General features: G+C 45.8%; 1 protein-coding gene across 1 annotated transcript; it reads right to left on the bottom strand.

Moving 5' to 3' along the window:
- Nucleotides 1–30,029: 30,029 nt before the first annotated feature.
- PLB1 (phospholipase B1) lies at nt 30,030–68,920 on the bottom strand. The gene is made up of 6 exons (XM_069638331.1): nt 68,784–68,920; nt 63,737–63,818; nt 49,275–49,379; nt 39,332–39,427; nt 33,414–33,485; nt 30,030–30,545 (listed from the first exon to the last, which is right to left on the bottom strand). The coding sequence occupies exons 1-6, from the start codon at nt 68,918–68,920 to the stop codon at nt 30,432–30,434; spliced, it is 606 nt and encodes a 201-aa protein (XP_069494432.1). The 3' UTR covers nt 30,030–30,431.
- Between the last annotated feature and the right edge of the window lie 3,169 nt (nt 68,921–72,089).

Raw genomic sequence — 72,089 nt, 5'->3', positions numbered from 1 at the left:
TCATTGTTATTTTTCACATAGGTCAACTACAGCACGGCAGAAACAGAAGACGCCAGAAGAGCTTGTGTACATGCTTGCAGACGCTTCCTCGCTACTAAAGCCATAAAAATGTAGCCCTATATATAGACTATCACATAAGAACCCATGTCGCCCCCGCGACCCCCCTATTATGGACTGTATACTGCCACCCATGAAGTAGGCCAAGGTAGGCCGCAAACCAAAGTCCCCAGGCCGGAGCAGCTCAGACGAGGCTGCAAGATGCTGATCATGCAAAATGAACCCTGACGAGAGCCCACATCCAAGGCTACAAAGTTACAATCTACACGCTGCGCTCCCCGCGCCAAGGTTACACCTGCTACTGCTAAACGCTCCTCAGAGCCGAAATACAAATCAAATACTCGTAATTCTGCTCCAGCCACGGTCTCACCACATGTTACCAGGCCGACCTGATACAATGTCAAGTCCCAAGGACCAGAGAAGCTCTGGGGTCTCACGTCTGGGACACAGACTGCAACAGTGAAGTGACAAATTAGACACCAACAGCGATGGGAAAGTGACACCCAAAGCCCATAGTCAGACCTGTCCATTGTCCGCCACTGACACATAGTCATACATTGTTGCCAGCACCAGGTACACCGCGAGCTGGGAACGGCGATGGTCCCAGGCTTGGGGGCTCACGGTTGAACCAATCAGAAAACGCAGGGCTAACCACTGATGCCACTATAGTTTAGCCAATCACTAATTGTCTTCTTGTAACAATTTTCATGTAGCAACTATTAGGGACGACCCAAGCGTACCACCTGACCCTTTCTCTACCAATAATATTTAATTCTATATGGGCCTATACTGACCCTACCACTCGGGGAGCCAACCCAAGATAGTGTTAGGTTTTGGGCCTAGTTTTCCCAGGTGACGCACTTAGCCGCGTCATACAGCTAGAAAAAGGGCCTGCGAGCCCACTATGGTTGAGATGTTCCCTGGGTACCTGTGATCCTAGAACCTATCCCTTTCTGTTTTGTGCATTAAACAGCAGTAACTCTTTTTGCTCTTGTGTGTGTCTCATACTCCTTTGGGACACAGGAGGAGTTGGGGCCTGCCCAACCCCGGAGGTCCGCGGACGGCCCTGTCGAACCCTGGGAAATTACCCTGACAGTAACTTAAAAAAGAAACTATTTCTTTTTGAAGTCTGACAGCTGGGGGCTCCGTCCCAGGACATGTGGCAGCAGGGCCCCCTGCATCACGGCTAGGTGCGGGGCCCCTGCTACGCCAGTGTTTCGGCCCTGTTAATTTTGTTAACATTTGAAGACCTGTGAAATTGCTCACTCTCCCTGCCTCAAGGCCACTCAGGTAAATAGGCTCTATCACACTATAATGCAATTCTGCAGAATATGCAATCTGCCCTGTCTGCCCCGGGTCGAATCCCTGCCCTGACATGACATCCTGGAAACTGCTTGGCATTTATTGCTTTTGCCAGTCAGAATAATACTTATCCTATGGCTTCTGAAATAAAAGCATATTGCTAGTTTGGACAATATGACCAAATATTTACATAATGAAAATAAAACCCATTGTGAAACTTCAGAAAAAAAACAGCAGTTAGCTTCAATTAAGAAACACAATCACCATATTTTTGCAATTACTTCTACAGTCAGTTGGCGTTTTCAAACCAAAGCTTCAAAAATAGAATTTTGCAAATATAATTTCTACCAACTACATCTGGGAACAGATGTGTTCAAGTGCCTAGATTACAGACTGTGGGAATTGATGTGTTCAAGTGCCTGAACTGCAGACTGGTCACAAATCCCAGCTTCATCACTTGACCAAAGTGTGTGCTCCCAGGCAAATGCTTTTATCTTACTATACCTTATCTGCCAGCATTAGAAGTCTCTACAAGGTATTCAGCACGCACTGTGTGCTACTTAAAAAAAAAGCCTCAATCATGATATTGGGCCTCATTACGACCCTGACGGTAAGTTCCGTAAATTACCGCCATGGCGTAAATTACGTTAACGCCGAGTAGCGAAGACGTAAATAGCACCTAATACCGACCCATCGGGCACGTGCTTTACGCCATGGCGGTAATGTAAAGTACGCCATGGCGCTAATGGGCCAAAAACGGCCCTTACCGCCATTGCACACCGTCCATGGAGCACTACCGCCAAGCACACCATAGCGGTCACCGTACTTAGCGGTCACCGCAGTTAGCGGTCACCGTAAATAGGCGGAAGCGGAAATAGCGCCATCGCGCAGGAACGGGAAATGGCATGGCGGCCATCTTTAAAAACACAATCCATCGCCATCCTCCACTACCATACCTCATCCGGCCCCCATAACCATCCACACCCATCACCCACCCCAAAACCACATCCAACATGCCCAAAGTTGTCAAAAAGGCATGTGACAGGCAGCGCCAAGACCGCTTCACCAAGGAGGAACTTAACATGCTGGCAGAGACCCTGCAAGAGAATGCGGAAGTCGTATTCTCGACACAGATGACAAGGGCGGCTATCATGAAGAAGAAGGCGATATGGGCCCTAGTGGCACAGCGAGTGAGTGCAGTGGGGGCCGCACCCCGCACAGCCCAGCAGTGCCGCAAGCGCTGGGATGATCTGAGGCTCCGTGTCCGTAGCATCATTTCGGCTAACCGCAACCTAGCCATGTCAACTGGCGGAGGCTCAGAATCACCTATCAAGCTCCAGGCGTGGGAGGAAATATGCGCATCCACCATAGGGATGGAGAGCATTGAAGGTGTCGGAGCCATGGAGAGAGGAGTGCCGACCCCAGGAGACGCAGGTAGGTGGCCAGAGCTATGCATGCCACACTCAACAAAGCCCCACTGTGCGAAGTACCCAGTTGCCCCATAGTGCACATGCAACACATCGACAGGCGAACGTGCACAGACACATCCCAACACCACCCTGCAAACAAGCAGCATGCACACCCTAACTGCTGGAACACATATAGCACCATGCTACCTCCACACAAAAGCCACCAAACCTGTATGAAATGCACTGCATGCACCGACTGTATAGATGTCATCCCCTAATGCACGTCCAATGTCCGCGGACCCATCAATAACACATCCCTCCTTTGCTCCACCACAGATTCCGACACAGAGCCCCAGGAAGAGGGCAACACCGCATCCTGTTCCTCCAGAATGGCCAGCCCGCAGGCATCCACCCCAGCCCTCCGGAAGGGAACCCACCGGCAGCCACCAACCCTGCCTGGGGTAGAGGACAGGCAAGTGCCAGCCCCCACTACTGCTGACACAGACACAGCAGCAGCAGCAGACATGCCACTAGTTGTGGCCACTGAGGGGACAGCCTCTGCCGCAAGCAGCACCCTTGGGGAGAGTGCAGCCATAGCGGCAGACTCTGACAGCGGGCCAGCCAGCATTGAGGACATTGATGTTGAAGGGCCCACTGCCCATCCACATTCCCCCACAATTTCCCTAAGCCCCCTGCAGGCGGATGCCACACAGGGGCAGTCCGACTCCGACAAATGGCCAGCCACCCCATCCCCCCAGCCTGAGGTGGGCATCGCACCGGAGATGCAAATGGCACTGGCCATAGGCCAGCAGAACCAGCAGGCACTACAGGACATTGCAACACGGCAGCAACAACTGACTGACCTCCTCAATGCACATGTGGCACAGTGTGGTGGGCCAAGGGATGCCATGGAGCGGTCAGCTGACCGTGTCACAGCTGCCATAGAGAACTCCACAAGGAGTATATGCACTGAGCTAGCGGCTGTGCACAATGAACTCAGTGAACTTGTGCACACCATCAGGGACATGCGACCGGATGTGGGGCGTGGAGCCTCATCAACCACCAGCTCAGCACAGAGCAGCCCCATCCGTAGATCTGGGCGCACTCTCCGCAGCACGGCCAGGGGTGCCCCAGGGGCCATGGGAGGGGATACACATCCTTGACTTGCCTGTTCAGCAGGACTACTCCGCACCTTGTAGCACGGACACTACTGCACCATTGTTGGGGTGTTCAGGGGGGAGGTGGGAGGGGGGAGGGGGTGTGTTGGGGTGTTCAGGGGGAGGTGGGAGGGGGGAGGGGGTGTGTTGGGGTGTTCAGGGGGGAGGTGGGAGGGGGGAGGGGGTGTGTTGGGGTGTTCAGGGGGGAGGTGGGAGGGGGGAGGGGGTGTGTCACAAGATTTCACTGTTGCAATACACATTTATCATTACCACAAACCAAATGTGTTGACATCTTTATTGCGTCCATGTGCTACATTGTTGTAGAGTCCACAGTGTGCATGTCCCACACACACACAGTGCGCCGAGTGCCGTCTCCATGTGACACGCATACGCTGTGTGTGCTAGAAGCATTGGTCAATGAGAGTCTGACGCATGACACGCCCCTCCTGTGCATCGCTGCCTCCTTGAGGTGGTGCCCCATCCCCACCCTCATCATCCTCATCGTCAGGTGGTAGCAAATCTACGTCAGGGGGCAGGGGCACATTTCTTCTGACGCACATATTGTGTAGCATGACACATGCCATGGCGACCATTGCAACCTTCTCATGCCGGTACAGGAGTGCCCCGCCAGACCTGCTGATGCAGCGGAAACGTGCCTTCAGTAGGCCAAAAGCTTGCTCGATCACTACACGCGTAAGGGAATGGGCACGGTTGAAGTCCTCCTCATGCTGGTTCTGTGGGTTTCGGACTGGTGTAAGGAGCCACCTCTTCAGGGGATAGCCTGCATCACCTGTATGTGGGCAAGAATGTATGCGTCAGGGATGAGCTTGAGTGATGTACATGAAATGCCACCATGAATTGCATTGAACATTGATTTTGCAGCAGTTTCTTCTGTGCTACTGGTTTCACACCGTGCAACCGCTATATTGTTATTGTTATTGTTATTTTGCACTTATATAGCGCCTTATATACCATTGGTATGGTCTGAAGGCGCTGGTAGGTTGAACGTCCTTGGGAACCGAAGTTCTGATCAACAGAGAGAGTAGGGAGAGTCAAAAGGTGCGTGTGAGCACCGGGTATGTGTGCAGCTCGTGGGGTACTTGTGTAATAGCTGCTTCTTAGCGGCACATGTGGTAGTTGAGAGATCAGGATAATGTGTTCGTTCAGGCAGGATTTATCCAGGACGGATGTGGCTGCGTTAGGCCTGAGGAAAACGCCTGGCTGGGGGTGTGAAACCAGCAGTGTTTACATAGATTGATGTGGAGTAAGCGGTGTTAGTATGGGAACAGTTATACCGAATGGTGTCATAGTATCTCTGTGTTCTAGTTGAGTGGTGATGTAAAGGAGAGAGTAAGCGTGGTGGTGTGATTTGATGGGTTATATGCTCTTTCAATGTGCACATTTATTAATGCAACTTTTCCCAGAGAGGGTACCGGGCAAACTACAAAAATCATTTTCCCACGAGAGGCTAATGGGCGGTTTTCTAAATACTATTTTCCATAGAGAGGCTATTGGGCACACTTCTAAATTCAGTTATCTAGAGGCTATTGGGTACATTTCTAGGTGCAACTTTATGGAGCGTCTATTGGATATACCTCTATAATCGACTTTCACAGAGTGTGCCACATGTCTCACATGTGCCGCTTCTGAATTCCAAGGCACGAGGTATGCAGGGGTGACATGTGCCTTGTGAGTGCCGATCCACTGTGTCCGTTCAGGCTGTTTCTGTAGGTGACCTGGCACGTGTCCCGTGAGGGTTGCATTCACATGAATGCAGTCTGGCTCATCATTACCCCAGTGAACAAGACTGTTGCCCATGGGGACAGTCTGTGGGCCTTGCTGTCTGTGTTTTGGTGCATTGTTCTTCCAGTCCATCATGTGCCTCCTTTGGGCACAGTCATGGGGAACAGGCCTTTCAGTAGGAGCTGTTGGTGACGTGCATGGACGTACATTTCTTTGGAGTGTATGTGGTCACGGTATGGTCAATGCACTTGTAGGTGGTTGTGTCAGGGTTGGGTGACACCTTCATTGACATGTCAGGTCTTCTTAGGTCAGGCCTCATGTATGCAGGTGTCAGGTGACGTGAGTGCTGCCTCAGGGTGTGTTGTGGCTAATGCTAGTCGCAGCCAGATGAAGCATGCATCATTCCCCCCCCCCTTCCCGCCAGTTGGAGTATGCATCATTCCCCCCCCTGCATTGGTATGTCAATTACACACCCACTTCACATTTCAATGCCCATGACATTGGACTCACCGAGTAGCCAGGTTCTGGGCCCTGCCTGTTGCTCCATGTAGCGTGGTAATGTTGAGTTCCTCAGGACCAATGAATCATGGGTTGATCCGGGGAATCGGGCACAACAATGTGTGAAGATACTGTTGGAGTCACAGACCATTTGCACGTTGATTGAGTGAAATTGTTTGCGGTTCCGGTACGGTACCTCCTGGGCACGTGGGACCGTCAATTCCACATGGGTGCAGTCGATGGCACCAATGCAACCAGGTATGCCAGCTAGTGCATGGAAACCCACTTTGGTGTTGGCAATCTCCTGGGCAGTCCGTGGTAGTGAGATGTGGTCATCTGTGTGCTTGAGGAGTGCATCCAGCACTTGCGTCAGTGTACGCGAAAACGATGGTTGTGATATGCCATGCAAGTGCCCTACTGTGTGCTGGTAGGTGCCTGTGGCCAGGAAGTGGAGCACGGACACTACCTTCTAGGGGGGGGTGGCGGTGGGTGTTTCAATCATGCTGGCGATGTCGTTGTGTATCATGTCCACGATGGTGGTGATGGTGTCCCGGTCCAGTCGATACAGGGTGTGGATCTGCTCAGCGGTGCGGTTGAATGGGTTGGGTCTGACGCGTGGGATTGGGGGCTGCCTGCGTGGTAGCACTGGCTGTGCTGGTGGGGCATGCTGGGCATGCTGGGCCTGCCTTGCCCTCCTTCTCCTCCTGCGTCTCCTCTGTGCAGCCTGTTGTTGTTGTTGTAGTTGTTGTTGTTGTTGTTGTTGTTGTAGTTGCTGTTGTAGCACTCGCATTGCTATCAGGTCCTCCAGCCCCAACATTGCTAGTCCTATCGGTAGCATTGTGGTGTGTGACTGGGTGTGGGCAGGGGTGGGGTGTGCTCTTTTTGTGCTTCCTGTGTCTGTATTGCCTTCACCTGTGTTGTTTCTGTGCACCTGTGGCAGCTGCATTCACTTGCGGTTGATTCGCGATGGCGTTGTTAGCGCCATGGCGGTAAGGTACTTTACGGGCTGGGTGATGGCGTAAGGTGCATGTCCGCTTGGGTCGGCATTCGCGTACCTTACCGCCATGGCGCTAGTTACGGTGTGGGAGATCGCGTGCACGCGCCCTTGGCGCAGTTAGCGGCAGCGTTGTCTACGATGCCGCTAGTGGCATCGTAGTTAACGGTCAGGGGTCGTAATCGGCCCTAGCGGAAAACAATGGCGGTAATCGTTTACCGCCATCGTTTTACGCTTAGCGCCAGGGTCGTAATGAGGCCCATTGCCTCTTAGGTATATTAACAGTCGCAATTCATAATCTGGACGTCACAGTTTATTTGTCTCCTGGCTTAATCATGGCAACGTGTTTTTAATTTAATTTCCATGACACCTTTACGTATTAAAGACTAATTCTGTGATATATTTTTCTGTGATATCACTGATGCCACTATATATGCAAATAAGGGGGACACACATTTTAGTGCCTATATGTAACACTGGTCAGTGGGCCAGCTCTCGCCAGATCCGAGATCTGGATCTCTTATCCGTCCAGAGTCAGCCGCCCCAAACCCCTGCTCTGCGCTGGGGAAAAGAAAAAAGAAAGAAAAGCACACACAAAAAAAGCATACAACTGTAACTTCCTCTGGTGACCCCATGCAAGAGGTCACAGGAGGAAGTTACAGTCCTCAGCCACGACCCGGTTTATTCATTTATTTATGCAATGTTTGTCGGATACATGGACCCGGATTATTTATTTATTTATGCAATGTTTGTCGGATATCTGTATTCGACAATCACTGCATAAATAAATAAATATACAGGTATCCGACAAACATTACATACATAAATACCCCTATTAACATCACACACAATGCAGCCACCCAACTGCTTTCAAAGGGAACTGCAGGAGCGGCTCAAGTAAAGCGAAACGTTGCTTATGGAGAACAGAAATCAGTGTGTTTGAATCAGTGGTCGAAGTGGGCTTGAGCGTTCGGGAGCGGTGCTCCTCTACTCCTTTTAATGAAGTTTTAGCGTTCCTATACTTTTATTTTAAAAAGAAACCGTTCCGGAATGGTTTCATTTTAAAATAAAAGTGTAGGAAGCAGTTGAAACTCGCACTTTCAGTGCAGTCACTGAACATTCCCTTAAACTGCAGGCACATGCTTTTGGGGATTTATATTGTGCATGGGAGGGGGTGTGGCGATGGGGTTTGCGGGAGCGGTGCAGACCAGTAGGGAACATAGCTCCACTACTTCTTTTCGTACACTTCGACCTCTGGTTTGAATAGTACCCAAGGGAAGTTTTTTTTAAAATAACATAGCTCTCAACTCACACGCTTTTGGCAGGTGTCACCCGCCTTGTAAAGAGTGGACTCACCCGCCAAGCCTCCTGCAGGCCCATTCATTGCAATGGGCCTCTCACCCGCCAAAAACAAAATCGGGTGTTTTCACCCGCTTTTGCGACTCAAATGGTTGAGAGCTATGAAATAAAATGGAATGCAAATTGTGCATTTTAAAGAATATTTACTCAGCAACACTGGTCAAAACTATTATCCGCATAGAGAAGTAACTCATTACCAGTGCCATGGAAGTGGTTTAAAGTTGAATTGAGATATAGTTTGGAAAAGAAGCAGCATGAAAGAAATAGTGCCGTCTTAAACTATTATTTTGGACATTTCCTTTGATCGCAAGTCAACTGCCAGCTCCGCCCCCCTTAAGCCTGCCTCCTCGGGCACCGCCCCCCCCCAAACTCCGCCCCCACCCCCTGTCCTTGTGGCATCCCCCACCCATGTTTTCCATTTCCACCACTGCCTATATGTAAAGGAACGCGAAGTACCAAACTTCAAAGCGAACGCGCGGAGCAAGCATGGATTGTTTGTCAAGTTTCCGATTACGCAGATAAGATAAACTTCGGCAATGCAAGCGAGTGTCGAAATTAAGTATTAAACACACCTTTGAGTTAGCACCGGCACCGCCATTTTTAATTTCTCGGCTCCTTCTTTTATTGTGCTGCAGTGCATTGGAACATTTCGTATAATTCTGCTCGAACACTTTTCCCTTTTATTTTTAAAAGTAAATTTTATTTAAAAAAAAATATATATATATATTCTGACCGAGGTTAGAGGTCATGTGATTTTCTCGAAAAGTAGCGCTTTCACGCTCAGCCAGCAGGGGGCGTGCAGCTATGCTATGATCGGTTTGAAACATGGGGAAGAAAACCATACAGTTATATCAGGAAGGACGTAAGTAACTCAATATTCATGGACAAATACCAGATGGCGCCATGTCACAAGGATATAGGTGTCAGAGGATATGTCTAATTTAAATTAGGCAAGACTCTAGAATGTGAAAGCCCAGAAAAGGAACGGCGATATTCTGTTACTGTAAAAGTAAGTGTGATACGTGTGCTGGAAAGGTCATAATTCCTGTGAGATAGCTGATATCGCATACCAAGCCCCAAAACTAACTGGGAAGCAACAGAGCGCTGTGCCAAGAGGACACACCTGTTGTGGGCTGCCTCTGGTCTACGGGGCAGCCCACAGATGCTGTCGGGATCACCCGACAAGATAGGTGCGCCGGGGGGCAGCCGGCGAACCTGTGGTAGGGGAGAACCCTATGGCGTCCGGTGTTACCGGGCGCAGGTCTCACGATGTGAGGGTGTCACCCCCAGCCTCCCACAGCCGCAGCTCCGAGGGCACTAGGGCCGCGCTCCACAAGAGGCCACGACCACGTGGCAGGCCCACAATCCACAGATGCACAGACACGAGTTTCCACTTCCTGGGGCTCTGCTGCTCTGCCCTCGCGGAGCCAGCAGAGGCCCTTTTATTATTCCAGCGTCATGACGCGCACGCAACTGGGAACACTAGACCAACACACACACAACATCCCTCCTTTATTATAAACAAAACAAACTAGACCCCACTGCAAACCGGAACTCTGTATACTGGGTCACACGCGGTGCATTCTAGCCCGGGCACCCACCGTGCCCCTACATCATCACAGCAAACATTGGGTGCATTCTAGTCCGAGCACCTCTGAACGGTCCCTAACGCTTAACCGTTTACCACTGCAAACAAACAGGTGTGTTCTAGTCCGCACACCACAGGGCCCGACCACGGGCTGTGGGAGTTCAGAAGATTCCCGGATGAAACTGGCCACCCGCGCCGCTGCAGGACAAGAAGAATATGTTCTCTTCGTATTCCTCCTCCCCCATAACATGCAGTGCTTCTCGGGGACCCTCCGCCACCTGGACCGCCGCCACCTTGGGGGTCCTTCTCCCCTTCGCCTCATTCCCCCCTGATGCCCCCACGATGCTGGCTGGGGCGAGACATACTCGTGCAAAGTGATCTCCTTTCCCGCACCTTCCACAGATTTGTCCTCTCTCCGGCAGTCCTGCGGGTGTGGAAGATCCCACCCACACTGATGACATATTGTGGCATTGGGGTCTCTCCTCAGCCAGTCTCCCCTCCTCATCACTCTTCCTCCTGGCCACCTGCTGACAGCCGCCACCTCCTCAACCTTCACTCGCTGCATGGGGACCTCCATCTTTAGGTGGTATCTAGAGGAGTCCATGACCGAGGCTCGCACCTCTGCCAGTTCCTGGGCCCGGCCAAGCTCCAATATTCGATTGAGGTTCAGCACTGGGTCCCTCAGAACCTGCTTGCGCAGTTTGGCAGAGCTGCAGCCATAGATGATCTGCGCCCGGATCTCGTCCTCCTCGAAATTCCCCAGGGCACAGGACAGTGCAATGCTGCACAGCTTCCCATGGAATGCATCAAGGCTTTCCCCTTCCTCCTGCCTCTCACACCTCATCCTGAACCATTCATTGTCCCTGTTGACCATGGGTCTGAAATACTCGTTCAGGGCTGCGACGGCTGCATCGTATGACTGATCTCGGGGCCTTAGGGTCTTGAACAGCCTCTGAACGGCCAATCCGGCAGAGTACAGGAGTGTTGGGCGTTTGCCTGCTTCCTTGATCTCCATTGCAGCGAAATACAACTCCAGGTTCTCCACCCAGGCCACCCACCGGGCCCCCAGACTTGCAGGCGCACCCAGGACATCGAAATGGGGTATTGGCACCAGCTGACCCCGACATATTCCCTTGTCATCCGACATGTTAATTGCTGTTGGGGATGCCGGATGCAGTTGCCGTTGTGGAGGGGCGCCCGCCGTTGCTGGGCTTCAGGCAGCTTGATCCCTTGTGGGTCGATCCTTTGGAGGCGTTCACCTGCTCCTTCGGGGATCCGCTCCCCTGGGACGGTGGATGGGAGCAGAGGTGTCACGGTGGTCCCGCCCCTGTTCTGGTACCTGTTCTTCCAGCGGTGTTCTTGATGAGCGGGGGTCACAGAAAAATGTCCTGTTTTACATGTCCACCCCCTTTGGCTTACACGTTCCTGCCCCTTTGGGGGCGCCTCATACCCACTGGTTACAGACCCCAGTGGTGCCACCCTGCCCCTCCTCCCCAGGGGCGCACGAGCACTCCGGATGGAGCCGCTACCCCTAGGGCCTGATGCATATGCAGGCAAAAGGATGTGTTGATGCAGATGACCTTCTGCCGTTATGTTACCTCCCCTTCTGAACGAGAGGAGTCTTCGCTGCAGTCCCGAGTGTTGTACACTAGGTATTCTAGGGGCACGAGATGAGGCCCCGCCCCTTTCTGTCTGTAGGGCTGCGGCTCTCCCTCCCCATGCAGCTCCAGCCAGGACTTGAATGAGGCCGCCTGGGTGTGCTTGCGGCGCAGTGCCACGCGCCCTCCTCCGTCGGCACCAGGTGACCCGTGCGCAGTTGTCAGTGCGCGGTCCCTGGATCACCCACAGCACGGTGCCTCTCCTTCTCGCACTGCGAGGAACACAAACCAAAACCCATGCGTGGCCTTTCCACTGTTCCTTCCTGCACTACAGGCCTTTTCACCCGTCGGCAGCCCGGGGCTCAGCGGGAGTGATCCCTGCTCCGGTGGATTACGCCGTTGCGGGCTGGAGCACCAGGCCCCGCCCCCTTCCTTTGTTCCCGGGCCGGGCGGCCGCACCATGCTTCTGTCACACGGCCGCCGGCTGCAGCTGTGTCCGCGGGTCCCTTCGCCCGCCCACTGCGAACACCAGCAGGCAGGCGCGACTTCCTCGTCGCTAGTGTTGTCGGCTGCTTCCGGTCTACGGGGCAGCCCACAGATGTTGTCGGGATCACCCGACAAGATAGGTGTGCCGGGGGGCAGCCGGTGAACCTGTGGTAGGGGAGCACCCTACGGCGTCCGGTGTCACTCGGGCCGCGCTGCACAAGAGGCCACGACCACGTGGCAGGCCCACAACCCACAGATGCACAGACACAAGTTTCCACTTCCTGGGGCTCTGCTGCTCTGCCCTCGCGGAGCCAGCAGAGGCCCTTTTATTATTCCAGCGTCATGACAGAGTCAGGACGCGCACGCAGCTGGGAACACTAGACCAACACACACACAATAAGCCAGTATGGCGAGTGAGCAAAACGCACCCTAAATGTTTCAGAATATTGAATATGAAGGAGCATTGGTGTCATACTTGTTTTAATTTGATGTGTTATAAAAATACTTCTGAAGGAAGCTCATACATGAATATCATATTTCTTCCATCACAGACACAGTAGTAGAATGCAAGGGCCATCAAATTAATGCCCTCTGGCTGCCTTTGTAAACCCTCTTCTTATCCCCGCCCCCATAGCTAACCTTTGCAGGAGTGTGTCATGATACATTTTGGGTTGCCATCACCGACCTGTGACCTATGCTTGAATTTGACTTTTATGGACTCATTTGGCTCTGGGTACTTACCCTTCTGGACTTCTATTCTCATGCTGTATTCCCCTGCATCTCAAACGCAGGGTGGCCATGCCATGTCCATCGTCATCTTGAATCCTTGCTTGCATTGCTGTTCTCTTGCAATATCATGTGTTATTATTGACTTCTGCCACTGCTCGCTCTCTTCTCTCCTTCCTTCCTTCTCGCATACTTCTCTCTATGCACTTTATCAGAATTGTCCTCGGACCTAGTATGGTAGCAACCGTGTTTGTCTTCTCCCCCTGCCCCTACTTATATTTTTCTCCTGCCCCCCCTCCCCTTCAGCATTATCTTAAATGTCATCGGTCCTAGGACGATAGTCGCTTGTTTTGTTCCTCTCCCTCCTTTCTGCTCCCCTTCTCCCCTTCCTCTTGTCATTCTCCGGCTCTACCAGAAATGTCATCAGGCCTAGTACGGAAGTCGCCTGTCTGTTCCCATTTGCTTCCTATTCACTGCCTCTCTCCCCGATTGTGTGTTTTAGCTCTTGTTCTATCTGAAATGTCGCAAGGCCAAGTACGATAGTTAATTTCACATTCGTATTTTTAATGGCCTGTAAGAATGTCACTGTATGTTTTCCTTGTTCCCTCCCTTGCCTTAAAGCGCTTTGAAACACATTGTGTATAGGCGCTATATAAATAAACTATCATATCATTATCATATATATGATATATAACTTATACCCAGTTCGAATCCTAGAGGTATCAAGGAACAAGGTTACTAGCAGTGATTGTGCCTGTCAGAAGCATTCATTTTGCAATGACATAAGTAATGCCAATATCTGCCAGTAGAAAAACAGCTTGAGCAATACGGTAAAATAAACAATTAAGTTGGAAACGTGCATCCTGTACAGTAATGCTCTCTAGTCATACTGTGTCAAGGACAGAGGCGTTGCTGAGGGTGAGGGGGGGGTGGCTGAGGGGTCTATAGCCCTGGGTCTTTTGGTTGTAGCCTCGAATAGAAGCTCAGGGGTTACAACCAAAAAGAGACTAGCTATCCCCCAGTCCCTACTGTCCCAAAATTAGCATAGCCCCGGATCTTTTCCAGACCTTCAACAGCCCTGGTCATGGAATACAACCTCTTAGAAAACCTCTCCGCATATTGAGCCAAAGAACATGTTCTCAAGTTATTGTGCCAAAAGTAAAGCTTTCGCCACAATAAGCAGTCTAAATAAACAGTTTTAACATATGACCACATACAACGAATGCCATTGTTCATACCTGGACAACAAAAAATGGCGAAACACAGACACGTAACATATGTTGTGAGATAATGAACAAAGCCATTAGATGCTCCCGGATTGGATTGTTTATGTAGGATCAGTTACTTGGTCAATCTCTTTAGGCTTCTATGCTATAACAGTCTCTTTCTTGGTGTAAAATGCCTTTTGTATATGAGATTCCTGACATGGGTCTAAGGAAGATGATTGCATTATAAAATTGCTTTCTGGTACAACTGTAATGAGTACCTTTACTGGAACATTATCTTGCCTGCTTTTAAGCATTTGGGTCTAAAAATAACTTTCTTTAATATAAGGACTGTGATTTAAAGAGAGTCTGTCTTGCAAGTTCAGTTTATGTTGTAAACTTCACTGGTATAAGTCCCTGACCTTGAAATAACCCTCTCTGATATGATGTCTGCTTGATGTAACTTCCTTTAGTAGTCATAAAATCTGAACTTGAAGTAGGTTGCTTGTCTTATGACCCTTTTGTCTTATAGCAGTCCAAGACCAAAGTCAATGACAATGTTGTATATATATGGCTATGCACTACACTTGATAATACTATGTCTGACATAAGGCCCAGAGCCAGGCTTGACTGTTTCTCTGCAAAGTTATATGCTTGTGACCAGGGAAAACATGGAAGCCGGGAGTGTTAGAAGCAGGTACTCTGGGATATAGAAGCCCAGCCAGCACAGAGGAAATTGTAAGGTGTTTGGGTGAGATTAAGTGCAGAGGTGGTGGATCAAGAGACCAGGTGGAGGACGGATTGTGGAGCAGAGTGCTGAGGAGACTGTGACAGTGTTCGTGGGAGTGCAGATAAAGTAGGGTGTGAGAGTTAAAGTGATAGAGAGAGTGGATGGTAGGAGGGTGTGGCGAGAGTGCGAGTCTGTGGTGGTGGTAGTAGTGGCGAGGGCGGAGTTAAGCAGGAGTGGGGCATCATTGGAACAGATATGCCAAGAGGTTGTGATACGATCAGGACACAGAGGCCTAAGTAGAAGATTGAGAGTAGAGAGAGGAAGAGTGAGGTGCGTAGAGACAGAGAGAGAGAGGAGAAGAGATTGGAAGCAGAGCAAAGGCTAGTAGAGAAGAGGAAAGTGGTGCAGCCAAAGGGAGAAGGGGGAGTGTAGGAATATCTTGGCGGGAGAAGTGCACAGATTGTTAGAGAGGGAGAAACAGAGGCAGCGAGAGACAAAGAGTGAAAGAGAGAGAGCAAAAGAGAGAAAGATATATATATATATATATATATATATTTTAGAGAGAGAAAGAAAGAAAAAGAAAGCGAGACTGATGGAGAAGCCAGAATGAAATCCATTACTGACAAAAGGGAGAAGATCATTTAGAAAGTTCCTGATGGAGCTAGACAGAAAAGGCCACAGCTTTTAGGTTTTGGGGCACCTTGGCTAAAGTGTAGGGCGCCCACATGGAGCTCAAGCGAGAAATAGGAACCCCCCTTAGTTTCACCCAACCCAGCCTTCTCATACCAGTTGTTTAAAAGATTAATAAAGCAACATAAAACTGACCTTTGTGTATTCTTGAGGCCATCTATGACCATGCGAAGGAGCATGCCCGGGGACCCAGTTAAGTCCCGGGATCGCCAAACATCTTTGCAGTGGGTCTGCAAGGATCAGCCCGAGCTTCACCTCGCTAAACTGCTATAACAGCTCTCACTGCACTTAACATCATCTCTTCCACACATACATGTGCTGCCATCACTAGGAAGTAGAGGGACCCATATGGCTCTCCATAAATCACACTCCAGGGGTCACAACATCTTAATGACCAGCTAGTTCATGTTTCCAATTGCAAGTCCCCAAGACCCCCGCACCAAAACTCAGCTCCACTGGGGGGGGAGGGTGCTGCAGGGCGTCCTGCTCAGTCATTTTTATTTATATTATAGTTTCTATATTTGTCACATTCTGTCATAGACATTTTCTCATGTGTGGCAGTCAGTCCTATCTTAGAATGCCAACGCTTTGTATTCTGGCACTTGTCAGTTGTTGCCTATTACAAGTCTGGGTCTCCATGTTCCAGAACAGACCTTTGATTCAATAGTATTGGCTGGCAGAACGTATTAAGCATGACAGAAGCCACTTGGCCGTAATGGAAGCTCAGTGTTATGCCTTTGGCCGATGCTAATTATATAAGCGGCGTTCGTCATCTTGACTTTCAGCCTATAGCTGACCTTTGTGTGTTCATACTGAAGGCCTGGCCATGTCTTGGCTCTCCTCCAACAAATGTGCAGAAAAGAGTTGGGGAATAACAGGGAGGGAATGTAAGTACTATTGGTCAAGATTCTGTCCTGTATAGAGACTGAGAAAAGTGTACATGGTCTGTATGTGAATGCAATAGTAAATGGAAAGTAAGGAAGGACCTGCTAGCCATTCTGCAAGAGGATTTCTATCAAGCAATGTACAGCTGAAAGGAGGGAGTGCTGCGGCGCCCCCATCACCCCTACTTCCAGTGCCACAGCTGGCATCTGAAGAGGGTGAGTTTCCCAGCCTGGTAGAGAGGTGGTTTCTCATTGACTGCTTTGTAGGTGATGGAGAGAGTCTTGAACATGATGTCTGCTTGGGGGGGGGGTAGCCAGTGCAGCTCCTGGGAGAGATGTGGGGGAATTCCCTTAGTCCTCTGATGGGACGTGCATAAGCGTGCTGGACTGCATTCAGAGGATCCACATTGGCATCTGGCACTCATGTAAACTGGGACATTGCCACCATCCAGGTGGGAGATTAGCAGGGCTTGACAACTGCTCCAAACTCAGGGCAGGAATGAAAGTATTGATTTTGTGGAGGAGTGCACGCAGATCCTGTGCTGCTTGTGTGTTTTTATGAATGAGTGCTGTGAAGGAGAGGTCACAGTCCACTATAAAGCTGCTACATTTTGCACTGGGCAAGAGTTGAGGCATGAATCTTTAGAGCTTCAAGTTAGTTATTCAATTCCAGACTTGGGCTGCTTGATGGGGTTTCCAAGGCGAATCCATTTGGTCTTTGTAGGGTTGCGTTTATGGTAAACATTTGGCATCCAGAATTTAATAAGGGACAGCCGGTGCTTGAGTAAATTGATGTTGATGCAATTCATCTTTAGCTAAAGCTATGTGTCATCTGCATATTTGCATATCTTGATGTTGGTATTTGTGAGGAGTTCCCCTCGAGGTTCCATTGAAGATGACGGTACAGTATGCAGCCTTGTGGAACTCTGAGGAATACTAGACAGTACTGGGATCCGGAGGTTCCGTTGAAGATGACGGTACAGTATGCAGCCTTGTGGAACTCTGAGGAATACTAGACAGTACTGGGATCCGGAGGTTCCGTTGAAGATGACGGTACAGTATGCAGCCTTGTGGAACTCTGAGGAATACTAGACACTACTGGGATCCGGAGGTTCCGTTGAAGATGACGGTACAGTATGCAGCCTTGTGGAACTCTGAGGAATACTAGACACTCCTGGGATCCGGAGGTTCCGTTGAAGATGACGGTACAGTATGCAGCCTTGTGGAACTCTGAGGAATACTAGACAGTACTGGGATCCGGAGGTTCCGTTGAAGATGACGGTACAGTATGCAGCCTTGTGGAACTCTGAGGAATACTAGACACTACTGTGATCCGGAGGTTCCGTTGAAGATGACGGTACAGTATGCAGCCTTGTGGAACTCTGAGGAATACTAGACACTACTGTGATCCGGAGGTTCCATTGAAGATGACGGTACAGTATGCAGCCTTGTGGAACTCTGAGGAATACTAGACAGTACTGGAATACTAGACAGTACTGGGATCCGGAGGTTCCATTGAAGATGACGGTACAGTATGCAGCCTTGTGGAACTCTGAGGAATACTAGACAGTACTGTGATCCGGAGGTTCCATTGAAGATGACGGTACAGTATGCAGCCTTGTGGAACTCTGAGGAATACTAGACAGTACTGGGATCGGGAGGTTCCATTGAAGATGACGGTACAGTATGCAGCCTTGTGGAACTCTGAGGAATACTAGACAGTACTGGGATCCGGAGGTTCCATTGAAGATGACGGTACAGTATGCAGCCTTTTGGAACTCTGAGGAATACTAGACACTACTGGGATCCGGAGGTTCCATTGAAGATGACGGTACAGTATGCAGCCTTGTGGAACTCTGAGGAATACTAGACAGTACTGGGATCCGGAGGTTCCATTGAAGATGACGGTACAGTATGCAGCCTTGTGGGACTCTGAGGAATACTAGACACTACTGTGATCCGGAGGTTCCGTTGAAGATGACGGTACAGTATGCAGCCTTGTGGAACTCTGAGGAATACTAGACACTACTGTGATCCGGAGGTTCCATTGAAGATGACGGTACAGTATGCAGCCTTGTGGAACTCTGAGGAATACTAGACAGTACTGTGACCCGGAGGTTCCATTGAAGATGACGGTACAGTATGCAGCCTTGTGGAACTCTGAGGAATACTAGACACTACTATGATCCAGAGGTTCCATTGAAGATGACGGTACAGAATGCAGCCTTGTGGAACTCTGAGGAATACTAGACACTACTGAGGAATACTAGACACTACTGTGATCCGGAGGTTCCATTGAAGATGACGGTACAGTATGCATCCTTGTGGAATTCTGAGGAATACTAGACAGTACTGTGATCCGGAGGTTCCATTGAAGATGACGGTACAGTATGCAGCCTTGTGGAACTCTGAGGAATACTAGACAGTACTGTGATCTGGAGGTTCCATTGAAGATGACGGTACAGTATGCAGCCTTGTGGAACTCTGAGGAATACTAGACAGTACTGTGATCCGTTGGGACTCATCTAGATAAGATACGGTCTCTGTTGGTGAGATGATATGTAAACCACAGCGGGCTTGTTTGCGTCCATCTTGAAAGCATAACCGGGTTGTATGTCAGAAGTGTGAATTTGGCATTTTCACGACTCCATGGAAAATGAGAGAAATGTTCGACTTTCCCTTATTCCATGACTTTTTTGTTTTGTCTTTATGGACTTTCTACCACAATACCCTCCTTTGCCCCCAACGCTCCCCCTTTCCTGCTAACATTTGTATACCCTTTTTTTTTTCCCTCATTTCTATGGTTTTAATTATTTTTCAATATTAACCATGTATAAGCATGGTTCATATGGAAAGTAGTGGCATCAGACATTTTTGATTTGTACCAATTGGTTTTGATTTTCTGATTTTTGTAAAAAATGTTTAAAAATGTGTTGTGCATTTGTTAGATGCTTATACATCAAGTAAATTGTTTTTCAAAGCGCCCACATGTTAACAGCATTGAGCATTGAGCTGCATTAAGTGATAGTGCAAGCCTACAGTGGGGTTAGGCTGGTGGGTGCCGAGACAAGTGCTGTGTGTAGGCAGAAGATGAGGCAAAACGGCTGTGGGAAGGCCAGGGCCCTGAGGACACATAAGGGCCCTGGCCACCAATCATAGCGACTGTGAGGTTAGCAGAGGAGGGAAGGAGGAAGTGAAAAGGAAAGTCTTGAGGAGCTTCCGGAATTTGAGGAGGTCTAGCTCAAGAGGAAGTGGGAGGCTTCTCCAAAAGAGGGAGCCTGCTGATACAAAAGACCGGCCTCCGGCCCTCTGTTTAGCGCAACACTTCACACACAGACGGTTGGTACCAGAGGAACGTAGTGGTCTAGAGGGAGAATATGTAGTGATAGCAATTTGAAGATAGCATGATCCCCAGCCCCAGCCCCAGACAGCCTTGTGGATGATGCAGAGGGATTTGAATTTGATCCGTGCAGCAACCAGGAGCCAGTGAAGAGTTTTTTGGGCAGGAAAGATGCGGTCCCTGAGCTCGAGGCAAAGGATAAGTCTTGCTGCCCTATTCTGGATTAGCTGGTTAGCTGGAGAGGTCGTAGAGAGGAAGAGGGTAGATTCAAGAGTAGGACGTTGCAGTAGTGAAGGCTAGAGAGAACCAGAGCTCTGGTAACATTGAGCTTCTGAGAGAAAGTAAGAAAAGGGAGAATTCCTTTAAGAAGGAAGAGTAGAAAGTTGGACTTCTTGGCAATGCCCTGGATGTGAGTGAGGAAGGAGAGAGAGGAGTCGAAGATGACTCAAAGGTTTTTAGCTTCGGGTGAAGGAGAGGGGGGACAGCCCATAGAGGAAGGCCAGAGTGAGGGGAAGAAGGAGGGAGCAGGGGTCCCAATAGCAATGATCTTTGTCTTGCTGGCATTGAGGCAGAGATCATTGGAAGTGCACCAGGACTGGATAGCAGGTAGGCCGTCCGGGATGATAGAAGAGGCAAGACCGAGAGACTGGAGGAGCCAGTTATCACAAATGTATAACCTGCTATCGGAAAATAATTGACATGGTTATTCTAGATTTTCAAAACAGTGTGCTTTGCTCAGTAGAACAGGGACACTCTTAGTATGACTGCACCATATACTGGAAATGGTCATTTGCAGCCGGGGAAAGGCACTGAGCTAATCAGGTAGCTGTAATAGCAGGGTGAGAATACACATTCTCTTCCCTCTGTTCCAGCCACCTGAGGCCCATCCCAGGGTGGCACCATCATTTTCTTTTTTTGTTGTAATTTGGGGAGCAACAGGGAGTGTCTCCCTGTTGCCTCCCCACATCCCTGCTCCCCAAAAAACAACCAAACCCCTCCCCCACCTCTTCCCTCCCTCCCACTTAACTGCTGGACCGAAGCTTTGTGCTCTGGTCCTGGTGCTCCTCCAGTCTCCCGGCCGCCGCCATAGAAATGGAAAAGGGACTTAGTCTCTATTCCCTATGGTGGGGGCCATCTTGGTTTTATTTTATTTTTCTCTGGAGATTTCTCCTGAGAAAAAAGGAAAAACCATTTGCACTACGGATAAACACTGTGGTGCGAATGGCTTTCACCCTCACATTGGGGGACATGACCTTTCACGGGCACTGGCCCTTGATTCGTTCGGGCCTACCTTGGCTCAGACTGGTGGGCCATTAAAGGCCATGTCTGCCCTCCACAGAGGTGGTGATAGCCGTATAAGAACTAAACAATGTTACATTTTATGAAGAGCAATATTGCAATAATAGTATAATTAAATAGTATCCTTTGTAATAGCTTCCTTTAGCTCCCCCAAGTTTAGATTTTTCCTTTGGTCATGCAACTTCCAGTAAAGGTTGAGGTGGCTTGATCAAACGTGTACCTGACTACACGATTCTCAACCAGATAGAAAGAGCCAGAGACATAGGCTGAGGAAGAGAGAGACAGACAAACTGAGAAGGATAGTAAAGAGAGAAAGTTAGTGAGAGAAATAGAGCGAGAGGTGCAGAGAGAGCATTAGAGCAGATTATAATATGCCAGATAAAGCTAGTATATCAATATTTCTTGTACAGCCCTGAATGCTGCATTCTTTTCAATTCAAAAACTATGTAGTGGAGGAATTGACACGGGAGATGCGAGAGGGCTGAGAAGTGCCCCCTTGACTTTATAGATGCAGCTTTCTGTTTCCACATCTGTGTTCCTTTGTTTTTGTGTCTTCTAGTTTGTGACCATTTTCACCTCCTCCCTCCTATTCCCAATTACATTTAGTTCTTTCTGTTCTCTCCTCCGTGTGCGCCTGTTTGCAACTCTGACCAAGAACCAGCTTACCTTCTCAACTTCTGCCCTTGTGGTTGGAGGTCATTAAAACAGTGGCTGGACTCTCAGTGAAGGATGATTTTCCATGTGTCATGACCCAGATCATGGACCTTGTTCAAGAAGGAGTTGTCATATCTCAGCATTCAATATCAACCAACAATATTGGGTGCAAGGATGCTCTTGCGTCAACGATGCATTGAATAAATACAAATTCAAATGACTTGTATGTTGTTACAGAGATTTCAGTCCTTAATAGCTATAAGTAACATACCACCGTCCCCTAGTGATCCAGGGTTTTGGATAGTTTTTTTTTAAATAGCGCGCCATGGTGAAAACACATTTATGAGCTAAGTGTTCTTCAGGCAATGATGTGGCATCTGCTTTTGGTTTTGATAATTTATTCATGTGTGTTGTGGTAACCTTGTGAGCCCAATGGAGGTTTATCAAACCAACTTTGATGGAGGTTTGGTGACTGCTGGTTGTACGCTGCTACCATCTATAAAAGTTTTCCACTTGGGTCTGCAGCCTCATCATTGGATATGGTGTTCTTCATTCTCCTTTTTAGCTTTTCTGATTTCTAAAGTTAATACTATTAAATCAAATTTGATGCATGGCGTGTGGTGGAGTCCCCTGCCATGCACTTGGAGTTGATGGTGGCCAGTACAAATGCAAAACGCATAGATAGGCTGCCAACATAAGGAGTGTGTGGGCATTTGAACCAAATGGGCAGTGTTGGAGCAGGTGAGAGACGAGGACAACAGGAGAGACAGTTCTATAAGAAGGACTGGGTCTAAAGAGAAGAGATTCAATTGGAGGAGGTGTTGAGTAACGAAAAGGGAACACATGGAAAAATACAAGGTAGGTAAGGAGGTGATGATGAACAAGGAAGAGATGTGGTGGTGAAGAACTAAGAGAGTGATGTAGCAAAGGAAGGAGTGGAGTAAAGAGGATCTGATGGGTGAGCTGGGGAAGGGAAATCATCACTCAGAGGGAGTGAGGTGGTTGAATTAGGAACAGAAGGGGAGGGGGAATGCGGAGGTTGGAGGCAACAGCAAGGAGAGATGAGAAGAGTGTAGTTTGTCACAGATGGAGAGAGAGAGAAACCAAGGGAGGACATTTAGAGAGTCTGGAGTAGGTTGTGGGGGACAGAGAGAAGATGAAAGAAAAGGAAAGATAAAGAGAAGGAGCAGGCCCATTACCAGCCTGACAAGAGGAACGTTTGCTAGGGGAGTGGGGGGGGGGGGGGTGGGGGATGACCATGTGCCGGAGAGGTGGGAGGTACAAGAAGAGTATAAGGAGTGGTGCAGTGAAGAGGCTAGGAGAAGGAGTAGACTGTCCATAGGTATGAGCAGATTCTGTGATTAAATCAAGGTTTTTCTATCGCAGGAGAAATCATCAAATGTTTATTTTCTTTTGACATTTTGCCACAAATGCATGTGGGGAAGACCCCCTACATTTTTTATTACCCTAACCGACCCCCACATACATCTGCAGCAAAACTCGATGACCAAAATGCGCTGAATTCTCTTTTGATGGAAAATCCAACAATACATCCTCCCTATCCCGTATGAGAGCCTTTCACTCTGCCCGTGGAGCAGAAAAGGATTGGATGATGGGGCCTAAAATCAGAACCACAGTTAAGGTAGGTGAAGAAGATAACCAGGGTCAGCTTGCCAAGCAGCATAGCTAGCTAGCCTTCTAGTGGGAACTGTGTGACTGAGCTTGCCCTCCCTTTTACAGTTACCAAGGCCTAACATGCATGTGCATGAGGGGCCCAAAACACAGGGACAAGAAGCAGAGAACCTGAATCAACGGTACCAGTGATACAGCCAAAATCCCAGATTGTGAGTGACTCAGGAATAATGATAAATCCTAGTCCAGAGAGTTTGTGTTCACCCCAGAGACTGTGAGATTGTTTGATTATCTAGATAATTTGTTTAGCCTATTACCAGACCCAGAGACCTTTTTGTTGAACCACTGAGGATACGCTATATAGTTCCGATATTCCAAAGCTTTAGGTTGGCCCAATAAATCCCAGATGAAATGTACAGGTAAAGAGAGGCCTCCAGAGTCTAGGTTACCACGTTTGTCTGAAACCCAGGAAGTCACCCCATTCATTCCCTACATTAGTTTTACGTTCAGGAATGGCGAAAGTGGGCAGTAGAGGCAGAAACAACTTGTGCAGCACTGGGTCATTAGGTATACAGTTTGCTTACGTGTTTGGAAATTGATTAGCAGCAAGTTCATGTGAGGGAGAGGTGATGCCCACACTTCTTACATGAACGTGAAAGGGTTGGACCCATTAATTATTGCGCTGATAATACGGTACACTACGTTTTTCAAGTTTTCATGTAAAGGATTTAATCAGTGACTTAGGTAGGTCAGACAACACATGTTTCGATCTTTAAGGGTCTTTCTCAAGGCTTAATTGATTCTTGGTTGCCCATGGTTGCTGCGTTTATGGCTTTCCAGTTGGACAATTCCGTTTATAAATGACAGACCCAGATTCCTTGGCTCCGTGGGTAATTGAAGATTGGCCTCAGGTATTTGTGGCTTGGTAATCCTATGGGTGTTGGCCCCGGTGGTCTTGCTGTGCCTTTTCGGCTCCTGGTCTCCTTGGCTGGTCTTTCACTGCAAGCCCACCAGTGCCAACACACATAGGATTACCTAGCCACAAATACCTGAGGCCAATCCCCACGGAGTCATTGCTAACAAGATTGTCCAACCAGCAAGCCTTAAACCCATCAACCATGGGCAGACAAGAATGAATTTAGACTTGGGAAAGACCCTTAAGGGTCAAAATGCGTCTCAACTGACCTACCTAAATCACTGATTACATTATTTACCTGAAAACATGAAAAACTCTGTGTACCCTATTATCAGTGCAAGAATTACAGGGTCCAACGCTTTTAAGTTCAAGAACGTACTGCGAATCGTGGAAGTCCCATTTGTCAAACTGTTACATGTTTTGATCTTTAAATTGTTTTCATCTTGACTAAACCTTTATTTTTATTCCCTTAACTCCGTGTATGATTGCCTTTGATCCCACTTGGCTTTGTGGTAGATGATATCAGGGCAATTTAAAACAATATTTGCCTTTCAACACATATTTGTAATTAGCAGCAGGAAGAATGATCATGTTTTTAACCATGGTCTTCAGCATGATCCTCTTGTAAACATTTGGATACATGTAAACAATTCTCTGAATTTAATGATAGTCCTCCTGTTGTAAGGTATAAAGCAAGAACGAGGCAACTGACATGATGAAACACTGCCTGTTTATTTACACAAAACAGTGCTTTCTTATATTTTATTGTATTTTATTTAACAATATGGTGAGCTCTTCTACCAAAAATGCTGTACATGAGGATGAAACCAGAGAGATGAAAGCAAAGAATTTTGAGGGAACCTCAAAAAAAGTCAAAGAGAACATTTAACAGGTCGTGATCCACGAGGTGGAGGTTAGAGATCCTAGTAAGCAAGTGGGCTGCAATCAGCATAGATTCGCAATATCAGTTATATACAATATATACAGATAATCAGATGATAATATACAGAATGTACAACAGCAGAGGCAGTGATCAAAGGTAATGGAAGATGCAGTAGTGAAGGGTATTGACCGTAGCAGGTATAGAAAATGGAATTTAAGGGCAGGTATGAAAGCATGGCTAGTATAATATATTTTTTTTATACCATGGAGGGAGGAAGTACATGTGGGCAGGGGCCAGGTGAGAAAAGCACTGGTAACAGGAGGCATATGAGGTGTAGGGTGGAGGAAGCTGGAGAAAAGGGTATGATGTGCAGGGATCAGTTACCCATGGCTCTGCAGATGTTTTGGACTACAACTCCCATGCTCTGTCACCATTGTCTATTGTGGCTATGGCTGATGGAAGCTCTAGTCCAAAACATCTGGACAGTCAAAGGCTGAAGTCCCTTGGCATAGAGAGTATCATGTGAAGAAGTAGGCCAGATTGGCGTGGGAAAGCTAGATCATAAAATAAATTGAAGACAAGTAGAAGGAATTTTGAGGGGGTAGTGACCAGCCATCAATGAAGTGATGAGAAGATGTGATGAGGCGGGAGCAGAGCAGAGGAGGATGTAAAGTTTGTTCATAGAGGGTACACAATAAGGTGCTAGATTCAGGATAACTACGATGATAAGGAGCCACATAATGGATGCTGCCGGCCGCTGCCTCTATATTTTCTGTGTGGGCGAATCAGACCTTTGCACAGCCGATGGCCGGTGAGACTACATCACTTTATGACCTGCAGATTTGTGTGTGTAGTCATTAGCCACAAGCTGCCATATAGTAATTGCCTAAACGGTGGTAGGGTGTGGGAAGCCTAAATTGGAACGAGAAGGCATCATTCCAGCATGGCCACCTAGTTTCATATGTCCTGACTCTGCACTTCAAAATAACACATTGGATTTTCCTATAATTAAGGCCAGAGAGGCAGAATGGGTCTGCCTCCAGCTAGACCTTGGGTCTTTATAGTGTGGAGAACACGCAGAAAGGAAATAAATAGTCATTCCTGAGTTAATGTTTCACAGTTATTTCATTGGGACAGGCTTCCTAACGGTTGTATACGAATTACAATTGACATTTGCACAATTGACCGAATTGTGAAAGTCAATTGATATATATATATATATATATATATATATATATATATATATATATATATATATATATATATATATATATATATATATACACACACATATGGTCAATTGTGCAAAGGTCTTGTGAAAGTCAATTGATAAATATATATATATATATATATATATATATATATATATATATATATATATATATATATATATATATATTACACATATGGTCAATTGTGAAAATGTCAATTCCGACCCTTGATTTTTGGTCAATTAGGTAATTCGAACAATTGTGTTCGAACAATTTGGGTAATACCTTCCTAACTACAGCTGATTTTAGCTACTGGACTCGCTGGCCCTGTGAGGTAGTTTGAGACTATTGGTGACGGTTTTCCCTAGTTAGAGAACTATAGAGGGCATCATTCATGCCTAATTATAGGTAGTTGGGACACATGCAGGTTCTACCTCTCTTATTATTTCTCTTAAATTAGATCAGAGATATAAAAGATGTTGCAGACACTGGCATGCCCAAGAGCTTGGTTTACAGGCTCGGACTGGCCGATAGGGCAAAAGGGCAATGCCCGAATCCAAAACGCAAAATGCTAGTGTGGGCTAGTTGTTTTGGTCAAAGTAGGCCACTTTCTGGGACAATGTGGGCCAGTTTGATGAGTTACTTCACCATGCGGCTAGTGGTTTTGACCATTGTTACTGAATAAATATTCTTTAAAATGCACAATTCGCTTCACACTTTATTAAAAAAAAACTCAATCTTGAGTACTACTCAGTCTGTCACAAAAGGAATGAATTGCAACAGTGGCCCACTTTTTAGGTGCCCGGTAGAATTGTATGCCCCAGTCGGACCCTGTTGGTTGAAGTAACTAAAAACCAACTGTGCAGTGTATGTTTATGCTCCAGAACCTACAGAGATGCAGTAAACTCCATAAAAAAGGCTTATTTCGAATAGACTTGATTCAAGTACAAAGAAAATACGAAATGTGAAGAAATGCACTAATACACGTAGGGGTCAGCTCTAGGGTATGAATTGTCAACCCGTTGGTGGAATATTCTGTGCCCCTTATTTCATCTTCAAGATGTGACCCTTTCTTTTGTGTTGGCAGTCTTGATGAAGGAGGCATGTTTGCGCCTAAATATATGTCTTTACCGAAAAATTATACGGATAGAATGGCTCACAATGAAACAACCCTTGCCATTTTGAAGTTAGCTTTTGAAGCTGGTATCTGAAACTTTTTGGACTGATTAGTTCATACTATATATATATCACATGTATTTTTTTCGTGGAGAAAACGGCTTGCATTTGGGTTAATTTGCATACCCACAATTGCTTGCTGATGTGGATCAGAACAGAAGATGAACTTCCAGCGATGGCTACTAGGTGGTGGTGTGGAATATGTGACTTGGCCTAAATGGACTATCCAATTTTCACATTTCAGGTAATAGTGTTTTCCCAAGGCGTTTTAAACCCACCATAACTTTATTGGTGTTTTGTATTATATATATATATATGTATATATATATTAACTTTAAGAGAGAGTTAATGTGATCACAATTAATGCAGCAAAACCCTTAAAACTCAACACTCGCGTTTATGTCAAGTCCACCTTAATTTGGCGCCCCCTGTTGCACAGCGTATGACCACAATGATGGCATCACAGAATTTCAAGGGTTTTGTCATACTATAGATTATTTGGGGCCCACAAGCCATGGCCTTCGACCTTAGCCACTGTGCATGTGGCACCAATATGTTTCTTTGGGACTCACTAGGCATGGCCTTTGGCTGTGGTCACTGTACATATTGCACCAACAAGTTTCTTTGGGGCCCACTGGTCATGGCCGTCATCAGTGATGTCATCAGTGATGGCATCTTTGATGCCATCATTGTCGTTATATGCTGCGCAACAGGGGCCCAAAGTTAAAGTAGACTTGCTTTAAATGTGAGTGCTGAATTTCAAGGGTTTTGTTGCGTTAAATTTGATCACCTTAACTTTCCTTTAACAACTTTTTTCACTGAATTTCAAAGGTTTTGTTGCTATGTTTTCACATTAGATCTGATGAACTAAACTCTCTTAACTAAAGTTTTTTCACAGAATTTCAATGGTTTGGTATTAATTTTGGGCCCACTAGCCAGGGCCTTCGGCCATGACCAGTGGCCACGGCCTTATGGCCTTTGGCCATACCAGTGGCACAGAGACCCATTACCCCTGCTTAGTAGATGTGATCACTGCAGGTGTACAATTTCCTTTTTTCCCCACTCGCTCTAATTCCTTCGGGATTCCCCTGATAATGGCAATGAACTATTCATACAGCGGGAATGAACTACCTATGCCTGTGGTATTCCTCAGGTATTCTCCTGATAATAAGAAAATACTCCAAAATCAAAGACTCCTCCATGCCCTCACAAGCACTCACCAAGTGCCCTTCTCCTCGTTCCATGGTCCCTCCACTCCCCTCAGCCGCTTTTTCCCTCCCTGGCCTTCCCCCATTACCCCTTTCACTCTTCACTCTTTTGTTCGTATGAACATTTTCTTTTCCGAGCACGTCTTCCATTGTATCCATGGGAACCTCGCAAAAGTCCCCTGGATTTCTCCATATAATGCGAAAATCTTCGAATTGTAACTGGCTCCCCAGGCCACCCCAACTCCCCAGTTTCACATGGTATGCTCTTTCTCCCTCCCCAACTTTAGCCTAATGCAAATGCATCCTTTCTTCTCATCCAAATAGCTTTTTGAGCTCTTTTCATTTGCGCATTACCCCGGTATTACCCCAGTAACCGCTCGTATCGAGCAAAACAATACATGCCACATTTTTATTTAAAACTACTGGATGGATTAACACCAAACATATCCTGGAAATTAAGTCAACACTTTGTGCCAAAGTTGTTTCTTATTTGGTCCAAATCTGCACAGCAGCTTTTGCGCTTCAGCTTTACCAAATTTGGACTTTTTCTCTATGGTAATATGAATGGGAGTAGGCCGAAAACCATTTATTTTGCTTTCTCACTAATGTATTCATTTTTTAACAAATCTTTCCCACAATTTCCAGTCTTGGGGCGAGGGGCTCAGGACAAACATATTGTTGGAAAAATATTTGCCATAACTGTCCTGAAAGTGAAACGGTATTAGAAATTAGAATTCTTGGATTTCCTATGGTTCAAAGCTATTACCTTAACTATATAATATATAGATATATATCCATGTATATGGAATGCTTAGCATCTCAGAAATGTGCATCAATTAATTATTGTTGAGGTTTGGAAATATGCACACACTTGTTTTAGTGAGTGATGTTTAGTCTTGTCTGATGAATAATTGGTAATTTTTTTTAACTGAAAGCTTTTGTATATATTTATAAAATATGGTTGGAATACAAAGAACAATGGAAAAATGTACATTTATTGAGGCCCAATGAAAAATATCTGTGATCCAATTTAAGAGAAATATTCTGTGGGGAAGAACCTGTATGTGTTCCTCTTGTCTTAAATCTGACCTCTACATGATGATTCGGGTACTCATCCCTATCTGTTGGTATTAATTCCAGACAGTTGTACGGAACCACTCATATGTTTGCTTACACTGTTGCATTCCAACACTCTATGATCATGACGCTTCTGTTTGAGACTATGGGCCTCATCCCAACCCCGCCGGTCTAGTAACAACGGTGCCGCTAGGCTTCCCATTACCGGACCGGCAGAGTACAAGTTTGTGGGCCGGAGACACTCCCGCCCGCCAGGTCTGACCTGGCGGGCAGAAAGGCACATGCTCGCAGACTTTCACGGTAGCACCGTTATTAACAGTGCCAGTGCTACCATCATCCCCATTCCCATTGAGTCCTATGAGACTCAAATGGGAATGGGAATGGGGATTAACTTTTTCCGGCGCCTGGCTTCAGGGACCGCCGGGGCTGTAATGCCCTGGTGATACCCCATTGCCAGGTGCTGGAAAAATCACAACTCCAGCGGCAGCCGTGCCGTTTTTATTGGCACAGCGACCGCCGGGGTCGTAATGAGTCCCTATGAGTTTATGACTGTGCACAGAGTACTGCTGGCCAAGAAAGGACTCCAAATTCCCCCACATTATACAGAACTCAAAAACAGAATATGATCATTAAGATGAAGATGTGAAATAGATGAGGCCCTTTGGGTGAGGCCGAGGCCAACGATTTGGTTCGTCGTCGTCCGGTGTGAATGTATGGATGATCCTGTTGGAAGATAGAAAAGACCAGTTTTTAGTTTTAAATACAAACCAATTGTGCTGCCTTTTTTTTTTTTTTTGCAAGAAGCTGATTTTCCATCATGAGAAGACTGGAAGGAGCATTATCTATGCTAAAATTGGGTAAATTGTTAAGGTAATTTGAGGTGCATAATCAGAAGGGTTCTACGTTGTTTTTGCTGAAGTAAAATACTTTGTGGTACTTTACTTCGACAAAACTACTTTGTTTTTTCTTAAATTGGTGGGCCCCCTATATCCCTCTACTACCCCCTCCCAACCATCCCACCTTACTCCAAAATACATATATATATGATACGTTATTTATAACAAGCTTCAAACCCAGAGGTTTCTAAGCGCGGACCCCGGGATCGAACCCGTGTTGCTCCGTGTCGTCTTGCTACCAAGGTGAGAACATTGCCCCTGAGCTATCCTCCCGAGACATACATTTATTTCCTCACGAAGTGGTGGTGGTGGGGGTGTGCAATGGAGGCTGGCGGCCACCAACTGCTACAGTAAGTGATGTTCGGCCTGGGGCGGTATGGGTAGGACCACAATGCTTACCCCACCATGCACAGCAAGTCGGCAGGGTTTGTTACAAGGCACACACACATGGCCCTGTCCCTTTAAGAGAAGCTCTCAGCATACATAGTCCCTCTAAATCCACAGCACTCGCACAGTGCACATTATGGCCAAAACATGCCCGATATAAGGGTAGCGGGACTTCACCCCAAGAGAGGCTCTAGTAGAAATCCTGACTCAAAACCATTTGGACTACAGGGTGAGGATGGGTCGCTAAATCGTGCCCACAAGGACAACTGATTTAAGAAATACTAAGATCAGGAAATACGAATGCAGAAATATTGTGACCGGCAAACCCACTGTGAGTAAACTGCACTCCTACCCTGTGCACAGTTCCACAAACATGAATGGGATTGCAAAGAGTGGAGCACCACTGCCATAGATCCACCCACGCTTGCAGTAAAGAATGTTACAAGATGGTGGACAGCCTATTTGAAGGCTCGCACTGCATTTTAGAACTGCTTGGGTGGAGCAGCTGGGACAGTAGGAGAACAGTCCTCAGTGCAAATTCGCCAATCCATTTGCATAACAAATGAATATGTTCACCTGAAGCTGCATAATACGTTGGATATTTGGAGATAACCTGAGGATTTGGTTTGGAGAGTGTTGGAAGGAATAGAAAAAGAGCTCACGCAGGAGAAAGGAGGCTGAAGGGGCAGCCAGGGGCAGGAAATGGGGCTGGAAGGAGAGGAGAGTAGAGTGAAGTGCTAGTAAATATCAAGGAGGTGATGAAGAGTGAGTAGGAGGCTGAGAGTAAAGAGAAGAGGAGCACCAGTGAGGAGTGGAGAAAATATGATTCGAAACATCAAAGTGAGGAGAAGAGGAAAGGAACTAGAAAAATGCGAAGAGGGTGTTGGAAGTAGAAGCAAGAGAGGAGAAGGAAAGCATAATCTGATAAACTGGGAAGATCTCAGGGGAAGCCAGGTCAACATGTATAAGGAGGAGGTTGGAGATGTAAATGAGGAGCGATGAGACAACAGAGGAGCGCTGGAGGACTTTGTATATAAAGGGCGGGCATCGTACAAGCCTTGCAGCATCTTGAGGAGAGTGAAGGTATGAATATGTGGTGGAGTATCAAAGAGGTAGGTGCAAGAGGTATCAAAAGAGAAATACCGTAAAGAGGATAGAATAGCAGGACTAAGGGAGGCCCTCTTTGGCCCAAGACCATCCCGAATTGGTAGGAGGTAGACGGCGATGGGGTTAGGCACTTGAGGCAGGCCTCAGGACAGAAAGGAGGGGTAGGTAGCTTAACTCACCCTATAGAGAAGCACTCATGATTTGCTTAGCCTTCCCCAACCCATATTTGCTGCTGCTGCCTAGACCTAGTGTGTAAGTGCCTATGGGGCCAAGACACATACGAGGGGGCGTGTCAGGAATACAAGGTGAGAAGCAAAGGTCAAATCCGATGACATCAGGGGCCAAGTACGAAGTGTAGGGGCACTGGAAACCCAATACTGTCAGTAACTGGGGAGTGAATACTTAGCCCTGGAAGAGAGCTCAAGATTCAGGATCGTGAACACCAAAGACTTTTTTATTTGAATTCCCCAAATGTGAGAGCCTACAGTTGTTGAGTTGCATTTTCGTTATTTTGCCGACTTGTGTAACGAGGCCAAATAAATGAGTAGCTCGTGAACCCTACCTATGAGACCGTCTTATATTGATACTATGTGATAGCTGTGCTGCTCGGAATATGATCAAATACTTTCACACTTACAGGCACAGCAATCACATTTGCACTAAGCCTGCTTTAGGCACTATAGTTGACCAGACTGCATAGAGAGACAATTTTCACTTGTGCATTGCACTTGGTGTGCATAGGATGCAATATCTATGCACACCTAGGCATGCCTCTTCTTTAATCCATTGAAAGCCTTCTTTTTCGGCTACCTGCTTAATTCATTTGCATGTCTACTTTATAGTGCTGTCTCACAAAAAGATATGCGTCCTCTGCACAATCACGCATGGTGTGCACTGCTGGCGAATGGAACCCACATTGCTACACGTAATAATGTCCCTGAAAAAATGTCTCCTGAAAAAAAGTTGCTGTTTTTTTGCGGAGATATTATTACTTGAAACATGCGGGGAAAACCCCTGTAACCCCTGAATGTTTATTTTTTTTTTTTACAAGGGAAGTGTGATACATCCCCCAACCGATCCCCATACATGATGTCACCATATATAATGTCGCCAATGGCTTTTCCCGGCGCCATTATTACCTGATGCCCAGACAGCCTAATGTATGATAAGGATGACAGATGTGCAGAGAAGTGTGCTTTACCTCAGAGGGACAAATCAGTTGCACAGGTGTAGCAAATGTCTCAACTTCTTCCTTAGCGCCCTCTGGCTGGAACTAAAAGGAAACAAAATACAGGAATGAATGATTACTCTTCTGACTGTTCCTTGTCTCAGCTTCCCATCTTCACCCTTGGTTGTTCAGATTAGTTGGGTTGTCATTTGTCCACTCCAGCATCATCCATCGTGGCTCCTGGGAGCAGGTGGTCATTGGATTGAGTCAATATTGTCTTCTAGATCTCCATTTGGTACCTACCGCTACAGTCCCTGAGCAACACGGTAGGGTGGTATCCATTAACCCCTTAAGTGCCGGGCTATTATGCGAGTCTATGTAAAAAGGATGAGCATACTGACTATCATCACTGTCAAGCCAGGTTCTGTTTATTTCAGATCACTCTATAAAACATACATTAAAATAATAAAATGCAAAATAACATTGACATACATTATAACAAGAAAGCATCATGCATTCTTTATATGTTACCCAGGTACTTGATCCACAGCACACAACGTACCATTGATATTGATACTTTTATCTTACAAATAGACAATTCTGACCCGCCATAAATATAACATTTGGCCAGATGTCCCTATTGCTCACGCTCCATTCAAATAGCTAAAATAGTGTGCAAGCCACCACTGGAGGGTGGAATGGGGGGGGGGGGTGGAGAGGCTGATGCAGGAAATATCGAGCTGGATGATATTGTCTGATTCCAGTCCATTTAAAGACAAGCATCAGAGCCTTTCTGCCCTATTTCTTTGTACCGCTTGCAAAATGGTATAACATGGATTAAGGTTCGTTTGTGACTTGGCAGAAAGGGTACAAAAAATCTCTTGATCAAGACCCTCCTGCCTACAAACTGTCAGAGCTAATGGTAGTTAATCTTAATTTTGTCAACAGAATTTAATGTTCAGATTTAAAGGGCCATTTGATGTAACCCTTTTAGGGAACGGGTGCAAAGGGCACATATGCCTGTTTACTTCCTCATTTGACCTTTCCCACCTCTGTTTTTCTACAACAGTTTTGGACTTTGGAAATTACTTCCTTTGAAATGCCCTCTAGACACCCTTTTGGGGTGGTACCAAGCCTGATTTGCATATGGTATTTCCCCTTTTGTAATGGCTTGGCAGGCGAAGAACAATGGTCTGGTGGGTTGCCCAGAGCAATGCCAGAGGGTAGGATTAATTCCAAACCTTCCAGCCATCACCTCTTTTGTTTTGCGTAAGTCAACCCAAGAGAGACGGGTATGCCCAGACGTGGGTCCCATGCCTACTGGGCCAAGAGACCCAAGTTTCTTTTCACTGATGAGGCCCAACAATGCCACAACATGTCTGGGGATGCTTGTGGTCTTGTGCAGAAGGGATGTGACCTAGCAGTTTGGGCTGGACTGCCCCTTTTGGGGTGGGTCCAAGCCTGATTTGCATATGGTCTTTCCCCTTCTGCAATGGTTTGGCAGGCTAAGAATGATGGTTTGGAGTGTTGTCCAGAGCAATGCCAGAGGTTAAGATTCATTGTAAACCTTCCAGCCATCACCTCTTTGTTTTCACAATTAACACTTAAACATCTCTATATTCAATAGATAGCTTTTCTTCATACCATATCTGCATTCACTGCCTAAATGTGACAGTCAAATGCGGTTCTCAAGATAGTCAAATCCCAGTTCTTCATGCACAATAAAATTGAAGATGAATCGGGATGGGTTTGCATAACCCCCTACTTGTCCACAATATTTCGCTGTAGCCCACACCTGTAGCCCACACTGCGGCTTTGAAATTTGTGCTCATTACGTTGTATGGTTAACCACAAAAATAATCGGAAAATGTAAAAACTCTAATGCAAACTTAGATCACTCTAGTCATCTAGTCATTCCAGTTTGTACCCCCTCTCCCCAATGACTAGTGTCTGAAATTGTAACCACTAGGTAATTAAATGTATTGACTTGTGCTAGCCTTTCCCCATTTAGATTTAAAAAGTACAGTTTTGGATTACACTTGATTAGGGCCATTGTTTTTTCTTTTTACAATATTAACTTATAATTGTCTTTCATCCATATACTTATAATAGCTGGTTAATAAAATCTGGACTTTATTAGGTGTGGTTGCTAAAATTACAGAATCATCTGTGAAAGATCATTTAAAATCCCTCCTACTTATCATTGGTCCAGGTCTCCAGTACTGTGCTAAGAAATTAGTGAATATTTCATCTTTTCAAACTCTTCAATGCAAAATCTTTTGGACCGCCTGCAAATTCCCGATAATCTAAAGGAGTAGCTTGTGTTGTGATATGTAGAGTCAGAGGAATTCCGACATGATGACTTTGAGAAGGAGGTGTCAGAGAGAGTGATGAGAGAGGGTTGGTGGGAAAGGAGGGATGAGAGTAGGAGAAGATAAGGGAGACCGACAGAGAGACATAGGGAGAGGAACATCAGAGTTTAGAAGGATATGACCAAGCGGGCCTGCGTATCTGGAAGGCACAAACCCTTACGTTACATCACAGGGATGCCGTAGATTGTTCCAAGACAGCGATTTAGCTAGATGCGTTTTTTTTCCTTTAGTCCATCATGGCATGGTAATAGAGAATCTTTTAGACCGCAGGTTTTGCCGATCTCTAGAGACTGTCCTGGCATGAGGGAACCCTGTGCTAGTGAAGGAACTGCCAGCACTAGATGAGAAAGAGGGGATGCCCATTAATATCGCTCCCTTTTTCCAATCCGTTGCAATGTGTATATTTAACTATCATTACATTACAAAATGTACTCATATTCAGTCTGAGAAAACTAGATATCTTTTTTTTAAATTTGGTTTGAACATAAACCTATATTAAAAAAATACATCACCTCTTTCATCTCTAAAATTCATCCATTACTTTAAGATCCAACTTCATGGCATCAACAAAGTTCTCACGTAATGAGACATGATCAAGTGTCAGGATCTCGGTTTCTTGTCCGTTGTTCCAGTGTTCGAATTTCCTTCATCATCTTTGTTATTGCTAACAACAGGCTTACTTTGGTGCCAACCACCATCAATCCCCACCATTCCATGGATTATAGTGTAGAACAATCGTTCGAGTGAACGCCCAAGTGGTTGGTCCTTTCCCTTGTTAGGGACTTACTTTCTGCTAATAGATGGAATAAGGATTCATTTTGGTTCTTGATGTTACAGTGTCTACAAAGGCCTTGATCCTTTCCCAACTGTTTGCGGAACACCAATACCTCACTCGCTGGTAATATATTTAATCTTAATCTCAAAGACAGATTACGATGGTATAACGAGGGGAATTTGGAAAGGTTGACAAGCAGCTCACCTATGGGCCTTCTCTCATATGTTCGGTCCAAGGCAAGTCTGTACTTAAGTCTTGCCTCTTGTGTGTCGATCCAATCTTGCAGCCGAAGATTCATTTAAATTTTGTCCAGGTTGGTAATGAACATTTCGACCGAACTACCCAGGTGAAGTAACCAAGAATTGCATCTTTTTTCCACTCTTCCAGTGCCCATTCAATGTTTTCGTCCATTGGGTTTCTGGAAAATCACAAATGGGACTACACAATCTGAGGTTTCACATTTCCTATATAATTGGAGTGATTTCCATAGCACAGTGATTGTAGTCCAAGTTCATATCTCACTGTACTCATTGGGTGGCACATTGGAAATCTTAACACTCCTTTCCAGAGTAAGGCTTTGAGTCTGCTCCATATTGACCATGATAGATTAAGAACCGATTCAGCTCCTTAAGTTAATACTGGTTTCACTTTCTGCTTGTAGAATGTAATCAGAGGTATTAAGGTAAACTCCCCATGTCTCCTATGTAAGATCCTTACTTGTGCTATTCAGGTCATCATTTTTTTTCCTAGTAAGTCTACAATCTACTATCTTAAATCCGTTAAGAAGAATAAAAACATCCTTTAGTTGTCTCCCAGTGTCCTTAAATTACACCTTGTTTTCTATCACAAAGTGACGGGTGAGATTGTTGCTATTGAAACTATTGACCCACATCTGTTATTGGATCCTACATTGGGGGATCCTTCATGTGTGCCATTAATTAACTTATTACAAGTAGATGTTGCCTTTGTGAAGAAAGACAGATGACACGAATAGCGCTTGTCCCTGCTTACTTGTGAAGGGCATGCCAGTCTTGCATCTCACCCACAAAGTGTCCAGTAAGTAATACTCATGCAATAGGCTTGGCTTGGCAGTCAGCCACGGTTTTGTATATCATTATGTTTGTTCACTAATTGAACTTGGTCAATGAACTAGCCCGTGCCTTCTTTGTATACGGTTTTGTGGACCATAATTAGTAAAAATGAAGTCGCTACCTTTGCCTCTGGTGTTCTCTATATGACTAATGGGATATTTTTGTGTTACATCGAGCATCATAGAAGACATATAGAGTCCAGTGTTCTAGAACCCAACTCCACCAGGTTGCCAGGAGGACTACGGACTATTTAAAGAGCTCTCCTATTTAGATCAACAGTAGTCAAATGCACTTTATGGGATTATGTAAGGTAATTTGGCCTTTGCATAGCGCCTTTTCTCATTGTTATGGCCTCAAAGCGCTGTAGGTGAATGCCCTCGGGGGACCGAAGTCTGTGGTATGGGAGATTCGTCAGAGGAGTATAGAACGAATGTGTGCATTTTAGCCAATACGAAGGTAGGTAGGGGTGTCCAAGTCCCTGCTAGTGACCTATGTCGAGCTGGCATGTGAATGGATGCTGTGAGGTTGTCAGGAGCGTTTGCGAGTGCAGGAGACTGATTAAGTGTCCAGCTAGACCGAATTATTGTCGTGGGACATAGCTGCATTCATTGAATGCATTATCTTGAAAGCATGAAGTGTATTTGGCTCTATGAATGGAAATGCAGCCCCCTGGTATAAACCTTGAAGTCTTCTGTTGAGGTGGCTTGCAGCCATTAATGAATCGATATGCCCCGAGGTGGCGGGCCCACCCTGCGGGTAACGACCTGCCGCCCCAGTTAAGGGCCAGAGCGAAGTAAGGGTCCCTTAACGAGGGTGGAGGGCTGTTACCCACAGGGCGGGCACAGCCACCGAAGGGGAAATCGCCACTAGCATCCATGTGGTATGCTACACATGTGCTAATGGTTTAAAGGAAAGTATTCTCTTCGTGAACGGGATGCCTTGCAGCATCTCGTTTTCAGAGAGAAAATACTACACCAACATGGCCGCCATGGAATTGGAAGGCGAGGCTCCATATGGAGCCCCTTTTCCATTTCCATGGTGGCCACACTGGGACGGGAGCTGACAGGAGCTGCGGCTGCGGTGAGATAGGGGCTGGAGGGGGAAAAAATAAACAAAAAGCAGGGTCAGTATAGGGGTAAGAGTGTGGGCGGGGGAACCAATCATCAGCCGGCTTGGAAAGCGGACTGACACTACTCAGGCCGCGTTACGAGCTCCCTGAATGACTGGCGCCTCCGCCCTGGGTGCTGATTGTGGATAAGGCAAGGCAAAGAACCGTATTGCCAAAACCTCATTTTGATGAACGGCCCCCGAACTTTTGAGGGCCTTTAGGGAAGCAATTCACCCTGTACATCTGCAAACTCAAGAGTATTAAGCACTTGAAGGTGACTTTAAAAGATTTAAATATTAGTATTAACAGCAAAATACACAATTGCCTGCTACCTATGAATGTTATTAATGTTAGTACGTCCTTGAGTCAGTCAGGCTGCAGGCATGCCACTTGACAATACAAGCACAGCGGAATCTGGAGGCTCGTGAAGGTAGAGCCAGGAAGAGCACCCCATTACTAGCTCCTGATGAGCTCAGTGTCATTACCATTAGACAGTATTTGCTGCTGTTCACAGCATTTGCCTACAGCTCTGTACATGGTCACACGAAGCGCACCTATGTCCTCGGACAGAAAGACTTGAACAAAGCCAGTCAATAGCCACCTACCATATTATTCCACAGTCCCTTTGCAAGTTCTTCATGGCCTTTGATGGTAAAGTGGAAGCAGTCTGGAGTGAAAAATGAGTAATCGATGTTTCCATTCTGCAGTGAAAGGACCACATGAAAAAGGTTAGTCTCAATAGGCCACGATTGACATTCCCTTAATGCCCCCCTTTCCCTTTAAAATACATTGTTGGTATTTGGCAATGAAAGCATGCAGGTATTGACATGATGTCCACTCGATGACAAATATGATTCTTTAGCCGCTTTGCTGTTCTCCTTCCTATTTCATGCTATTATTCCGGTAATAAAAGGTTTCATTGCTTTTTACGGCCAAATATTTTACCACCTTTTACATATTTTTATTGCCAGTTTTTTTTTACTGATTTGCAGCTGAGAAATGGGGGGGACGCACCCTGCAGCCTCCAGTTAGCTCACAAACCTCCCTCCCGCTATAAACTCATTATCCCCTTACCAAAACCAAGTATCTGTTTTATGTTTGTGTTCTGTGAATTTCATTGCGAAAAAGATTCTGCACAAAAAATATACGTGTGGGGAATATTCTGCAATGAAGTCAGTGGATACCCTGCTAAACCTTGCAATTAGACATGGGGATGCCCTCCACAGTCTCTTTCTTTATGTGTTCCGTTATGGCTTCTGCGTGCATGTATTTCGCTTGGTTTACATGCATGTCTAAGGGCCTCATCACGAGTTGGGCTGTAGCCCTTAAATGCGGTGTTAACGGTATTACCACTGCATTTAAGGGCTGGCCCTATCACAAATTGGGCGCTAAATGGGCTATTTTACCTCCAGCCTTTCTCTGTAGGTGACAATCTCCTGTTTTCGGCTGTATTACCGCCGTCTGTATTAGCCCGCATAATTAGCGGTGAAAATGCCTTATTGAATCCAATGGGGAGTGGGGATTTACCGTTAACAGACCTCCAGACCATCATCCATAGCTTACCGAGCCATTACAAAAGGGGAAAGGCCATATACAAATCAGGTACTTCCCCATCCTAAAAAGGGCAGTCCTGCCCGAACTGCTTAGTCACATCCCTTCTGCACGTGACCACAAGCAACCCCAAATAGGTTTTGGCTTTGTTGGGCCTCATCAGTGAGGAGTAGCTTCGGTCTCTAGACCCAACCGGCATGGGACCCACATCTGAGTATACCCTTTCCACTCGGGGTGACTTAGGCAAAACAAAAGAGGTGATGGCTGGAAGGTTTGGAATTAAACCTAACCTAAGGCATTGCTTTGGGCAACCCCCCAGACCACCGTTCTTTGCCTGCAAAGTCATTACAAAGACCAGAGGAAACACCATATGCAAATCATGCCTGGTCCCACACTGAAAGGGGCCGTCCAGCCCAAGGGTGCCACCCTCAGGACACCTCATACAACTGAACAGGACCAGGGGTGAGGAAACAGAGAAGTCAGAAGTTGAAGGAGCAACTTGACGATTAGTTGCTTGTAGTGTCAGAGTCTATTGAAGCAATTTCTAGGAAGCTGTGTTGTGACCCGGTGGGAGTATATGAAATACTTTTTATAGCTATGTGAACATTTCGAGATCCGTAAGGATCTTTTGAATGTTGTGTGATGCTCTGAAATGTACCATTATATTCTGCTGGTTAAATTTTCAATGCATGTTGTTACCTGAATTGTCTGTAGTTATACTACTGAATAGAGGACCCTAGTCGTTGTGGAGTTTTGCAAATGATTATCCGATTGCATTATACCATGTTATGTAACACTGTACTTTTATGGAGTCGTTGCTATTCATAGTTTTTGTTGACAGCTTGATTGAACCCGGACATGCAGGGAGAGGTAGGAGAAGGACCTCGGATGAAAGAAGATAGAAGAAAAATAAGCTGAGGGGGAGACTGGGCTGGTGCACTAGGCGAAGACATGGCAGTATGAGCGCTCCTGCAACCAAGGAGAGAAGAAGCATGGAAATGCTGTTATCGATGCCTATCCACACCGTCTACACTGCCACAGCGAGTGAGATTGGGTGAAAGGCTGCAGGTGAAATACTGGCAGATGAGATGCCCAGACTTAGCTGTTGAGGCTGGGCATAGTCACGGGCCGTACAGAGATCAAGCGGCTTCCTGCCACCTGTTGATGCGCTCAACCGAGGGACTGTAGTCACTCCTGGAACCCCAGAGGAGCTTCTCCGGTATTCTGTACACATTGCAGCAGCCGACACACATAGAGAGTCAGCTCCAGAAGCGAACTGCCCGCTGGGTGACTGGCTGCCTGGGAGTACCCGGCTCGGCCCGGTCGTCCTGTTGAAGAGGTCCATCCACCCCTACCAGGCCTGCTGGTCTCGGCCCGCAGTTAGGTGTGCTCCTGCTGACAGCACTGCCAATGCCCCGCAGCTTCAGCCTTGCAGGTCGGGGGCCGATCTTGACTCCTGGGCCAGTGGACAACCTCACTCCCATCTGTAGAGTGCACTTTTCAGCCTACTGCCCAGTGGCCTGGTGATCAGGGTACATCTAATATACATATTGGGCCACTGAAATCCTGCTAACAAGGGGGTGGTGGACTCCCCAACCTTTAAGGATCTTTGGAATGACCGTAGGAGGGTGTGCTGACCTTCTGCTCTATATTTAATAGGATATGTGATGGGGTCATGGTTTGGGCCCCACGAGACCCCGTGAAGCTTGGGAGAGTTGGCTGGCGGGCTCAATTGGGGGCCAAATACACGCAGATAGGCAGACGTCGGCTAGCCCCCAACTGGCCACTAAGGAGGATTTCCAACAATGGATCTCGTAGGTCAAAGGCCAACTCCAGTCTAGCCTTTCTGAAATGGTGGGGAAAATATCCTCATTGGATAAAAGCCTGGACAAGACCGAACTGAGGAGGTTGAGACTAATCCATGCGAGCAGTCATATGAGGTTAGTGAGTGGGGCCCAACACATAGAGGCCCTGGAAGAGAAGGTGCACAATGCTGAAACAAAGCTTGAAGACTCTGAAAACCGTTCCCATCATAACAACGTGCAAATCAGAGGAGTCCCAGCTGAGGTGACTGAGCAGGAATTGGAGGATTACGTGACAAGCCTCTTTCGTCACATCCTAGGTTTCACTTCAGAAGAACCGATCGAGCTGGAGGACAACTAGGGTCCGCCCGTCTGGTCCGTCGCAGCAGGGCCTGGTCCATGTTGTCCTCACACAGGTCCACTTCTATAAACTCAAGGAGAGGACTCTGTCTTGTGCCAGGAACCTTGACGAATCCTCTTTCGGGGCTCAACTCTCTCCTTCTATCAAGATCTGGGGGGCGTTACCCTAGCCAAACTCAAAGCACTTACACCTATCACTGACTAGCTGTGGGAAAGATCCATGCCCTACAGGTGGGGGTTCCTTACAGCCCTTCACTTCACTTATGGGAACTGATCATGGATGATCACCACCCTGAAAGAAGCCGACCCATTTCTCCCGCTGGACCGGACGGCAGCACCTCCCAACTCGGAAACGGTTGCGGCTATGCCAGAGAGGCCCGGCACTAGGGTGGGAACTTGGTCCAAGGTTGGGAGTAGTTGCAAGAAGAAAAAAGCAGTTGCCTCAGAGTCTGGTCCTCTGTAAGGAGAAAATAAAGCCTGATAGAAGTTCTGCTTATTCATATCCCATTACACCTGTTCTCTCACTTGTTTCAGTTACACAAGCATTCTATATTACTTACTCAGCGCTATGTCTCTCCCAGTTGCAGATTAGTCCTTTGACCACAGGTGGGTCATTTTTTTACGACCTTGTTTTGGTTATTTTTGTTGGGACTTAGAGTGATGTATTCCTGTTTTGGGGAAAAGGGGGTTGTTGTGAGGCGTATAACTTGGGGCAGAAAACTTGCAGCACTTCTTCATGTTCACTTAATTGCGAGACAGGCTTGTGTTTTTTGCACATAGTTGATGCTTTTTGTTGACCTTAATGTCAGGGTCTGATAGCTCCACTAAGGGATTGTACACTCCCGATATTTAAATGGAATATACAGGGCTTGAATGCACCATTCAAGAGCAAGTCAGTGATCGCCAAATGGTTGGATATCTCCCCAGTGGAAATGTTCTTGCAGCATGCTCACCTCCTGAGGGGAATGAGGGTAGGGTTTCCCGGTCCTTTGTGCCACGAGTGGAGCAAAAAGGCGGGACGTGGCAATCCTGTGTGCTACCGCCACTCCCTTCATTAAGTCAGGGCTTCTCAAGGATCCCAACGAGAGATACATAGGGGGGGGGGTCAAATGCCTATTTATAGGGAATGTCTTCACCTTTGTCTTGGTATATGTCACCAATGACAAACAAGACCTCTTCCTCCTGGATCTCCTTGGTAGGCTCCAGACCTTTCGCAGAGAGCTCCCTTCTCCTTGGCTGAGACTTCAGTCTGGTTCCCGATCATAATATAGACAAGACTCTGCCCACTTCTAGTGGGTATTTTAGGAATTCGCTAGCTCTCATGAGGTTCATCCAGAAGTTAAACTTGGTCAACTGATGGCAATTTAGGAGCCCAGCATACAGGGACTTCACAAATATTTCACACGTATACAAGGGCTATTCACGAATAGACACACTTCTTGCTTCTTCTCTATTTCCTAGCATTCTGGACTCCACTATACATGTAATTGCCTTCTCAGACCACACACACCAGTGTCGCTGCCCCTCACAGTTTGAGATCTCCATCCCCCAGCTCATCGGGCCTGGAGGTTTTCAACCCGATACTCAGGTATCCGGTCATCCATAAAGATCTCAATACAACAATACCTACATACTTTGAGTCCAACCTCACCTTGGGGATGGCCCTTCAGACGGCTTGGGACAGAATGAAGGCTGTAGCAAGGGGGGTTATAATTAGCCTACCCTCATCCTATACCAAAGAAAGAGCATGTCTAGGAAGCAACTGGAATAGGAGGTGAAGGCCAGGGAGATTGCGCATAAACTCACAAGTTCACCGAAAGCATGGCGTCATCTGAAATGGTGAGAGCCAAGCTGGAAGCTCACCTGGAGAGAACAACCCAGGCTTTCTTAAGGGTTAAGCAAACTACTACGCTAGGGACAATAAGGCCAATAAGATCCTGGCCTGCAAACTAGCAAGGCATTGATCCCGGAATAACATACAGACTCTGCGGGATGGTATCAGTTCGCTTCTTTTGGCTGGCCAGGATAAATTGGCCTGGGTTTGTGACTACTTTCCAAAATCCACCTCTGCCACCCCCCCGAGGAGGTTTAATTAGAAGATTACTTGCATTCAGTCGCTATCCCCCACCCTCCCCTTCAGCCGGAGGAAACTTTGCTTCTGGAGCAGCCCGTACCGGTAGCTGAGGTTGTTATGGCCATTAAGTCACTCAAAAACATCACCCAGGGCCCACACGGGTTCACAGCAGAATTTTACAAAATCTACTGTTAGATTCTAGCTCCGCGTCTAACCAAGCTCTTTAACACATTTATGGACTTGGGTTCCATCACTCACTGCCATGTCAGAAACCACCACGATCTTACTTTTGAAATCCAACAAGATCCCTGACTCATTGGACTCTTATCAGCCGATTTCTCTTATTAACAATGATGTGAACATCTATTTGAAAGTCTTGGCTGCTCGACTGATGAAGATCCTTCCCAAGCTGGTCCACCTGGACCATATAGGCTTTATTTCTCGACGTTGCCCTCACAACAATATCAGGAAGGCCCTCAATTTGGTTGAGCTGGATAACACATCAGCCCTAGCAGATGGGCTCAATGTCCTTGACACCCACAAGGCTTTCAACCGTCTCTACTGATAATACATGCACGCAGTCCTTCGACGCTCTGGCCTATGCCCTAGATTCCAGCAATTCCTGCTTGCCATTTACTCCTCGCCCACCAGCCGAGTGTTACTCAATGGGCATGCAACCCCCCTCATTGCGATCTCAAGAGGAACGCATCAGGGCTGCCCTCTATCCCCTCTCCTATTTGCTCTCTCCATGGAGCCGCTAGCAATCCGGGTGTGCTCTAACCTGGACATTAAGGGCATCCAAGGCCTATGGCACGAGCATAAAATCTCTCTCTATTCTGACAATGTCTTGATCTCTGTCACAAATGCTTCAGCCTCGGCTACAGCCCTGATGACCAAACTGAAGGCTTTTGGAACTGTCTCAGGGTTCAAGGTGAACTATTGAAAATCACAAGGGCTGGTCCTAGTGATGCCACTAGAGGAACATAATGTGGGCTGAGGGAGATTTGCACCATAACATGGAAAAGGGATTGGATTGAATAACTGGGGATAAGAATTTCTAGCAAAGTTAAAACGTTATAAGCACAAACTACCTCCCCCCCTTTCCCCAAGTGGATGCTAACCTCAAACGTTGGAACAAACAAACAATCTCATGGTTAGGACAGGTCATGGCAATCAAAATGATCATTATTTCCAAGGCTTCTCTATCACTTCTCAACTCTCCTGGTACAGATCCCACCACAAAAGTTACACTTGCTGCAGGGAACAATCCTGGCATTCATCTGGCAAAACCGCAAATCTAGAATAGCGAAGAAGGTCCTGCTCAGATGGGAAGGTTTGGGTGGATTGGGTGCTCCTGACATGTACTGGTACAACCCAGCCTCCCACCTTTCAAACATCTTTTCATGGGCACAGACTGGGGAGACTCTTGTTTGGGTACAACTGGAACAATCCAGGTCTCAGCTTTCGCTGAGGCAACTACTATCCATTAACATAACTCCTAGGCCAACGGGGCACTCACTCCTCTTTTCTACATCCCACACACTTTATGTTGGCATATAGCCAGCAAGAGGTGGGGCACTTCCCTGGGGTTGGGCCCCCGTCTCCCATTATGTGCAACCCAGACTTCTCCCATGGGATGCAGCACACAGCATTCGCCGTCTGGTCTGAGGGTAGCTTGCAGGAACCCAATACAGCTTTATCGGGGAGGATAACCACTTAACTTCGAGGAATGCAAATTATCATTCTTGCTGTCTGAAGGGGAATTATTTAGATACGCCCAATTTCACCACTGGGCAAGCCACCGCACAACAATACAGAAAGGTACTAGGGACCTCAATGCTCTCAAACTCTTTTAGCAGGGTGCTCTTGAGGCAGAATCTCAGGGCTTTATAACTTACTAGACTGGTATGATCCCCTTGAGCATCTGACGTATTGTGAAAAGTTGGGAGGGGGAACTGGGGACCGAAATTGGGGCAGAGGTGTGGCTCAGAAATTGGACGCAGAATTCCAGGGGGTCCAGATAGTGACAGCTCAAGCTCGGCTACAGGTGGCACTTTTCCTCCAACTGTTTGCATCATATCACTTTTTCTTACCCTGGGTCCTGTAGGAGGGGATGCCTGGATAAAGTAACTTGCAATCACATCTGGTGGCTCTGCCCTAAAGCTCAGGCATTCTGGAAGGAGGTCATTTCACATATTAAATCCATGCTCAAGGTTATGTTTCCCCTGGACCCTCTGGGTATTCTGCTTGGAGACAGTGGTGGTGGAGTCTCCCTGGCCCACAGTTGGAAATCCTGTGAGGGCCCAGATATAGCGATTTGGTGGGGGACTCTGGGACATCCTGTCTGCAGGAAAAATTGCAGCTCTAGCGGAAGGGACATGCCGAATTTATGTCGCTACCTGACTCCCCTTCTTCAATTACACTTGTAAGGAAGGTATGGTATCAAACAGTAAGACAGACACAAGTGATCACATTTCCAGGGTATTTATTGAACTTCAATTGGGTTTGGAAAATGCCTATCTAATCCTAAATCTAAAGATGGGAGGTACGACCATCAAATAATAATGCAGTCTAAGTCGAGTCTGTCAAAATGAAAGGGCCTTTACTAATAAACCTATTGCCAATCCTTGCTTCTAAATACAAATAGCGTGGGAAACAATGTTATGCAAAAAGAAAAGTGTTCATGAAATGATATGTCAGGATATTCAAGCCGTTGGCTTCCCTTCGCCACGTTTCCAGCACGGGACTAGGCGGCACACTCGAGCTTAGCAGCACACTCTCTGGCTTCTCTAGCACGAGGATGCAGGTCAACAAACTTCAACATCAGGGCCTTCTGTGCCAAAGTCTGTCTGCCATTCACAGTCTCTTATTTCAGAGGGCCTGATGCAACACAACAAACAATGAAGTTCCTTTCTTCTTAAGATTTCACATGCAATTTCTCGGGTGATTTACTGTTCAACCCCGGGTCCTCCTCTGGGAGGCTCAGACCCACTTTGACACAAAATCTTCAGTTGGTCTCCCTCTGCTAGGCTCGGACCAAATATTTCACATATACAAATTCTCAGATTATTTACTGTTCCCCTTGGATCCCTCTCTGCTGTGCTCAGACCCACTTTAACACAAAACCTTGAATTGGTCTTCCTCCCCCGGGGTTGGACCACATTTCTCTACTTCATCAAAATCGAAGACTTTCGACTCTGCCTGGGATTTTGCTTTACCCGTCACAGGACCACTTTGACTCACAATTACTTGTTCTCTTCTTGATATAACCTTTTTCCCACTTTCACTTTTGCCACTTCAGCTAGATACCTTACAGAGACCTTCGATTGAGCATACAAGCAGTGCCGGACCACTCCATCAAAGGTATTGTGTCTTGCTTTTTAAAGTTCAGTCACTCATCAGTAGTTCAACTTTGTTTGCTTCTCTTATCACACAAGTTTTAACAATGTTCATTCCAGTGCTCGCCATAAAATGTTGCTGCTTGCAACCTTGGCTTCAACACAGAACTGTCTTGTATGGGCCTCCCCAACACACCGACTGTGTTGATTTCACTGACGCTACTTTGTTCTTAGAGCCAAGGACAGTACCACAACAGCTGGTGATTCTCCCCGCCTTGATTATTGACACAGGAGGGCAGCGGGTATCTCCACACACAATGCAGGATTCTTCAGCCTGATTGCTTGGTCTTACGCTTTCTATACTCGAGGTCTGGAAAGTAATAATTTCTTTCCGAAAAGTTCAAGGGAACTTTCCTCCTTGCGATCCCCTTCTGTTTTGCTGTCTATCCTCTCTTGTTCAGCTGCAGTCTCGAAAATGCTGTTTCCTCGTGTGCTTTGCTCAGAGTGTGCTCTCATGCTCCGCCTTTTATCCATGTGGGGAAGCTTAATGGAAGTCAGGTGTGTGTGATGGTCAGTAATTGCATGACCCCGCCTGAACATTGCATTGGGACACGTCAGGTATACTTCTCGGGTACTGTCTGTGAGAAAGTGTTTGTGTTGTAAAAGGGGGTGGGGGTAGAGTTCCTAATATTCTACCTGGTAGGATGGGGTAAAGATGTTACAGGGAAGGGGATACCACGTCTCTCCATCCGGTGTCCCACTCCCACTCCCCAAAGACTCCTCAGCCAGGTGATCCTCCCGCACTGGTCCATCCCCAGGAACTGGATCCAAAAGCGATGGCTGTGTCCTGGTCACCTGGATGACAGATCCCCGGGGACTAGTGAGTGAGACACCTTCTGGTTTCTCACACACTCAGGATACCTACCATGGGGAAAACAAGCCTAGGCTTTACAAACATCTAGCTTTATAGTAGTGCTATGCAGAGGTTCTTTCGGCTGATTGCTGTTTCGCACACCTGCAACGTACAGTCCCTTGTGTATGATTGAATTGTCTTGACAACACCCAATTAAACAACAATGTTATTATGTTTCTGGTCTTATCCTGTCAATTGTGATGACATGCTGCCTTACATCTATTAAAAAATAAAATAAAAATGGTTAAAAAGAAAAAGAAAAATAAGCTAGGGATTTTTCATAGAGGATAAAATAAAAAGAAATAGAAATGTTGTGGGGAGACTCCATTAAACAAGAGACAGATGTATGTACAGGAATGGTGAGTGACCGTGCTCCCCAAATTCTCCCTCAACCTATCTCCTCTCCCCACCATCTGTACCCATCTCTTTAACCTGCATAGGGCTTCTGCAAGCACCACCACCACCACCCCCCGGTTCTCTATAATAAACATAAGGCTCTGTAACACTTACTGTGAGTTTAGGAGGTTCGATGTGTTTTAAGAATGGCTGTAGAACCACAGCAAAGTCATCCGTAGTATTGTACCTGCCAGAGGACATAAGTTCCTCCAGCCTTTTCTGTGGAGGAGACAAACAAAACAAACATTGCAGGCTGGTCTAAACATCTCAAAGTCTGTTTTTAATAGAAGCAATGGAAACTTTCATGAAGATGAGAGAACAAACAAAAAATGTAACACTTAGGTTTTCTAGGACAGACACAAATGTTGCAGCAGACGGCAAATGAGTGGTATAACATACGGTATACAGATCTCACCAAAGTGGCGATGCATATTTGAGCACATAACATATGTGCATCATAAGGCACTGCTGGCCAGAAAGATGCAGAAGTAATAATGCATACAGAGGGGTAAATAAATTGTTGCCTACTCCCCAAAACAACTGAGTCCATCTAATGAAGATGGATATGATCTATTTGGGTTTCAACTCAGTCAAAGAACTTAATCAATTGACGTATCAGAAGTTTGGTACATCTTTCATCTTCTTTATAAAAACACACAACTCAACTGTTTGGAAAACAAGATTGCAAAGATCTACGCATTCCTATCTATGATTCAGACTGAGTACCACTGGCATATAGAGTAAGCCTCAACTTGTAAATGCTGTTTGTCGAGCATTGTATCCTAAGTAGAGTTAACTGGAAACCAGAGAAGATTTACCAACTCCATCTACTCACAAACAATTAATGCTGGATGTGCAAACAACACAGAGCAAATCTGGCACACTTGCTTTTGAAAGGCTAACACTTAAGTGACGGGTGATGTCATCTGGAAATTAGACTCTAATTAATAATAGGAGTGTAACTCAAACTATGTACCTGTGACGATTCACAGGCTCTCGTCACTTCTCCCCAGAGGGGAGCCCTCCCCTTTGAGACTAAGGAGGTGAGGATGTTATCCAATAGTCCCCCTAGGGGTGGTAAAAAGTGGGAGGATGTCATAGGTAGAGACTTCCCTCAGGGACGTAATTTTAACAAAATGCCAGGGCTAGCGGAAGTGACATCACATGACCCTTGACCTCTGATAATATCACAAGAAGTGATGCCATTTGACCACACCCGGAAGTGACATCATGGGAAGGGATGACAAATGACCTTTCAACCCTTGACAAAATAGAAAGTGGCATCACATAGCATTGTTCCCGAGTACAGTACGCAAAATATGATTGCAATATCACTATAATGTGACATACATTTCACACAAGAATGGATCATCATATGTATGGTTAATATCAGTGTGTATAGGTCTATATCATCAAATTACTGTGAATGCAAGCAGACGTCAAGGACAAATGATAATTGTGTTTTTATATAGCACTTAACCGCTTAATATATAACATATATACATATAATATCACCCAACCTGTGTTGGTACTCCTTTATCAACCTCGGAAGGATTAAAGGCTGAGTTGAGGTGTTTACGAACAGACTAAATCAGTGACTCACCCCCTGAAGTGTGACTGAAATAAACTTTTAATGAGTGTAGCAATTATTGTATAGAATTCCAGAATGACAAATTATTTGTTATTCCTGTTCTTTCTTATTTAGGGTCACTGCTCAAAGTGTTAAACTTGTGGAACCCCCTCTTTTTTTGTAAGACACCTGAACAAGAAATCCATCCACCCCAGAAACAAATAGCCAGATGGTGCTGGCCACAGCCCAGGAGCTTACACCTAAAGAAAAGAAAATATATATTTTTTCTTTATTAGGGGTAACAAGGGAGACCACAAGGGTAGCAAGGGAGAACTCAGGGGTCACAATTAGGACCCCTGGTGATCCCCAAATGATGTCCATGACTCACTTCCCTTGTGGGGATAAGGATTCCCATCCCGTGAAAGATCTCCCTAAGCCCTTGTCCCCAGAAACCACGGGCCTATTAACTAATTCCTCCTCCCGAACTGAATGCACTTATTTGTCCTCCCAACCTGAAACCACTATTGTCTGTTATTGTGAAGTCTCTACTATTACATCTATGAAGTCAGATACAATTGAACCAAAGAAACATACATAACACCCATAGAGGGGATTATTGAAGAACTGGAACGAGGTGGTCACTGGGAGGCATGAAGATAACTTCAGAGGATTGCTTAACCAACCATGTTGCTATGGTGTGGCGGGCTGAGCCGTATAAAGTAAAGACAGAGAAAGGACAAGACGTTCGGGAGCAGGAAGAGCAGCAAGGGAAGCTTGCGTCCATCCAGCTGTGGCATGGCCTCTTGGAGATGGACTGTGTAGTCCATAACACACGCTAAGATTGCTGCAGCAACCGCTCTGTGGAGCCACACAGACCTGCAAGGAAGATAGCAGGAAGATAGGCTGAACAAGTATAGTGGCAACAGCGACCTGAGACCCTGGGAAGAACCGGCCACACTCCCCAATAAAGATACAGGTAAAGGGAGTTGAAGGAAAGCCGGGTGGGGTCCAGGTAGCCCAAAGAGTCAAGTATTCCTCCTGAGTGAACTCCCTCATTATAGTAGTGATACCCAAAGAACCAAGAGTCAAATATTCTTTGGGAGCGATCTCCCTCATCACAATAGTGATATCCAAAGAACCAAGAGACAAGTATTGCTTGGAAGTTAACTCCCTAATCATAGTAGTCAGATACAAAGCTTCAAGAATCAAGTATTCTTTGGAAGTGATCTCCCTCATCAACGTATTTATACACAGAACTTCAATAGTCAAGTATTCCCCAGGAGTAATCTCCCTCATCACAGTAGTGATACTCTGAAACCCAAGATCCAAGTATTCCTTGGGAGCAGTTTCCCTCATCTCAGTGGTGACACAAGAAACAAATCTTAAGAGTGCCGCGGGAGTGAACTCCCTCGTCCCAGTGGGAAACCCAGCATATGCAAAAGATACCAGAAGAACCCAGGACTGTCAGGGAGTAACTTCCCCAATAGTCGAGATATAAAAAGTCCTGACAGAGCACCAGCAATTAGAAGAAGAGTTCATAAAGTCTTAACTTTGTTGTTCATAAATCCCTGGGAGGAATTAAAGAGACTCCTAAATACTTGTCCAAAGGGCTATCAAGGAATAGTCTCCAGGTCTCTTCCAAATAGACCAGGAGAAGAGAGTCATTTTCCTGGTCTAAGCAAAATTGGTAAACCAGAACATATCGCAGAGGCCATTTTTACGTCAACAAAATATTGGATTGTTTCACCAGGAAATATAACAACGTGGACCAGTGAATTTAGGATGACCATATTCTCTTGTTATCTTCTTTGTTCCATGAATTCTTTTTTATTCCGAAATACAAAAAAAACAATATATTTAATCTGAATATACACACATACAAAAAGTTGTACATTGGTTATCTGGCTCACAACCATTTATCCCACCATACATTCATACTCACACTTGCATACCAGAACTCTATCTTAAATTCTCAAACGGGTGATAGCACCTACATCACTTTCTACAACAATTGATTACCACAATGTTTTTAACCCTTCCTTCAATACAGAATCTTGAACATCAGATAAAATAAAGAAAAGACATTTGAGAACAGAGAGCGGGGAGATGCCCTCCATGGAATTGATGAACTGAATGGATACACCTTATGCTGAGAAAAAAAACTATAAGCCCATAGAAGAAATCTAGCAGGACCGGAGATCTTGCTACCCATTGTGCAACTGAGAACCTAAGTACATGAATATATCCATACATGAGAGACTCTGAAGGATTTAGTCCACAACATTTGCACCCCCTCCGACAACTAGAAGCGGAGATGGTGGCTCACCCCAGCCTATTAGAAGCAAGACCTAACGAGTACTTTGCTTTGTGTCCTGATGAAGGTTGACGCAACAAAGGGGCAAGATTGGTAGTGCCCGTCCTAGACAACCAAAACACGTGTCGACCCATAGAACTGTTTGTGACATTGATATACAGACAATTACACCTGTATTGAAGAAAGGGTTCAAAAAACATTGTGGTAATCAATTGTTGTAGAAGGTGATGTAGGTGCTATCACCCGTATGACAAGTTAAAATAGAGTTCTGGTATGCAGGTGTGAGTATGAATGTATGATGGGATATAGGGTTGTGAGCCAGGTAACCATTGTATAACTATTATTGTATGTGTATATATTCAGATTAAATATATTGTATTTTTGTATAAAAGAAATGTTCATGGAACAAAGAAGATAACAAGGGAATATTGTCATCCTCAATGCACTGGTCCACGTTGTTATATTTTCTGTATCTTTACCTGAAGCACAGAGGGATATATTTCAGGAAACCCCTATATGTTTTGAATTTGTTTCACCAAGAGAAAGGAGCCACTGTCCTGGTGACTTGTATAATAAGCACACTGGACTCCTTTTTTCTTACATTGTTAGTGGTATGGATATAGTAGTATGTTTGGATATAGTATGGTATTTTGGTTTCCTTTGACTTACATCCTGACAAGCACCCAAATTATCCTTGTTGTGGTAAGGAAAAGCTCTCTAGGATTAGGGAGAGGCAGGTTTTCCTTCTTATTTGGAATAAAAGTCTCTAGCCAAAATGATACCATCTTGTTAACCTCCAACTACATCACATCACAGTACCCTAGCAGCTCTATTCAGTGACCTTTTTCATACAATGATCTATCCTGTCATGGAAAGGCATGGTTGACCAAATTCTGATGATTAAACTAAAACATAATATAGTCCTAAGGAACTGGAAAGTGTCTTGCTGCTGGAAAATAGAGGATAGGGTGGTTGTTAGTTTGAGCTGGGCTGGATGGAGAGATATCATGCCCTCTAAGGGAAGCTAAAAGTAATTCCATGAAATTAAGGATCAATTCCTTGATCTCTATAAATCTCTATTTTGATGAAGTGAGATGTAACAAGCAAGGTGATGGGCAAGTTAGGTGATGCTGGTTGTCAGCTTGCACCACCCACTCAATGATATAGGGCCTGGAGAAGGTATATGGGCATCCCCCAGTCTCTGCCAACTCTAGTTAGGTGCTACCAGGTAGGTTAGGTGCAGCCCTGACTCTCCTTAGTGTTCGGAGTTCCTTTCATCAGCTTAGTTTAAGACCCCTCTCAGAGACAAGAGGCCCAAGGTAGGTTAGGTGCAGGCCCAGATCCTTATAGCAAAGATTTAGACCCTATCATTGTGCCAGCAACTCATAATTGGCTAACATTAGGAACAAAGAGGACTGAGCTTTGTGCATTTAGGATATCTCATCACTTCTATGATGGTGATACCCGCTTTTTCTTTCTTTCTCATCTCTAATGTTCTCTACCCAGGATAATCTGTCTTCTTGTCTCTGAACTATAAAATCCTGGATGATGGATCATTTTTTGGTCTTGAATTCTGCTAAGACAGAAGGCTTCTTTTTTCTGGCTATAACTACCCCTACCCCCTCTCTTCTTGCTTCTATCTCTTTTCCTCTGTCTTTACTGCCTATGTTTAATACTGCTCGTAATCTTGGTCCTTATTTTGATTCTGATCGCTCCTTTTCCTATCACATTTCTCTACTTTTGCGTTCTTGTCGTTTTCATCATTTTAATATCACCAAGGCAAGGCCCTTTCTTACATTTTAGACAACTAAACTATTGAAATCTTGTCTTATTTTTTTGTGTCTGTTCTATTGCTCTTCTACTCTTTTTAGACTCCCTCTATCACGTTTGGCTCCTCTTAAATCTACTTTTAACTTCTGTTCCTTATGCTTGCTTTTGCCTTGTGATTCTATTTCTTCCTTGTCGCTTTAACCTGGCTGATAATCCTTTCATTCTCATCTTAAATTCAATTTTCTCTGGATGTTTTTTATATCCTGTTATGGTCTTGCTCCTCCGTATCTCTCATCTCCAGTCTCCTTTTATCTTCCCTAGTCCTCCTTGAGCTCTCAATCTCTGTCACGTGTCTGTCCCTTGCCCCTTGTGCTCAGTCTCGTTTTCGTTCCCTTTCTCTATTGTCTCCTTTGCATTGGAACACCCTTCCTCTTTCTCCTTCTCGGTTGCTTCTTATTCTATCTTCCATTTTGCTCCTAAGAATGATCTCCTCCAGTCTTACCTTCTGTTGTTGTTTTACATTTTTTTTACTGTAAGTGATTCTGTACAGCGCTTTGGTGTAAAGCACTTTATAAATTCACACTAAAATACAAATATAAAATACAAACGACTTTGTCTAAACTATAATTTGGATTGGTGGATACTTCAACCCCCAAAAGTATGCTCCCACAGAGGCCTGCAACGTGCATACTGGAAACACCAGTTGGTTTAGCAGAGACACCTCTCATGTACCCCATCTCGCCAGTTGTTCAGGAGCTGAAGAAATGTGCTCCCACAAAGCTTTAGTAGGATTTTGAAAGCATCATTGTGTTCATCTCCTGTGTCCCGTAGCACGAGATTGCGCTGGACACCCCCAACCCTGAACGGCATCAGAACAAATCCAAGATTGCGGCCACCCCTTTTGAATCCTGAACCCATGGAACTGCGCTAATGTGAGCAAGTCAAACAGAAGAAGCCGGGGGTTTGATAGTGTCACAATTCCGAGCCGCCATGCCTTCTGAACCCAATGGCTGCTTTTTTGCTGTTGGCGCCTCCCCTGGCATCTGTGGAAGAGGACTGCTAATCACAGGCACACACGCACCGCTATGATGCATTGCCATCTCACATGACATGACGCTTTGAGGATGCATGCATTGCTTGTCCCGTGAAGACGGGGCTACCACCCTTTCTGAGTTTATCTGGAGCTGCAGGAGAGAACACAGTGCTCAAGAAACTCTCTGTGAGTGCCCAGTGAGCCGGTTCGTTCTTCCTGTTCCTGTGTCTCTTTCTGGCCTGATTTTCCGTGTACCAAACATCTGCCTGCTTTGGGTAAGTACTGCCTTTCCCTCCTGACCTGCTTTACTGTGTTCACTGCCTGCCTTCAGACTGTTTTGTCTAAACCCTTCAGAATCTCCTCTGTGTAACGTATCACTGCCTACTGTCAGGAAGGCATGGTATCAAGAATCGACAGACACAAGTGATCACAGTTCAAGGGTGTTTATTAAACTGTATATGCGTGGTGGAAAATGCCTAATCTAAACCAAAATCTAAGATGGGTGCAAACTATGACCATCAAATAATAATAAGCCAGTCCTAGTGGCGTCCTGTCAAATAAAAAGGCCTATACTAAGAAAAACCTATTGCCAATCCTTACACTAAATACAAAAGAGTGTGAGATAGGTTTTCACAAGAAAGAAAGAGGTGTCAAATGATACATCAGGATGCAGTAGTCGGGGTCTCCCTTCCCCATGTTTTGAGCACTGGGCAAGATGGGACTTTGAGCACAGCACACTCTCGAATGTTCCCAGCACGTTCTCAGCTATCGGGGGCCTCCATGGCTAAGTCTTTTTTCTATCAAAAAGTCTCTTGCCTCTGAGGGCCTGCAGTGTTCAAGAATGATAAACAAATGTTAGTTTCCAATCATACTTTGGTGATGCTCCAAAATGATAAACAAAAGGTCCTTTCCAATCATACTTGGGGTGGTGCTTCTCCACCCCTGTGTCCTCCTCTGCCTGGTGCAGACCCTTTCCTTTCTCATGATAATTTAGGGTGCTGTTCCATCACCCCTGGGTCCCCCTCTTCCGGTGCAGACCCCTCTCGAATCTCAACCTCCCTCCGTCGGGTTCGCTATGGCTTTTTATTCCATGTGTCACTTCTGGTATCAATAGTTTCAACAATTTGGGGGATTAACCTGAGTCTCTCGAGTGCACACCCACATGGTGTCGGACCCCTTTGCAGCTGGTTGTCCCTTTATGTTTAGAGTTCTTTGAACTTCCCTTAAGTTGCTACTTTGCGACTTTTGTTCAACACAGTTCAGTTTCTTATCGGCTCGCCCCTCGACTCACCGGCTGTGATGAACTGCTTGGTTCTTCTTGTATTTGGAGTCAGGGATGGTACCAAGTAGCTGGCATCTCTCACTGTCCTGCTTCTCAGCATAGGCATGCTCCGTGTACCATTGGCATCTGCTGCAACACACGCTGGCTATTCTTCTCAGTCTTACAATTCCATGCAGGGAGGTTTTGCGGGCCTGGTTTGGAAAGGACAAGGTCACTTCTCTCCCCTTCAGTTCTTGACGTTTTTCTCCTCCTCTTGAATTGCCTATTGGGATAGCTGTCTCGTTGTGTGCCTCGCCTTGCTCGAATTGTGCTCTTGTGCTCCACCTTTTATCCCTGTGGGGAAGGGAAAGGGCTGTCAGGTGTGTGTGTGATTCTGGTCAATTGCCTGAACTTGCCTGACCCTCGCGTTGGGACATGTCAGCTAAACAGCTTTGGTGTTAGTCAATTGTCTGTCTTGGTATGCAAAAGTGTTTGTGTCGGGAAAGGGGAGAGGTAGAGTTTCTAATTATTCTGCGTGGTAGGATGGGGAAGGGGTGTTTTCGGAAGGATATGTTTGGTAGGGTTTGTGAAATGAATGGGGGATGGTGGTTTGTCAAAGCAGATTGTGAGTTCAGAAAATGATAATTATAGGGACGTGGAATAGAATGATTGGGAGTAGTCAGTATGTAACAGAAAGACATGGATCCTTGGAGATGTAGTTTCCCATAGCACTGGGGTTTGTGTTCTTAAACGGTTTACCATAGGTGGATGGTTTGTTGGCTTTGGATAAGGGAGATTCATTGGGTGGAAGGGGGGTATTTCTGGAGCACCCTACAAAAGCTTCATGGACTTCATCCTCCTCACTTCTTCCCCTGTATCTGCGTCTCCCCTGGGTTATTTCCCAAAGCACAACCCCAGGCTCCCCTACCCAGGTGATCTTTCCTCGCTCGTCTGCCTTTAGGGTTGGGATAAGAGAGGGCCAGTTCTTCCCTGGCCACCTGAATGAGCGATTCCCAGGATCTGATTTGGAGAATACCCTCAGGTTTCTCACACTACCTTGGATTATTCTGTACTTTGTGGCTCTGCCCGCTCTTTGGATCTTGGTAGTTTATTCCTTGTGGATTATTCTATTTTTGTTTCCTTGCCTATTTTTGTTCCCTGCCTTTTGGACTTTGGAACTTTTGTTGGAATATTTTCTAGACTTCCTGGACCTGGTTATTTTTCTCTCTGTACTACTCCCTTAGTGTCTGCCTTCCGTTCTGGAGCCCCCTTGCATTTTCTTTTGGTCCTCGCACCGTCAGTAGGGTCACTCTCTTCCTCCTTCCCAGACTGACACTATTCTTCTTCGTATCCTGTTGTTGTATTTTTTCCAGGTACTTAAACTCATTGAAGGGTGGGGGCTGGATCTGCGGGAAAATTGTTCACCGCCCTGATCATACTTCTTATTTGTCACTTCTAGTTCCTGATGGCACCTTTCTTTCACTTGTCTGCTCCTTGGGTGGATGACTCTGGGTCTTTTTCAACTTAGCGTGACCCATTTGGGGAACGGACAGGAATCGTCCATGGACGCCAGTTCCTTGACACCAGACGTGACAGATAGTCGTTACATGATCCAGCCAATCCTCATTCCCTTTGCAATTAGCAGACAGGAATTGCGACTATAGGGCCTCATCACAAGTTGGGCTGTATCCTGGCAGTAAATCTGCTGGGACACCACCCAACGCAAATGGCGTTGCCGCAACTTGGTTTGGGGCTATTAGCGCCAGATCCCGAGTTGTGGCAAGGCTGTAAATCCTCATTTATATAAGAGTCCATAGGACTCTATGGGGCATTTTCGGCGCATTTAATGCAGCACAAATTGCGCTGTGGTAAATGCACTGAAAATGGGCGGAAGGTTCGCAGATTTACTTCCAGCTAGAAGCTGGAGGTGAATCTCCAACTTAAAGCCCAAACTCGGGATTTGGCAGAACAGTAATGCAGAGGTAACGCTATTACAGCCGCATTGTTACTGCTCCGCCCAACCTGTGATGTAGCTACCTTGCTCCTCATATGGACATGTTACATACTAGTTCTGACATTTACATGTCCAGGAACAAGAGTGTTGCTCTGTGACTGATTTTCAAGATGCAGCATGTTTGTGTCATTTGTGTATTTTAACTTATAGATTTAGAAATCCACTATTTGAAAAATGTTGTAATGTGTTTATCTTCATTGTACCTCTCACTGGGATTGTTTTAATGTATTCTTCTTTCTTTGATATATTAAGCTATGTTTACTCTTCACCTGCACATGCTCACTTCTATTGTGTATCTTTTTTTACAGCAAACTTACTGTTAGCCAATGCAATTTATAGCTTGTTGATTCTGTCATGACTTGTATGAGAAGTTGAATTATCGATAACACAAAAATCTACAGTTATGTTTCATTTTTGGGAAATTTTTCCAGGCTTCACAATCGCAAAACTATCATAGTATTCTGAGAATTCCTTTTTCATATCTGTAAGTGTGAATAATATGCATTAAACTGACATGGGCAGCATTTCTGGTATTTATTTGTATAGTTTAAGTGTTTGGGCCAAAGCGCTGTACAGATAGACAGCAGTAAAGTGACATGACGGGCAATCAACATAAGACAATATTTTAGGATACGGAATAAAAGCATTACTTTAAGATTAAAACCAGTTGCGAAAGGTGGCTAGAGTAAGGGCTAAGTGCACACGTAATGGAATGACTTTCCAGAGTTTTAGAGCAAGAAAAGAAAAGGAACAGAAACAAAAAGGTGTTCACAGGTGTGAGAAACCTAAGGGTATTCCCCCAGGTAGAGCCCAGGAATCCCTTATTCAGGTGGCCAGGACACAGCCATTGCTTTTGGATCCAGTTGCTTGGGGTGGAGCAGCGGGGGAGGATCACCTTGGTGAGGGAGACCAGGGTTATGCTTGGGAGGATATCCAAGGTGAGGCGTGGTACTGTACCGGGGAGGAAAAATGAGAACGAAATCCCTGAGGCCTTCGTAGGTTACAATACATCTGCCTCCTCCCTCCCATTAGTCTTTCCGGCCCAGATCCCACAACCCCTCCATATGTAATTAATCCTCTAAGGTCCTTAAATCCGGCTATGCCCAAAAAATAACTCCCAGAATCCTTGTCTCACCAGTCTCCATTTGAAAACTCCCCATCTTTCTTCTTCCAGTTCCACTGATTATTATTTTCCACACTCCAAACCTGATTAGACAAAGTACTACTGTTTCCACAACTCCCCTGTTTATTTCACGATCCCCACAAACCCTACCAATTCCGTCCCTCTGATTGTAATTTTCCGAACACTCAACCCACTATGACAGAACACTACTGTTCCCACAATCCCCTCTCTTCTGTTCTCCAGTCCGGTCATTCTCGTCTATTTCACAACACTTCCCTGTCCCGTCCCGTAGGATACTCTGACATTCCACCCTCCCACCCCCCATTTTTCCGACACAAACACTTTTGTGAACTGTGATCAAAACTGGACTAATGTTAAACCTGTTTACATGACATGTCCCAACCCAAGGGTCAGGCAAAGCCAGGCAATTAACTTAAATCACACACACCTGACGACCCTTCCTTTTCCCCACAGAGATAAAAGGTGGAGTAAGAGAGCGCATTATGAGCAAGACGAGCATGCCAGACCGCAGGATGGCACAGTTACGCAGGTGCGGTAGTTCAAGAGAAAGAGAAAGGCGGCAGGAACCGAGAGGGTGATGGGGTGAGAAGTGACTTTGCTCTTTTCTTCCTAGGCCAGCAGAACTTTTGTGGAAGAGAGCCTAAGACTGTGAAAAATAGCACGAGTGTCTTGCAGCAGAGTCAAAGGTACACGGGACAAGCTCATGTCGATAAGCAGAACCGAGGGAACTTCCCACACACCTGGTACCGGCCTTGACTACAGGAAAGCCAAAAGCCAAGTGGTTCATCATACCGGGTGAGTCGAGGAGAGAATCGATCAGAACTGGGCTGTGTTGAATTGAAGCGCAAAGTGACAAGTTTGAACCAAGTTTATTGAACTGTGTGAAGAACTGTAATAAGAACTGTAAAAAGTGTTAAAGGGGAGACCAGCTGCAGAGGGAAAACTGGCACCACGTGGGTGATAATTCAAGAGACTCTGGTCGATCCCCATCTGAGCGAAACTATTGGTACCAGAAGGCTGTCGGAGAGTCGCGAAAAGAGGTCAAAGTGGCCATACAGGAGGTCTAGTAAAATCCCCTTACAATCAAAATACTTTGAACTATAAACAGTATGAAAGCAAGGGAAGTGAATCCTGCAAATTCAAGCAAATGCGAAGTTGGTAAGGATCCGAGCCCGACAGAGGGAGATTCAGGGGTGAAGCTTTCACCCAAAGGTTCATTGAAAAAGAACTGTCATATAATTTGTGGAATGAGATATGTAAGAAGGGTCAGCGCCCAGAAGAGGGGGACCCAGGGTGAAACTAGCACCCTACATGAAACTGTGGTAAACGAGTGAGAAGGGTCAGTGCCCAGAAGAGGGGGACCCAGGGGTGAACCCATCACTCAGTGAACATTGGAATCAAACTTTCATTTGTTAAAGGAACTTTATTTTGGATCCAAAAAGGCCCTTGAAAGCGAGAAATCGTAGCTACCCGTGATCTTGATATCATTAAAGAACTTTCTAGGGATTTGCACATAGAAGAGGGGAATCCCGAGGTGAAAGTCGTCGCCCAAAAAGCCCATGGAAAAGAGACTGTGTATTTGTTTTGTTAGTTGAATACGTCAGATCTTCGAAGGCAAGAGACTTTCAAGAAAGCAAGACTTAGCCATCGATGGTCCTGACAGCTACCATCTTACCCCATGTCCAAAACACAGGAAAGGGAGACCTAGGCTACCACATCCTGACATATCATTTGAGAACACTTCTTTCTTTTCTTGAGAATTATCCCACACCCTTTTTTGTATTAATTGTAAGGTTTGGCAATGGTTTTTTTTTCGTATAGGCCCTTTTTTATTTGACACAACACCACCAGGACTGCCTTATTTTTCGTTTGTTGGTCAATGCTTGCTGCCATCTTAGTTTTAGGTTTAGAATAGGCATTTTTCTAACCTGCAAACAGCATTCATTGTTCAATAAACACTCTTGAATTGGGATCACTTGTGTCTGTCTTACTTGTTGCCACCATGAGTTCCTTACAGAGGGGACAAGAGAACATGACGAGAAAGCGATGATGATCGAAGAAAGCAATTACAACTATTGATGGGATTAAGATATTCAATCCACCAATACATCAGATGTGTTTTCACTCGAGTGCTCCATCATTTTGTCCTTCGATTTGTGGGAGTAGTTTCCTAAATTCAACACTTTTAATCATGCTTTAATGAAATGAACACATGTCTAAGTTCCTGTACAGCCATAACATGCATGTACAATGTCCGTTTGACATCACTTTTATGTTCTCCTTACAGCTTCTGAGGTTATAACCCGGCTACAGTGTGCCACTATCTGGCCTTCATGAGTGCTACACTACTTACCTGGGCTATTGGTGCCATTTCCTACATTCACATAAGAAGGTTGTCATTTAGCATCGGCAACAGGTCGAATTGATCTAGTTCCGACCTAATTTGACTAAACTATGAACAATTGTTTCTGCTCTATTTGATTGCACTAGCTAACTTTTCTGGCCTATGTCATCTAAATTGTTTTAAATGTATTTTATTTATTTTTTGTTTGCTTGTTAGGCGCTTATACAGTAAGTACATTTTGTTTCAAAGCACCCACAGAGCATCAGGGAGGGGGAAATGGGGACGAGACACATTAAATACATAGAGCTATTAAATACAGTGGAGGGCAATAAAGGACGAACATACTATGCCTTGTGAGTATTTAGAACGTGCAAGTGCGGAGGGGATGGGGCAGTAGGGGTAAGTGTCAAATACAATATTGTTCAAATTCATGTACAACTAGTAATTTGCCAATTCCAAACCTCATATTACATATGGTCACCCACTTCAGATTGTATTTCCATACATGATTCAAAAGCCCTGCCTTTGCATTAAGCACAGATTCCACTAGAATTTTAACGGCATGGTTCTTGCCTTCGCATGGATCATATTCAATGTTTCTCTGATGAATTATGCGGTATAGATCACGTATAATCATATCATTTGCCCAATACTAATTTTCCCAGAATCCTGATCTACTGCATACATTAAAGCCCTGTAAAGGGGCAATGCAAAGGTGGGTGCTTTGGCGATTGCAGAATCTTGCTCACTTAAGAGATAATAACCTACATTTTCCACAATTCTATTCCTCTCTATAGATTACAGACAAGCATGTACATAACATGCGTTGATGGCTAATCATATCTGTATGTTGGGAATTTTTCTCTAAGCACATGGATCAAACCTAATGTACACTTTTTTTATTTTGTAAGGTAGCGTTTTCTTGACAGACAGCCAAAGAACATTTATTGAGAAATAAACAATATTGTCCGCCTACTTAGGCTGCTGTGTTTTATATGACATGCCTTCATCAATGTATTTGAAGCAAGAGCCTTTTTCTCTCTATACGGAAGCATAACTATACCTCAATTTCCCTACTGATATACATTAAGTGTTTGCATCATTTTCTATCTGCCACCACTCTTACCTGGAACTGGATATTCTGATCTATTAGCTCTAATAGCTCAGAGGAATTATCCTTTGGTTTGACCAAACATGAGCAAAAAGACCTGTAAGGAAGCAGAGAAGGGAAAAGTTAGATTTCATCCATGACATGAAAAATGAAATGTTCTACATCCTCCCCTGCAACTGATACATGTATGCGTGGATGAGTCCATCCAATATGCCTAACATTCCATCTTTATTAGAAGATATTTAACCACCAGAGGCAGAATTTAAATGAAGTGTGACTGGTCTGCAGTAATCCCATTACTAATAATAAAAATAGTAATCAAGCCTACGTTAAATCCAAATGAAAGATATCCACCCCACTCCTATCATTTAAATGTGTGCCCTAGTATGTAGTCAGTTGAAATTTGTGCAGCAGATTATTCTGCAGAAAATACAGATTTCTTTTGTGCAAAGACTTTCAAAATTCGAAGAAGATTTTCGAAATCGCCTGCAGATTTTGAAATGTTTGGACAGTTCTAGCAGATTTCCCCTATGCAACTATGGAAGTTCAGATTCTGCAGAAGTGTGGAAAATATTTCTTTTGAATTTCAAGTTTTCCGTAGATTTCGACTGCCTCTACTTATATGTTGTCTATAAGCCAAAACCCCTTCTTTATTTTCGGTTACACCAATTTGAAACCAAAAGTGTCAATTTCTATAACTAAAAAATAGAATACTTTGAAAAATGTAATTATCGACTGAGATAAAATAAAAAACTGCCTTCCTTGAGTGAAGATTATTGATAAACTGCATGTAAACTACTTGAGCCATTAGGCTGCACTAAAATAGTGCAAGTTCTGTTTTTTCTTTTCTTGTTTCCTGTTCGGTTTCAGTTTCTTTCCTTTTATTATTCCTTGTCCGACAATCACAGTTTTTGATGAAGGTGCAGTATTCATTTAGGAAGTGTTATTTTCTTAAAATTGGTGCCCTGATTTCTTGTAGCACATTCTTCCCTAACTTGGAGGTGTTATCTCTCTTTTTTTTTCCTCAGACATAGACAAAGCAACAAGATCTGCAAAGTGCACTCACATGAGTTCATTCAAGCGTTATCAAATTTGGAATGGGCTGGGCTATTGTTTTACGATTACAATCCTGCAGTCAGCCCTACAGATAAGGGGTGTATCAGCAAATTTTACTCCCTAAAAATAGGCAAATACTCCCCAAAAATAAAAATAGGGAGTAAAATCATCCCAACAAAAAATGAAAGCGAGACACATATGACCTTGTGCCCCTGCTTTCACGCACACAGCTCCATGGATATGTTTGGGCGAGTAGTGCACAGTACCACAGGAAGAAACTGCTTTTGTTACTGCCTGATCAGAAGAAGTAAATATGTATCTCTTAATATGCATCCATAACTAGGTGCAAAGAAATGATTACAAAAACATTTCTGTTTCCCGGTTAAAACATATTTTTACTCGCTTATAAAATACACCCATTGGAAATTGTGCTTACATTTTACTTTCAAAAATAAGGAGTAAAATACTTCCACTTCAAAATGTTATCTGGAGAACTACCTGTAGTCAATATGCACATTTAATTATTCATGTGTATCCCAATTTTTTTATAACAAAATTGTACACATATTGATTGGTAACTATAACCAGCCCTGCAGATAAGTGGAAAACTACCCATGTTTACTCTCTAAAAAAAGGAAAATACTCCTAGCACAAAAAAGGGATAATAAAATGGGTACAACGGACACATAAGTGCCTACGCTCTCCACCCCGCCCACCCCCACCCCCAACACAGCTCTAAGGATATGTTTGGGTCAGTTAAACCAGCAGAGCAGTGCCACAGATGGAGCTCTACCATAATTACGCCTGATTTAAGGAGGAACTTTAAAGGAAAAAAGGCATCTTTGTATTTGGATGACTTACCAGATGGAAAGAAAGATATCATTTTTAAAGGTAAAATATATTTTTACTTGCCTAAAGAAATATACTCAGGAGCTCATTTTGCTCCTAAGGCTAATTTGCCGGCGGGGAGCCCTTATGTTTGCACTGCAATGTAAACCGCTCCCTGCTGCCAAATGTTCATCATTTGCATGCAAGTATGGAAAGTGGCGCTCGCAAACAAAATGAAACGCTACCTGGCATGATTAGTTTGCATGGCGGGGCACAAAAGTGCAAGGCAAAAGACAGCATACATGTGTACACTGCCTTTTGCCCTGCACTGTTGCACTCTGCCGTGCAAAATGAGAAACCGCTGCCTTCCATTACCTTTAATTGTGAACACTGCTTGCTATGCAAGCGGCACTCACAACTACAATTCAACACCGCCCGACATGCTTGCATGTCGGGCAGGGTTTAATTTCACTTATGAGCACTGCCTGCCATATGAGCATGGCAGGCAGCATGTACAGTGTATCCCTAAGGGCTAAGCCTACTAATGCATAAAGCAGGCGGACCCCATATGATATGGACCACTTACTCACGCATTAGCGGGGGACGCCTCCATTGCCCTTATACGGACACCGCCAGCATTAGCACCTGCATGAAAATCCATGCAGCGTAAATGCTGGAGCATTTGTATGTCAGAGAGGAAGGAGGTGGCGGACAGCCAAGTTGCAATCCGCCCCTCATCTCCGCCATACAAATGTTATGCTAACATTAGCATAAATAGGGCTATTGCAGGATACACTTGGCTTCCATTTTGTGTGCCCTGGAGACCATCTTTGGACTAGGCTTCACTCCGATAATACGAAAAGGCTTCTCTCCCCTTTGCAGCGCCGCAGCACAGCGTGCTCATAGCCCCCACCTTTTTCTCCCCTGTCTGAAAGCTTCACAAATCCCTTTCTCACGGATGTGCTGGGGATGAGTGAAACAAATAGTAAAATGTATCATCTCACTCTTTCTCTGTGATCACTGTCCTGTGTGTGAACCGGGCCGAACCATGCCTTGTAGCTCATCCATCTCCACAAACCTGCTCCTACTCCCGTGCCCCGCTGTTGGAAAATGACTGCCAATGTAACCCTGTGCCCTCCTAACGTATTCTCTTGAAGTACCAGAAGTGTGACCCTGCTATGCAGCCCACCCTAGAGTGCCCCCACGAAATCCAGACCTCTGTCGCAGTATATTGTGTCCTAAAGCTAACATATGTCATTATACCCCCACTCGCCATGATGTGCTAAGAACCACCCAGTCACCCAGGCAATCACTAAGGACAAGACCCCTAAACCCTGTACCGCATAAAAGTCTCAATGAAAGAAGATGTAATCATGAGAATGCAATTTATAGGTTTGCAAAGATTTACTCAAAGGTATATTAATGACCAACATTTATTATATGTCTAGTGGTAGTTTCTCATGCCAGCTTAGTTAGTATCAACTCTACCTTGCCATGACCTAACCTCACCCCTCCCGGACACCGGCATCTGGACCTCGTGACGCTCACCCTCCCGCCAACTTGGCAGCCTATCCAAAAGAAGCAGTGCCTACACAACTATATGTAACTTCGCTCCCCAACCAATCCTGTGGAAGTTGGGTTTTTGGTGCTGCTGAGTTGTTTGTTACGTGCTGTGGGGGGGCCCTTTGTGTTTGTTGGTGGAAGGTGTGGTGATTGTTGTGGTGGGGATCGGGGTGATGGGAGTGTGGCCGGTGGCTAGATGGTAGTGTTTTAGTTCGTGACCTGAGTCTCTCAAGTCTGTCCTTGCCCAAAATGGGAGTTATCTTGCTGGTAACTTCTGTGGAGACTGTGTGTTTGATGGTGATATTGGGGGGGGGGGTGTGGGATGGGCTTAGTATTGGTAGCGGCAAAGTTGATGGTAAGGGTGGTTTGTTCTAGTGTGTTGGGGAAGGGGAGTGGTGGGCAGGAAGGGTGTGGGGCAAGGGATGGGATAGTGATTCTCATGTTTGATGAATGATCCTCCTGAGCAGGGAGTGGCATGCTGCATTAAGCAAAAGGGAAACATAATGGATGAGAAGAGACTTAGCTTTGTTAAGAAGTCCAGGGCGGTGGGCAGAAGGCCGTACAGGTGGGATGTCTAGAGCAGTACAGTGTGAGTCGATTTCAAAGTAGTAGGTTAAATCAATAAATAAGCGATCAGTAAGTAAACCAGGGGTGCAGTGGGCTAGTAAAAGCATACGAGTGCAAATAGGCTAGCTCAACAGGATGGCATTAGGCAAGTACATATAGGTGCAGCAGGCCAGTACAGAAGCACAATTCAATTAAAGTGGGTTAGTTCAACAGGATGGCATCAGGCAAGTACATATAGGTGCAGTAGGCCAGTACAGGAGCACAGTTGCAGTGGGCGAGTTCAACAGGATGGCATTAGGCAAATACATCTAGGTGCAGTAGGTCAGTACAGGAGCTCAATTACCATGGGCTGGTTCAATAGGATGGCATTGGGCGACTACATCTAGATGCAGAAGGCCAGTACAGGAGCACAATTACCGTGGGCTAGTACAACAGGATGGCATTAGGCAAGTACAAATAGGTGCATTAGGCCAGTACAGGAGCACAGTTGCAGTGGGCTAGTTCAACAGGATAGCATTAGGCAGGCCTAGTTAGAGTGACTAGGGCTTGGTGGTAAGGGTAGTGGAATGGGCCCCTGGATAGGGTACAGTTGGTGTGAAACATGCGATGAACAATGAGGCAATACAGTATGAGTAGCAGTGTGTCAGAACATTGATGCAAGCAAGCCTATATACGGCTGGACAGGTGTTAAGAGGAGCACTGGGAGAGAAGGGCTGGTTGTGATAGCAGTATTGCAGATGGTGATAGGTCGATGCTGAAAGTAGAGATGAATGTGAGCAGTCAGCAAAACGGCAGCAACAAGCAGATTAGGCAGCAAACTTGAAAAGATAATGTGTGTCCTCCACGCAGATGGAGATCAATGTCATGACAATGAGTAGTTGGCGAACATGCGTAAGGAGCTTACGAGCTGTTCAAGATCCCGGGAAAGGTGCAGGATTTCAAGAGCACGTTTTGAGTGAGTTCTTGGGTGGAATGGGGAGGGTGTAAGGCAGGGATCCCGGCCTCAGGCAGATCTCAGGACAGGCTCTGGACAGATTTGGCACCTTACGGACGTTTTCTTGCAGGAGGTGGGCCGGCTCTCGCCTTCCGGCAGCGGATTGGTGCAGAAGTAGATGGGGCATCCAATCCGGTGCTGGAGGTGAAGAAGGTAGCTGCTGAGTTAGTAGTAGGGCGTCGGGCGGCCATTTTAGCCTAGTTCAAACCTCGTGGTGTGCAATGGGTGCTGTGAATACTCGGGCCAGCCAGGAGGTAAATCATCAAATGGAGCGCCAAAGCAGACAGCCAAATTGGTAGCTGTGTAAAACCATGTAAATTATGGTGAAATTTGCGCAGATGAAGGGCTTCAGCAGCTGATGGCCGCTGGGGAGAAGAAAAGCCAGCTGGCTTACCTCGATGCTGTGGAATCCTTCTGGGAGCAGGGGAGGAGCTCCTGTTCCTCCGCTGGGCTGATGATCACAGTAATGTAATACCCTATGCTAATGACGTCATTGATATGCTGTTTTGCTTTATAATGCCATGTACGTGTATTGTTTGCCAGAGCGCTCTCAAGGCAGCAGAGTTCTCTGGATGCCAATTTTATATAAAGACTTATTAATCTTGCAACATGTTCTCCTAGTCTCATTCCCTACAGGGATGTGTTATATTTTGTAAGTTTGCATTGGTAAGTCGGGGAGTGAGTCTTTACATTTGCTGAACCCGACGTGATCGAGAAGGGTGTGCCGAGAGAGGCTCCCGTGCCATGCAGCGAGATCCGGGACGCCCCCGCAAAACCATCACCTCTGCGGTCGACCAGTGTGCGCACAAACAGAAAGGTTCCAAGGGTCCCCGTCATCTTTGCAAATACCTGACTGCTAACTGAGGCGGGTCACGGCTTGGTTGGGGTGCGGCCCCAATTGTGGATGGACCGTAAACGGAGGCTCTCGGACCACCCAGGACACGCGAGTACTGGTTGCGAGATTCTCAAATGAGGGGCAAAATTGTGAAATAGCTGGTGTAAAGATAAGGACAAGAGAATAGGGGAAATTGAAATTTGGGCGTTAGGGACTGTGTGAGTGAAACTGTTGGGCTTTTCTTATCTATCCTTTATATGGCCATTAGGTTGTTATGGACAAAGAGATAAAAAGGAATACAAATCCTATTTCCGAAGGGGGATAGAAGATGGCGCGCTGCGTAGCATTGTCTCGACCAGTGCAGGATATAAGTGGAGATAAAAGAAAAAAAACTTAGGAGTCTCATATATTTAGTAGGCTCGGAGTAGAAATTTAGAATATTATTTTTCCGTGTGAGCAGAATTCTTAAAGGAGGTAGCATAAAGGGGCTCAGAGGTGGGGAGTGAATGAGAAAATAAGAATAAGGAATAACAGATTATAACAAAATAAAGGGGCGATTCGCATTAGAAGGTAGTACATGTTACATATTCAAGATATAGAAGTGTATAATGTTCGTCCGTCGACAAAGTATTTGTGTGTTTATGTTAATCTATAAAATAAGCATTGATGAAAAGTGTTTTATAGTTCCTGAAATAAGGTGCAAGTAAAAAAGGTTATTGACATTTAACTTGGTGTAGATCAAAAGGTATGAGAGTACAGGAAAAGGTGTTTTGTTGGTTACATTGGGCCTCATTACAAGTATGGAGGTAGCCATGCCGCTTTTAGCGGCATGGCTACCCCCATACCGGTTACCGGGTCCGGGTTCCTTGAATGGGGAAATACCAGGGCATTCAGACCTTGGAGGGTCCGGTATTTCCCCATTCAAGGAACCCGGACTCAGTACATCCCCTTTCCCAGTTGAGCCCCCCATAGGGCTCAATGGGAATGGGGAGGATGCTGACAATGGGCCCATTAATGATGGGCCCGTTGTTAGCATACTGGCCTGCTCACGGGACCCGCTAAGGACGCTAGATCTTGTGTTAGATCTTGTAGCAACACATTTGTTAGCAAAATATCGAGGTAAGCAACTGCAAAACAGACATGAAGTACTAGATTTATGGAGGATGTTTGAAGAAACAGCCCAGAGCAGTAACGCAAACAAGGAAGTGTCCTCGGAAGGGCATACAGCCCAGACGGGGGGAGAGGGAGTAACTGCGGAGAAGTGTACAGTAAAAACAGGAGAAAATGATCTCACTAGGCTTTACCCATTATTAACGAGGCCCACAACAGGATACAGTGATCCCAGGTTTGTGCCTGCGCCCCGTGCCCCGACAACCCCAGCTGCCACGGCACCGCCACCTTATGACCCAAAAGGGCTATACAGGCCCACTAGTGCCCCTCCGGTGGACATAGCACAGCTTACTGGGGATTTAGAAAGAATAGGGGACAGATGTTGCCCGAGGGAGGAGAGGTACCACTCAGTGTAGCCAGTGACTTGACGCCTCCACCCAGCGTAGCGGGGGGTTCTACACCATCTCCGCCGCCACAGAGGAATGTGCCTAAAGGACCTGAACATGAGTGGCAATCAGGAGAGTTTTTCTTCCATTTAAATGACAAATCAATAACAATAGTGCGAGTAGAAGCCGCAGACGACAAAGGAGGAGAGTGACAAGGAGAGAGAGTCACATGAGTATATAGATGAAGTATGGAGTGAGCTGGATGAGTACGAAGAGGCGGTAGCAGCAGCAGGATATTTGCTTCCCTTACGGCAGCACCCAGAAGATGGGGGAGGGCTCCCAAGACGGCAGGGAAGACTGAGGCAAAGAGTAGGGAACATGCCGTTAAGTAAAGCAAAGAAGGTAACGGTAAGTAAAAAAGGAAGTAAGGCCAAACTACAGATGCTTCTGATACATAAGGGAGCGTGTAGGCCCCACTACATACCATGGGCACATATGGGCAAAAATAATTTGTTGAAACTACTCCCTCCACTTTTGGGTGGGGCGGGGAAGTAGATACATGCATTTGAAAAGAACACGGCAGGGGTACCCTTGACCACAGGGGATGTAAAAAGCTCATTAGTGTCTGAAGTTGGAAATCAAACAGACGGGGTGTGGGTGAAGGCCAGTTTCCCGGGAGTAACAATAAATTGTGATCGCCATGATAGGTCGTCATTGAACAATTTGAGAGTACAAGTGTCAAACGCATTGCGGGGAACCTTCCCAGACACCCCTGACTTACATTTAGTAATGCAATGCACAATAGGAGAGGAGGAAGAGGCTGCACAATTCATCCTTCGAGTGCAGGACATGTGGAGATCAGAAACGGGCACAGCGTGGAACCAATCCACCGCCCTTTTTTACTTTATAATTAAGCGAGGGCTCCCAGAAGGCCTTGGATGAAATAGCTTGGATAGAAGCCAGAGGGTGGCCGGAGATTCAGAGCATAAGAGTACTTCATTGTAGGAGGATCAAAGAGAGAGAGAAGGA

This window comes from Ambystoma mexicanum, chromosome 14, assembly GCF_040938575.1.
Source record: "Ambystoma mexicanum isolate Mex_15411 chromosome 14, UKY_AmexF1_1, whole genome shotgun sequence".
NCBI classification, from domain to species: Eukaryota; Metazoa; Chordata; class Amphibia; order Caudata; family Ambystomatidae; genus Ambystoma; species Ambystoma mexicanum.
This window is presented reverse-complemented; position numbering and strand designations above follow the sequence as displayed.

Excerpts from the sequence above, each read along its gene's own strand:
- PLB1 (XM_069638331.1), bottom strand. The coding sequence starts at position 68,920 with ATGGCCGCCCGACGCCCTACTACTAACTCAGCAGCTACCTTCTTCACC. Across the intron at positions 49,380-63,736 it reads ATCAGAATATCCAGTTCCAG|AAAAGGCTGGAGGAACTTAT; the intron begins GTAAGAGTGGTG and ends TCTCCTCCACAG. Across the intron at positions 39,428-49,274 it reads TCGAACCTCCTAAACTCACA|AATGGAAACATCGATTACTC; the intron begins GTAAGTGTTACA and ends CTTTCACTGCAG.